This window comes from Myxocyprinus asiaticus, chromosome 37, assembly GCF_019703515.2.
Source record: "Myxocyprinus asiaticus isolate MX2 ecotype Aquarium Trade chromosome 37, UBuf_Myxa_2, whole genome shotgun sequence".
In the NCBI taxonomy this organism is placed as follows: Eukaryota; Metazoa; Chordata; class Actinopteri; order Cypriniformes; family Catostomidae; genus Myxocyprinus; species Myxocyprinus asiaticus.
Genome location: NC_059380.1, coordinates 31,267,580 through 31,339,668, shown reverse-complemented (window position 1 = coordinate 31,339,668; position 72,089 = coordinate 31,267,580). Strand labels below are relative to the sequence as shown.

At 38.7% G+C, this 72,089-nt stretch overlaps 1 protein-coding gene across 2 annotated transcripts; it reads left to right on the top strand.

The window, feature by feature from the left end:
• Positions 1-41,980: 41,980 nt before the first annotated feature.
• LOC127428324 (25-hydroxyvitamin D-1 alpha hydroxylase, mitochondrial) lies at positions 41,981-68,831 on the top strand. 2 transcript variants are annotated; one of them, XM_051676641.1, is made up of 9 exons: positions 41,981-42,190; positions 43,665-43,855; positions 45,017-45,213; positions 52,633-52,833; positions 55,745-55,908; positions 56,601-56,767; positions 58,612-58,693; positions 58,775-58,972; positions 65,286-68,831. In XM_051676641.1, exons 1-9 carry the CDS (start codon positions 41,981-41,983, stop codon positions 65,397-65,399), a joined length of 1,524 nt encoding a protein of 507 aa, XP_051532601.1. In that variant the 3' UTR covers positions 65,400-68,831. The 2 variants fall into 2 exon arrangements, with proteins under 2 accessions (XP_051532601.1, XP_051532602.1); XM_051676642.1 differs by having other exon boundaries at positions 41,992-42,190; positions 67,195-68,831.
• The last annotated feature ends 3,258 nt before the right edge of the window (positions 68,832-72,089 follow it).

Genomic DNA, 72,089 nt, shown 5'->3' with positions numbered 1-72,089 from the left:
ATTTATTAGGAAACCTGGTTGAAACCAACTTTAGACTTTGTGGTGCATGGATATACAGTGATAAGGAAAGATATAAATCTAGGAAGAGGAGGAGGTTGTGCTACATTCTTCAAACAATGAATACCGTATAGGGTACTGGAAAAGGGAGATGATCAGGAATATGTAATGGTGGAAGTGTGGGAAAGAGGGGAGGATGTGGTTATAATTAACTACTACAATCCTTGCAAAAGGTTGGCTCTGGATAGCTTACTAAGTATACAAGGACAAAACAGACATAAAGTAGTATGGTGTGCATATTTTAATGCTCATAGTACAATATGTGTGTGTGTGTGGGGGGGGGGGGGGCATACAGATTCAAATGGAAAGGTAATTGAAGATATGATGGATAATAGAGATTTGGTCTGTATGAATGTGTAACGTTGTTGGCTGCTGACAATGATGAGGATGACGTGAAGATGAAGAACCCAAGTGCAGTTTATTTACAAAGTGAGAACCAATAACCCTGACTACACGTGAACTAAACTAAACATGAACATGACTTGACATAAACATGGCTTGACATAAACATCTACGATCACATTCAATACTTGACAACTAGACAATGAAAACATGAGGGCTTAAATACAAGACATGGGAGAACATAAACCAATGAACAAACAGAACTGATAACAAGATAATTAAACAATAGACCAATGAAAACATGACACATGAACATGGAGGGAAAACAAGACATCACATGACTAGGGAACAGGAACTAAACTTTTCAAAATAAAAGACATGAATCAACAAAATACACCTGACAGAATGATGGTAGAAGAATGAGGATATACATAACAAAAGGTACTAAGTCAGCAATAAATTACTTTAAGTGTCTAATTCCTTGGCTGAAATTTGTAACTGGGAAGTTTGGACAGCTGCCACAGTAGGCAATGATCACTACCCAGTCTCGGTAGGAGAAAGAGTGGAAGTAAGACCAGGTGGTGGAATCCCAAAGTAGATCTTTTAAAAGCAGATTGGGATAAGTTCCAGAAGTTGAATGAAGAAACAATGACAAGGACTGATATTTCTGGAGATATAGATGAAATAAAAAATCAGGTAACTTCAGCAATTATTATGGCAGCAGAGGGATCTATACCTTGGAGTAAAAAATAGAATGAAAAGGAAACTGGTATCATGGTGGACAGAGGAGTGTCGTCAGGCTGTAAGAAAGAGGAATAGAGCATTTAGACAAGTTAAAAGAACCCATAACATGCAGCATTTGATTCAGTATAAGAAGGCACAGGCAGTGGTGAGAAGAACAATCCGTCAGGCTAAGAGGGCAAGTTGGAGAAATTTTTGCAACAAAATAGGAAGAACAACACCTGTGGGAGAGTTATGTGGAATGATAAAGAGGATGGGAGGAGACAGAAGGGAATGGGAATATCCAGTTATGACATCTGAGGAGGAAACAGCAGTCTTTCAATAGGTATAAGGCAGAGATCATGGCCAAGACATTCGCAAAGATGCATAGTTCAGAAGAAGGGAGAAGGGAAAGAACAATGAGTCAGCATTCAGGTGTGTTAGACAGGAAGGAAGAAACAGATGATATAATTGATCAACCATTTTCATTGGCAGAGACGGTGAGAGCAATAAATAGATCAAGACCAACCTCCCCAGGGAAAGATCAGATATGCTATGTTATGCTAAAGCATCTAGGGGAAGAAGCGCTCTTGAAGTTGCTGCATCTTTATAATAGAGTATGGGAGGAGGGAAGATTACCAAGGGCATGGAAAGAGCAGCAGCAATTCCGATAAGAAAACCTGGCAAGGTGCCGTGTAAACCCACTAGTTACAGAACAACAGCACCAACATCAAATATATGTAAGATAATGGAAAGGATGATAACAGCAAGGTTATCATATGAGCTTGAGAAGAGAGGAATGCAGGCAAGTTATCAGAGTGGTTTTAGGAAAGGAAGGAATACCATGGAATAAGGCTAGAGACTGTAATAAAAAGGTCCAGGCAAATAAATAGTCAGTAATTCCAGTGTTTTTTGACATAGAAAAAGCCAATGACATGATGTGGAAGGAAGGATTGTTAATTAAGTTGCACAGATAGGGGTTGGTGGGAGAGTTTTTAACTGGATAAAGGATTTTCTGTTTGGAAGAAAAAAATTCAAGTATGGATTGGGTCAGACTTGTCAAATCACTACACGGTTGGAAATGGCACACCTTTATCCTTGAGTAAACCTTGAGTATTACGGTAAGGTAATGTATGGATCAGCAGCTAGGTCTCTTTTAAGGAAATTGGATGTGATTCAGGCACAGGCATTAAGAGTGTGCAGTTGGGCTTTTAAAACATCGGCAGTGCCTGCCCTACAGGTAAAGATGGGAGAATTGTCACTGGAATTAAGAAGGATGCAACTGATTGCAAACTACTGAGCTAATTTGCAGGGGCACAATGATTCATACCCAACAAAAGGAGTGTTGCAAGAGTGCTTGGAGAATGGGATGTATCAGAGGGATAACTTTAGTCAGGTAGGGAATGACATAGCAAAATAATTTGGAGAGTTTGATCTGAGGATAAGCCCTTCATTAGTTTAGCCGGTGGTGGCTCCATGGAAGATTGTGTGGCCTGATATAGACTGGTATTTGTTAGAGGTAAAAAGGAAAGAAAAATATGAAATTGATTTGGTAAGTGCATTCAAATATGTAATGAAAAAATATAGTGATTTCACACAGATTTATATGGATGGTGCTAAGAAACCAGAGACAGGAGTGATAGGATTTGGGGTAGCAATACTAGCAAAAGGAACTGGAATCAACAGAAGAACATCCAATAAGTTAAGGGTTTACACAGTGGAGATGTTGGCAATGTTGGTTGCATTACGATGGGTTGAAAAAAACTAGAAAAGATAAGGTTTTGATATGCTCAGATTCATCCTCAGCCCTAGCAAGTTTAAGGTCTTTCCATCAAACAGTCATCAAGATGTACTATATGAAGTCCTTCAGTCAGTCATGAAAATAGCAAATCAGGGAGGTCAGGTAAAACTTCTGTGGGTTCCAACGCATGTAGGGGTGAGGGGGAATGGGAGAGTGGATGAGTTGGCAAAGAGGGCTTTAAAGAAAGAAAATATAGAAATGCAAATTAGTATCAGTAAAGCAGAGGTTAAATGTGTAATCTGGGAAAAAATCAGACAAATGTGGCAAGAAAGGTGGGACAGAGAGAGGAAAGGGAGGCATCTATATCAAATTCAAAAGAGTGTCAAAGTTATTAGGGTAGGTAGTGGAAACAGGAGAGAGGAAACTGTGTTGACAAGGTTAAGGTTGGGGCACTGTGCACTAAACAAAACATTGAAAATGGTAGGGAAACACCAGACAGGCTTGTGTAAGGGTGTCAAGAAGAGTAGTCAGTAGAGCACGTAGTTCTGAGTTGTAAGATGTATGGGACACAGAGAGAGATGATGAGAAATAATCTGAGGGAATTAGGGGTGTAGGAATTCACATTAAAAGGATTACTGAGCATAGGTAAGAGAGCATTCTGAGCACAGGTCTTGGTACTGTTAGCTTTTTTAAGGGATACAGGGGATGCAGGAATAGGGTGCTAGGGTGGCTGACATGGATAGGAATTTTATAGTAGGGATAGGCTGGAAAGTATGGAGGATAGAGTGTAGTTTAATGTGTGTGTGTGTGTGTGTGTGTGTGTGTGTGTGTGTCTGTGTCTGTGTGTGTGAGTGTTTTGTTTTTAGGGGATTCAGATTGTAAGCCTATTGTTTGATCCACACTCCGGAGCAGAAGGTGGCGGTAAAGCACCAATAAGCAGATGCCAACCGCTGTATAACAAGAAGAAGAAAGTGATCATCCCTATGCCCTATTCACCTTATGCGCCAGATAAACTAGTGTGCAGCCATCTTGACAATTTTGTCTTGGAACTTCCGTTCTAGCGGTTCTATATAGTTATCTATGGTGTTGATGTCAAAGTGTAATAAGCTAGCAAAGTGGATTTACAGGTTATAGAGTTGTCAAAAGCTATCATGAGTATTTTAAAGTGTTCAGGGTATGTCATAACAACTGAAAGCAGAGAGGGGAGATTTTAAAACAAGACAAGAGTACTTCATTCATAAATACACAAGATCCTTCCTTCAAGCTGTGGACATACTGATGTGCCTCTGTGCTCATGAAATTCCAAAAGACAACACAAATTCATTAAAAATATCCTCTGACCATCTTATCATGTAATTTTTTGAGCATTAAACTGGGACGGGGGGAGGGGTACAACTATATTTTTATACATACAGACAGACAGACAGACACACACACACACACACGCACGTGAAAGTGTGTTTTCTTTTATATTCCGTTTACAACAATTTTAATCACATTTAAGCCTCTAAAAAATGTAGGGTGACAAATTAATTTTAAAAAGTACAATTGTAATTTTCTTTAATGTTGAACTTACATGTGTAAAAATACGAACTGTCACTGTTGGAAATGTCATATCAACTACACATTTTAACACAAATTATTAACGAGCTGAAACCGGAAAATTAAGCAGAAGTACATGTATAACAATTAAATGCTTGTATTATGAAAAAGTGCAGTGTATCATAGCTGTCTGAATGTGATCTGCCAAGTCCAATTTACGTCTGCGGGTGTCGGAAAAAAACAAACATTTGACAGAAAAAACACCTCACTAGCATTTTCATGTAGTAAAGGGGTGCTGTAGACTCACACCATCAACTCTTGGTGAAAAATACTTTCTGTGCTCCTACACAATCCATTTTGATTGACACTTCTCAGTTCAATACAAACAGGAAGTTAGATGACAGAATTTGGAAGAGAAAAGGGGCGGGGCTGGATAAGGTGAATACTCATTTTAAAGGTTGATGTGGGCACTTTGAAGGGAGCATGAGATTGTACCCTTAGCTAACAGGCTTGCAGTAGGGCCCTGAATTCGTGAAAAAAACATTTTCTTACCTTAGTTTGGAATGACCCTATGTGGTCCCCTTCCCGCAATGCCCTTCTAGGGTGCAAAATTGCAGTTCGGAAAATGCCCTATGTGTCTGGTTGCCTGCTGATTTGAGCTCCTCGTTTACGGCTGATTCCTCCTGTAGGCTTAATTCGAATCTAAAACAATGTTTTGTTTCTGTAATCTGTAAAACAATTTTCTGAAAAATTTACACGGCAGGTCTGATGAGAGAAGGCAACACATGGATATGGATGGATGTGTTTTGCACATGTTTGGAGGTAAAGTAACCCATCTGTAAATTGCATCCTTACAAGCATTCTTGTAAGATCACTGAATGTTGTGAAAACGTCCATTGTGGGACCAAAGATTAATGTTATGTTTGGGACAAAACGGGGACGTTCGCTGATGTCTCCTGAACGTAATTTTCAGAACGTTTTGCCTGGATGAAATTGGGACCTGTATCGAAGGTCCAAAATGTCCTGGGAACATCCTGCTGTGAACGTTACAAAAATGACCAAATTCCAATGTTGTTTGCTGGGTGTGAACACCAGTGGGCAGGGCCAGTGGTGCAATGACGAAAAATAGGCATTGATGTCTTGTTGGAGGCAGTCATATGCAGATGTATTTGATCCTTGTGACGTCACCTGTGAAGATCATGTGAGCCACGTCTTTCGGAAACAAAAGACGAGGAAGGCTTCAGGCCCAGATGGCGTCTCACCAGCGTGTCTTCGATCCTGTGCTAACCAGCTGGCCCCCATCTTCACACAGATCTTCAATAGATCACTGGAGCAGTGTGAAGTCCCATGCTGTTTCAAACGCTCAATCATTATTCCTGTCCCAAAGAAACCAAAAATCACAGGACTTAATGACTACAGACCTGTCGTCCTGAAGTCTGTGGTCATGAAATCATTTGAGAGACTGGTGTTGGCCCACCTGAAGAATATCATTGGACCCTTTCTAGATCCCCTTAAATTTGATTATCAAGCAAACAGGTATGTGGATGATGCAGTCAACATAGGATTGCATCATATCCTGCAACATCTGGACAGACCAGGGACATATGCAAGGATCCTTTTTGGGGACTTCAGTTCAGCTTTCAACACCATCATTCCAGCTATACTCCAGAATAAATTACACCAACTCTCCTGTTCCCATGTCTATCTGTCAGTGGATTACCAGCTTTCTGATGGACAGGCAGCAGCTTGTGAGACAGGGGAAACTCACTTCCAGCACCTGTACAATTAGCACTGGTGCCCCCCAGGGATGTGTGCTCTCCCCACTACTCTTCTCCCTCTACACCAATGACTGCATCACCAAGGACCCCTCTGTCAAGCTCCTGAAGTTTGCAGACGACACCACTGTCATCGGCCTCATCCGAGATGACGATGAGTCTGCATACAGAAGGGAGGTTGAACAGCTGGCTGTCTGGTGCAGTTAAAACAATCTTGAGCTGAACACGCTCAAAACGGTGGAGATCATTGTGGACTTTTGGAGAAACACCCAACACTGACCCCCATCACCATTCTAAACAGCACTGTGGCAGCAGTGGAGTCATTCAGGTTCCTGGGCACTACCATCTCACAGGACCTGAAGTGGGAGACCCACATTGACTCCATTGCGAAAAAGGCCCAGCAGAGGTTGTACTTCCTTCGCCAGCTGAGGAAATTCAACCTGCCACAGGCACTGCTGATACAGTTTTACTCAGCAGTCACTGAGTCTGTCCTCTGCACTTCAATAACTGTCTGGTTTGGTTCAGCTACGAAATCAGACATCAGAAGACTACAAAGGACAGTTCAGACTGATGAGAGGATTATTGGTTGCCCCCTGCCCCCCCCCCCCTTTCAAGAATTATACACTTCCTCTGAGCTCTGAGCACCAGAACTGTCAGGCTCAGGAACAGTTTTTTCCCTCAGGCTATCCATCTCATGAACAGTTAAATTACCCCATTGAGCAATAACTATGTGCAATACACAGTTTAGTCTTTCTTATATTTATCCAACACATCCAACCTCTTCTGCCATTTCATTCCTTTGAGAAAAAAAAAACAAAAAAACATTTGCACTGCACATAACAGATTTGTATTTGCACTGTACATAACAGATTGTATTAGATTTGCACTACCCATGTGTATGCGTGTATGTATGTATATGTGTGTCTGTACGTATGTGTATAATTAGTTTTATTTTTTATTATTATCTATGTCTTGCTGCTGTTTTTGTATTGTTGTACACTGGAAGCTCCTGTCACCAAGACAAATTCCTTGTATGTGTAAGCATACTTGGCAATAAAGCTGATTCTTTCGATAAGTTCCACAAATTCCAAACTGACCGTTTCTAGGGCCTGGTTTAAATAAATGCTATTTTTCTATTAAGAAGGAAGTTTTCAGTTCTGAAACTTACAGTATGTTTTTACAGTACAATGACCTCTTATATGTCAAAAGATCAAGGAAAATTTGATTCCTCATATCATGACCCCTTTAAGAACATTGGGCAGATTCACTGCTCAGGACAAAGAAGGAATTAATACACACTTATCACAAAACAGTCAATGATCAAGAAATCGACACACCACATTAAGAACAAAGGGGATGTAATCTTTTGAAAAGGTAATTTGTGTTAATTCTGTTTTTTTGTTTTGTTTTGTTTTTTCTTGTGGAATATTTGTAGATATCCATTTGCCTATGCCAAATAGCTTCATCTGGGCAGTTCTAAATACTAAATGCATTTTGTTTCTTCAAGGAGGGGGTGCAAATTTATGCACTCAACTGTATGTGTAATGGTAGCAAGCTGGTACGTGATAGCTGTGCAGTGTGTAAACCTCACTCTCCTGGCCTCAAGAGACGTACTAGTGACTGAGGCTAGAGGCCATGGCTTTTGTAGTCTCCTTGCTAGCACATCCGACTCCCAATTTTCCAGTTTGAATCCTGCTTGGGGTGGGTTGAGTAGGACTGGTGACATATGCAAATATTACTCAGGAACATGAACACCTGAATACTGCAAGAGTAAGGAAAAAATTCAAGTTAATTGCAGTGAAATGAAAATAATTGATCCACAATTTTACATTTAAAGTATAACATTTCTATCAAAGTACTTAATATGTTGTGTTACTTTGAAATTAATTTGTCTGTAGAACAAATTAAATGAATTCAATGAAGCTGTCAGCTGAGGATATGCGAGACGTCTATTTCTCAAAATAGAGACTCTGATGTACTTATCCTCTTGTTTCGTTGTACATCTGGCCTTCCACATCTCTTTCTGTCCTTATTAGAGCCAGTTATCCTTTGTCTGTGAAGACTGTAGTGTACACCTTTATATGAAATCTTCAGTTTTTTGGGGGGACTTTCAAGCATTGCCTAGCCTTCATTCTTCAAAACAATGATTGACTGACGAGTTTCTAGAGAAAGCAGATTCTTTTTTGCCATTTTTGACCTAATATTGACCTTAAGACATGCCAGTCTATTGCATACTGTGGCACCTCAAAAACAAACACAGACAATGTTAAGCTTAATTTAATGAACCAAATAGCTTTCAACTGTGTTTGATATAATGTCAAGTGATTTTCTAGTACCAAATTAGCAATTTAGCATGTTTACTCAAGGATAAAGTGTTGGAGTGATCAAAAATTACTTTTTTCAAATAGTGATGGTGCTGTTTTTTACATCAGTAATGTCCTACCTATACTTTGTGATCAGTTGAATGCCACTTTGGTGAATTAAAGTACCAATTTCCTTCCGAAACCACAAAATCTGTACATTATTCCAACTTATTGGCCGCCAGTGTATGTATGACTTTCTTTTTCTGCTGAACACAAATTAAGATTTTTTGAAGAATATCTCAGCTCTGTTGGTCCATACAATGCAAGTGAATGGTGGCCAGGCCTTTGAAGCTCCAAAAAGGATATAAAGTCAGTATCAAAAAGTAATCCATATGACTCTAGTAGTTTAATCAATGTTTTCTGAAGTGATCCAGTTGGTTTTAGGTTAGAACAGACCAAAATATAATTGCTTTTTCACTATACATCTTGCCATTGCAGTCTCTAGGCACAATCATGATTTAAAGCTTGATTACACTTACACTAAACCACTGGAGTCTGATGGGTTATGCTTGAAAAGCTTCAAAGCCCTGGCCACCATTCACTTGCATTGTATGGACCTACAGACTTGAGATATTCTTCTAAAAACCTTCAATTGTTGTGGAGGTGAGGGCATGGTTGAGCGCCTGTCTGGGGAGAGAAAAAGCAGTAAGGACATCCACCTGAGATGAATTGTGACTAATTACCATCTCTATGATTGGAGACTGGCCATCTTTTTATCTCCCCCCACCGTCACTGTGAACACAGAGATGATAATTAGTCACACTTCATCTCAGGTGGATGTCCTTACTGCTTTCTCTCTCCCCAGATGGCGCTCGACCACGCCCTCACCTCCACAATTGTGTTCTGCACTAGAAAGAAAGTCATACACATCTGGGATGGCATGAGGGTGAGTAAATGATGAGAGAATTTTCAGTTTAAACTCAGTATATACTGTATGTTTTTCAGTAGAACAATTGAGGCACAAAACAATTCATAACGCAACCAAAATCAAAAAGGTAATGTACAAAAAATATCAAAACATTGATCAATCGTATGCAGTTTTTCCATTTAAAACACATGTAACAATCTGGTCTGATAAATTTGTGACAACATGCCCCAAACTGACTTCATGAAAAAATACTCTGAGAGCACATTTAACCCTTTCTTTAGAAAACAGATTATATTTTTATTCGCTCTGTCACAGGTACTCTTTATGTTGTAAGCAAACTCTGCTTTTTAATTTAATCTTATTTTGTGTATACTGTATATTGTATATTATTTTTATTGTATACAGTCTTCTTATTTTGTGTATATTGTATATTATTAGGTGTATATTGTATAGTGTAACAAGATGTGTAAACTGTTATGTGTAAATCAGATGTTTATTGTAATTGTCATACTGTTTTGTTGCTTGGAACAGCACCCAAGACTTTCACCCACAGTTGACGTGTATATGGTTGAGTGACAATAAAGGGATTTGATTTGATAACGTAGAAAAAAAAATTGACAAAAGCACATGAAGTACCAAGTTGGACGTATAAATACATTCCTAAAACATTGCAAGGAGATGTGCTGACGTGATAAAAATGTCATAGTGACGCTTTTGCAACATTATGAAAATACGTATTTATAACATGAAAAACCCAGACATTTGTCATTTTAAATACATTGTATAAAACATTATCACAATGTGAAAAAGTTTTTACAATGTAGTTTGCTTGGATGTTGTTGGTACAAGCCAGGATGAAGGAGGGGATATGTAATGTACATATACAGTGCATCCGGAAAGTATTCACAGCGCTTCACTTTTTCCACATTTTGTTATGTTACAGCCTTATTCCAAAATGGATTAAATTAATTATTTTCCTCAATTCTACAAACAATACCCCATAATGACAACGTGAAAGAAGTTTGTTTGAAATCTTTGCAAATTAATTAAAAATAAAAAATGAAAAATCACATGTACATAAGTATTCACAGCCTTTGCTCAATACTTTGTTGAAGCACCTTTGGCACTAATTACAGCCTCAAGTCTTTTTGCGTATGATGCTACAAGCTTGGCACACCTATTTTTGGGCAGTTTCTCCCATTCTTCTTTGCAGGACCTCTCAAGCTCCATCAGGTTGGATGGGGAGCGTTGGTGCACAGCCATTTTCAGAAATGTAAATTAAATTTTTGTTTCATGTTTGAAGATCAAAAAGAGCAGTTTGCTTATGAGAATTTACTGATTTTCTGAGAATTTTGGTATTTACATGACATATTTTAAACGTCTTAATCAAACATACGAATTACATTATTTTAACACCTAAATAAAAAGTTCCACAATCGTTGTTTGGCCTTGTTTTATTTTCCTATTAAAAACACGTTATATTTCTGTTTGGTGGCTATAGAAAACATACTAGGTTAGTACTTTCACAACGTTTTTAAAAGTTTTATTTTGTTAATGTTATTCTGCAACATTACCTTGTGAAACATTATAAAAACATTTTGTGTTTGCTGGGTACATATAAATAAATTAGAAACTAAAGGTAAACAAATTATTAATCTGATGAGATCTATAACTCGTAATAGTTGGGGAGTAGACCAAAAATTATTGATGGACATCTACAGGGGAGTGTTAATACCTATTTTAGAATATGGATGTATAGTTTATGGAGCTTCAGCTAAAACTAATCTCTGTAGATTAGACAGACTACAGGTTAGGGCTCTCAGGGTATGAACTGGAGCTTGCCATTCCACTCTAATTAATACATTAATAGTGGCATCAGGAGAACTATCACTGAAATTAAGAAGGAAGTTGGCATTGGCATATTGGAGTAGATTAAAAAGCAGTACTGAAGAACATTTGGCAATTAATGAAAGGATTGTTGGGAATATCAGAGCAAACAGGGTAGAGGTTTTGGATGGGAAATTAATAGTGAAGAAAGAAGATACAATCTGTCACGGATGGTTTTAAGACCATCGGTAGTAATAGGAATGGTACCTCCATGGGTATTCCTAATGGTTGAGGTTGATTTAAATCTAGTTAAGGATTAAGACATATATGAAGGTAATTGCAATAATTATAGAGAATTATTTAGGTAGACAATATTTTCCTTTTTTACAGATATATATATAGATGAATCTAAAGCGCTGACACCGCAGTAACTGGAATTGAAATCTACATCCCAGAATTCAAAATGTATGTTAAGAAGTGTTTTCAAATAATGTATCACGTTTTGTTTTGTTTTGTTTTGTTTTTCAGTTGAGATGGTTGCATTACTTACAAGCCTCCAATGGGTTGAAGATGTTAAACCAGATTGGGTTATCATTTGTTCAGACTCACAATAGTGCTTCGAGCAGCTCATCAAAACCCACATCTGCTCTTCCCTCCCAAACACCTTGGACCCATTTCAGCTACGACTATAGTTCTGCATTTAACACCATCATCCCCACAAAACTGGTAGCCAAGCTAAAAGATCTGGGGCTTAGCAGCCAAGCGTGTAACTGGATTCTGGACTTTCTGATGTACAGACCCCAGGTGGTGAGGATCGGCAGCTGCACATCCTGTATGCTCACATTCAGCACTGGTGCCCCACAGGGATGCATGCTCAGTCCTCTTCTGTACTCCCTGTTCACACACTGGCTGTATCATGGTCTGGTACAGCAGCTGCTCTGCACTTGACCGCAAAGCACTGCAGAGAGTGGTGAGAACAGCAGAGCTTATCATAGGCAGCAAACTCCCAGCCTTACAGGACACTCACCATTCATGCTGGTAGGCATATCTACCTACAAGCTATCAGCCACAGCCACTAGCTACATCCACTCGGCACTCCACCACTTGTCAGTGTATTTATTCTGCATACTGTATATTCATTCATAGTGTATTTAATATTGTGTATTTATTACTGCATACTCTTCTTCAGTCTGCTAACTTACTGTACGGCTCTTGCTGCTATTCTCTCCTGAGTCTATCTGTATCTTTAGCAGTTTACTGTATCACTCTGTACTTGCTTTTGGACTACATTAATGTTTGCACTGCAATGACAATTAATCCGCACTCTTACTTATCTATGGTCATTGTTTAGTATTGGGATCCCACCCCTACTCCTGACCCAGCACTGTCTTTTTACAAATACCTCTCTGCATCTGCATTCCCTATATTTACTTCTATGTCTCTGCTGTTTGCCTGTATGTTAAACTGTCCTGCACTGTCTTTGTTTCTGTGACTTGAGCCTTGTCCCAAGCATTTCAATGTCCAGTGTACCCTGTGTAAGCTTTGCAAATGATAAAAAAAATAACTTGACTTGACTATCAGCTCTCAGTAGCCTTTGATCTCTCCAGTCAGGTAGAGAGGACATATTGATAAATATTTAGGCTACATAGTATTACAATCCCTTGAAAATATGAGAATTGATGTAATTTTTGTTTGGGTACCTGCACATATTTGAATAGAGGGTAAGGGGGTTGCGGACAAGCAAAAAAGGCACCAAAGTGTAATATAATAGTCAGATGTGTCATTAGGAAGGGGAGAAATGAAATCAATAATTAAAAATGCATTATTAAATAAGTGGCAAAGAGAATGGAATTTAGGTAAATTAGGAAGATATTACTATAATATTCAACCAACAATAAGAGAGAGCAAACACAATATTGGACAGAATAGAGGAGGTGATACTGTCTAGCATCGTTGTCAATAAAAGGACAACATGATACATGTGCTTATTGCACCAACCTGACATTTAACCCAAAGAACAAGAAGTCATTTCCTGGGGGAGAGGGGAGAACATCTGGTAGAGTTTTCTCGCACCTGCTGTCGCGTCTATCTCAGTCTGAGTTTGGCCATGAGAGAGATGGTAGGTTGAAGGTCTTCATGAATGGTGCCATTTTCAAACAGATTTTCGCTGATTTGGAGAGAAATATGCGTCGCCGCTTACATGGACCAAGTTGGAGAAAGGCGGATGGCATGAGCTGGTTGGTGACTGGGTCGGGATGGAAGTATCTTGGTATGAGGAAGATGATATGGATAGTGAGGAATGGATGGCTGTTGGAGGTGAAAGGGAGCAGGGTAGAGGGAGAAGGCAGGAAGAAGGACATATGAATAGGATGAATAGAAGTCGAAATATAGCCGCAAGCGGCAATCATCGGGGTCCAAGCACGTATGGCCAGGACAAGGCCAAAATAATTACATAGGACACAATAGATCCCGTGGATGCTGTACACACAGCTGTTTTGTGTAAACTGTATTCCAAAAGATTTTTTTAGCACAGTTGCAAAATTAGACTTTTATTAGAATGACAACAGAATTACAATAGAAGAAGAAGAAAAAGAATAGATTTTGGATCGCTGGACAACAGCTCCTTACAAGAGCAAAAAGCTAAGTCAAAGAGGATTTTCAAGGATTTTTAGTCTTGGCACTCCATCTAGTGGACAAAATCGGTAATACATACTTGATTTGCCATGCATTTATGAGATTTTGGATTTATGGACAATTAAATCAGGAAAACTGACTTACGGTCTTTGCTGTCCATTCGCTTTTAAGGCAGAAAAAGAATAATAATAAATATAGTTGCAAGCAGCAATTATCGGGGTTCAAGCACCGTAGGGCCTTTAAGCCCATGTTCTGGACTATATTAGGCATTTCTCAAACATTATGCAACAAAGACAATGCACAAATTGCATACAAAATGTCAACTCAATCGGAAAAGCAGTAACGTTGTTACACCCACTTTAAATTTTGTCATTGTTATAGTGCTACCAAGTGGCCGAGCCCCATTTCTTTGTATATTTGTTCTCAGAATGAGTCTTTACATAAGTGTGTCAAATTTCATGACAAAGTGTGCCAAATTTCCGTTTAAGAGTTATAGCTATTTAAGTAGCAGTGGCTAAGTCAACTACTTGTATTTTGCATGCCGTTGACACGTAAAATCAAAAGCTCAAAATAATTTTATTCCCAATTTGGAATGCCCAATTCCCAATGCACTCTAAGTCCTCGTGGTGGCATAGTGACTTGCCTTAATCCGGGTGATGGAGGACGAATCTCAGTTGCTTCCGCGTCTGAGACCGTCAACCCATGCATCTTATCACGTGGCTTGTTGAGTGTGTTACCATGAAGACATAGTGTGTGTGGAGGCTTCACGCCATCCACCACGGCATCCATGCACAACTCACCATGCACCCCACTGAGAGCAAATCACATTAAAGCGACCATGAGGAGGTTACCCCATGTGACTCTACCCTCCCTAGCAACCGGGCCAATTTGGTTGCTTAGGAGACCTGGCTGGAGTCACTCAGCATGCCCTGGGATTCGAACTCGGGAACTCCAGGTTCAGTCAGCATCTTTCCTCGCTGAGCTACCCAGGCCCCTTAAGTTCAAAATTTTTTGGATAATTATTCATAAATAGACCCCAGAGAATCTTGTGGCACTTGTTTTGTTGGGATTGAGCGAAAAACCTAGGACTAGTTCGCAAAAGTAGGTTTTTAACGTAATCTCAAATATTTAACGAACGGTTTGACAGACACCATTGTTCTTGAGGCAAAGTTGTTCAGAATGAAAAGAGCTATCATATGATATGAATTACTTGTGTTTTTTTAAAACACTGCATTATATACAACTGATTTTAAAAACGTTTTGCACAGACCTCTTAGGCCAAGAGTCAAATAGGTCCACCAAGTTTCATTCTGATCGAACTTTGTTAACCTTGTCTAATAGCTGCTGAAAATGAAAATGTTTTTAAACATACGCAAATGTCCTCATAGACATTGATGGGACCTGATACAAAGACACTGCATGCAAAGATTGAAGTCAGTCGGACCAATGGTTCCATAGTTACAGCCATTTTCATATTTTTCCCTGTTATAGGGCCAACAAATGGCAAAACTGCCTTTTGTGCATCCTCAGATAGAGCCCATACATAGGTATGTCAAGTTTAGTGAAGATATCTCATTTCGTTCAAGAGTTATAGCATTTACGTAAAAGTGGCCATGCCTACTTCCTGTGTTTTCGCATATCGTAGCTAACGTGAATTGAAAGTTCAAACTTTTTTTAATAATTATTGATATTGACACTCCATAGAATTGTTTGGCATTAGTTTGGTCCCGATCGGACGAACGGCCTAGGACTAGTTCGCAAAAGTATGTTTTGCAAAAAATCCAAGATGGCGGACAATTTTTCATGGTGGAAATGAAATTGGAGACATACATTTTGTTCATCTTGAGCCACAGATTCCATTGATATAAAACACGAGTGAAAAATGGTTAAAAAGTTATGGCCATTTTTCTAAAAGTTTTTGTTTTGCTCACAATAGCGCCACCATCTACCCGATCGGGGCGAGACTTTATGCTTGAGTAGCGACAGTGAGTACTACCTTCTGACCAAGTTTCATGTCTCTATGCCTTATGGTTTGGGCTCCACGATCAGTTTTAAGGCAGAAAAATAATAATAAAAAAACTAGAGAAGAAAAGAAATGTGGAAAAGAAGGGAAAGAGAGTATTTTATTTTTATTTATTTATTTTATAAATAAGAGTTATAGTAACTGCCTTTGATTATGGTTGTGGGTTGTCAAGTGCATTCGAAAGAGGCAGGTCTTGAGCCGTTTCTTCAGGTAGAGGACATAGGCATGGTTCTTTTTATCCCTAATCTATTTTATATTACTATTGTTATATTTACAATGTTATTTTCATTGAATATTAAATAAAATTAAATTTTTTACAATTCTATTTTACAATTTTTTTTATTGAAATTGAAATTTGACATTTAGAGAAATATCTATTACGTTTACTAATAATATCATTTCTCTAAAGCTATAAGGCAACTTAAAAACTGCCTCATTTTCTTTGACACCCTACATTCAAAACAGCTTCTACTTGTATTCATACATTCAATAAAATACCTAAATCATGTAATTACACATACATACAGAAATCTAATGAATGAATTTGCTTAATCATTTTTTATGTTTGTGAAATGACTGCATTAAAACTTGTTAATTGTGTAAATTTTTGTTGTTTTTGTGAAATTACTGTCACATCTTCTGTACCCTCACCCGAATTCTGAACTCTCCACACACCTGCTAGCCATCACTCATTAAGATCATTATAAATAGTCCTGGACTCACAGTCTACCTTTGTGAAGCCTTGTCTCAACGTACTGAACCATCTCCCCCTCAGTGTTTCGATAATCGCACCTATGTGCCATCTGCCCTTTGGTCCCATGTCATTCAGTGGGTTCACACTTCTCTAAGCTCAGGACACCTGGGAGAGAATCACACTACTCAACTGGTTCAGAATCGTTTCTGGTGGCCCAAGTTAACTGCAGAGGTATGTAATTTTGTCCGCAACTGTGCCACATGTGCTCAGATGAAGTCCTCAAAACAACTACCTGTGGGTCTACTTCAACTGCTACTCATTCCTCACCGTCCATGGTCACATCTTGCAGTCGACTTCCTAACTGACCTCCCGCCATCACAAGGTAATACTACCATCTTGGTTCTCATATGCTGTTTTTCTAAAGCCTGTCGTCTCATTCCTCTCAGCAAGCTCTCGTCTGCCCTGGAAACCGCTGAAGCCTTGTTCAGTCATGTGTTTCTTCTCTTTGGCTTGCCTGAGGGCATCGTATCCGACAGGGGCCCTCAATTCATCTCACGCATCTGGAAGGCATTCTGCGAGAGACTGAACATCAGTGTGAGTCTCACATCAAGTTATCATGTTTTAAATCCTTTTAAACATGACCTTATTCAAATCGGCCTTTGTTGACCTCAACAAAGGTCAATGGCAGCCATGTTTTTCAAGATATGCAGATTTCTTCAAATACCATGTTGGGACCTTGGACAAAGACACTGCATGCAGTATTTCAAGTCATTTGGACTAACGGTTCCATATTTAGAGCCATTTGAAAATTTGTAATTATTATTATAGTGCCCCCAAGTGGCAATTCCCAGTCAAATCCATTACAGATCCTCACTCTGATGCCCTACAAATTTGTCTTAAGTTTGGTCAAGATTGCTCATTGCGTTCTGGAGTTATCACCTTTTAAGTGTTTTTGGATCCGCCCACAAGATTTCACTGGTCTATTATAGCTATGCAAAACTCAGCATGTTTTTGATCATTATTGATGTAGGGACTCCAAAGAATCTTTCTAAACTGGTTTAATTTTGATTGAACTTAAAACCTATGACTAGTTCGCAAAAGTAGGTTTTTCAAATAAACTATTTAACGAACGATTTGATTGACACTTATGGTTCTTGAGGCAAAGTTGTTCAGAACGATGAGAGCTATCATATGATATGAATTATTTGTGTTTTTTTTTAAACACTGCGTTATATCCAACCGTTAAAAGGCACAAAAATCTTGAAAACGCCACCCAGTGGCTGATTTTTTTAAAACTTTGCACAGACTTCTTAGGCCAAGAGTCAAATAGGTCCACTGAGTTTCATTCCGATCGACCTTTGTTAACTTTGTCTAATAGCTGCTGAAAGCTGATTGGCCGATGGCGGCCATGTTTTTAAACATACCTTCAGTGCTTGGACCCCTAATAAGAAAATCAGAACAAATACAATAGGGTTCCTGTACCTTTGGTGCTTGGACCCCTAATAAGAAAATCCTACAAAAACAATAAGGTTCCAGCACTTTGTGCTTGGACCCCTAAAAATCTTACCAAAACAATAGGGTTCCAGCACTTCATGCTTGGACTCCTAAAAATCCGGACAAAAACAATAGGGTTTCTAACGTTTCAGGCTTGAACCCCTAATAAAAGCAAATCTGTGCAAAAACAATAGGGTTTCAGCCCTTCGGGCTTGAACCCCTCATAAAAGCAAATCTGAGCAAAAGCAATATAGTTTCAGCCCTTTGGGCTTGAACCCCTAAATAATAATAAAAATCCTAACAAAAACAATAGTGTTTCTAGCCCTTCAGGCTTGAATCCCTAATGACAACTTTGATTCATTTCTTTAAGTAAAATGCTTGGCAGATGTGGTAAATTTCCCTTTGACAGAGATTTGCCATATGTTATCCAAATGGCATGTGCCTCAACAAAACAGTGATGTATGTATAAGCAAAAATTATTTAGCAGAGATGGGCCACTTCTATTAAAATCAATGGGAGAAATTGGAATGTTCAACCAAGGAGCTCTGAGAGCCCAACGGTCAACGGATGTAGAAAGGAAGTCCCACCTTACAGTTAAAACAGCCAATCACCTTTTAGAAACATGACATCAACTCTAGAAGCACACGCGCATTAGCTATACAAGCCGGGAAATTTGTGTTTTTTAGCGTAATATCAGGTAAAGAATAACAATTTGTGATACCAGTATTGTCAGATTTTATTGCTGATTTTAAAAATGTTCTTTGATCGTAATCTTGACCAACCATTTTTGAGATTTTGGTCTTTCTCTATTCAAGTAGAATAGCCTCCCGAGAGTGTTCCAAAGATGGCCTACAGTGGACTGACTTGCTAGAAAAACTTTTGTATAAGTTATCTGGAGACCAAAGTATCACGTCTCTACAACTTTCTCCTTGGGATTAATTAGCAACTTTTTTGAGGATGTGGCCATGACGTTCCTTGAACGTTAACCAACATTCTAAAAAAATTTCACTTTACCAAGACGTTGTCGAAAGGATGTTGTCAGCGCTGACGAAAGTACGACTAACTGGTGACACCGTCAGAATGTACTGTGTTTGCTGGGATTATGGGGATTCAGGGGTTTTAGCCTACCCTAGAAATTTTTGAATGAAAATGAAAAAACAGAATAAAAATTTGAATCATAGAATGGACCAATTTTCTTTCCTAGCTCAATTTGCTGCCGTTTCTTTGGATGGATGAACTTGTTGGATAAAAATTACAGAAATTGGTTGTCTCCACTGGTTTACTGTGAATAAAATGACTTTTTTTTCTCTGTTTGTGTCTCTGTGTCCCAACCCTTCTCTTATTAAAGTGGGGGAGATATGATGCTGCTCTGTTAGTAAGGTAAGAAATAAAAAGCATGAAGTAATCAGGTTCTGAGGTAGAGATTTTTTTTCTGAGCTATCTATGCATGTGACCGATTCCTTATGACAAAATTTTATTTTTTTTTTTATTTAAAAAAATTATCATAGCAATAAATTCATGCATATGATATTTGGAAATGACAAAATTGTACTTTAGTCGTAGCCTACAGGAAAAGAGGCTGGAGTTTAAAAGTCAGGAGTTTTGGGAGCATATTTTATCATCAAAAATAATTTCAGAGCATATTTTATCATCAAAAGTAATTTATTTCAGAGTAGTTTATGCCATCACGAGCTGCTTTTGGTGCAACATTATAACTAATAAAATTCATTATCACACATATGATATTTGTAATTAGCATTATTTTATCTTAAAAAAGTGGATGGAGTTTAAAGAGCATTTTAACATTCAAAGTTATTTAAAGAGGCCCTGTTATGCTTTTTGGGAATTTACCTTTCCTTTAGTGTGTAATATAGCTGTTTGTGCATGTAAAAGGTCTACAAAGTTACAAGGCACATAGTCCATGCAAAAGGGAGTTATTCTCTCCCACAGACAACACTGCTCAAGAACTAAAAGAAACAGCTGGATTGTAGTCCAGCCATTTCTTCCATAAAGTATCTACGTCACTATGTAACACATTTACATAATGCCTGCCTAAGGGCTACTTTGGCAGTTATAACCGAGGCTAGGATGAGTTGGGTTAGTGTTGTCGCCATATTGAGAAGATTCTGTTTTCTTAACTGTGAAAGCAAAATCTCTTTGTTTGAACTTCCAAAGGAAGACGAATTGAAGATACAGTGGTTAAAATTTATTTTAATTATTTAGCAGTACAACCATAACCAATGCCGGATTTTAAAGATTGTTACTCCCGAAAGATGGTGCGGTTCCCACTTTGTTGGGACAATCTGGCTGTCACGTATTTGTGTAGTAGAGATGATGAGGCGGTGGATCTATTTTCAGGCTTTAATGAGGAAGACGATATACAACAAAGTGGCGTGCCATAAACCAAAGCTACAAACTAGCTCAAGCATTACACAGATGAGAACTGACAATGAATGAACAAAACAGGAGGGCATAAATACACAAAGGAACTAATGAGGGAATGAAAGACAGGTGAAGATAATCAGGAACAGCTGGTAGTGATGAGAGAAGTGCTCTATGGGAAATGGAGTCCAGGGGGAAACTTCAAAATAAGAGTCCATGGAAACAAGTGGGAGACAGAACGTGACACTGGTGCTTCAGGATCATAACCTGTAAGTATGTTTGTTTATTTGTGGATTTATCTGCTACGAGAGTTCAAATGCAGAGTTTTGTGTTGTAGCTACGGTGTACACCCAGTGCACAGCTGTAGGCCTCTGCTAGCTAATGTTATTGTGTTAAAATAGTTTTGCTAATCAGCTGCAGGCCCACTTTTACCTACAATTGTGTAGAATTATGCAGATTGTTTGTCGTTCTTACTATCATGAATAGTGATCAAGTGTGGAGACGGATTTATTTTTACAGTCATTTTACATCTGCAATCCACGGTAGCAATGTTATTGTTTTGGTAAGGGTTTACTATTCAGCTGTGGGCTGGCTTTTACCTAAAACTGTGTAACAAAATGGTCGATCTCAAGAGCGACTTTTGGGAGCAACAACCAATAGGAGTGAAGACAGTGTTCACTGGAGCTCACATCACCCATCTCCTTTGAGATAATGGAGTAGAGTGCAAGCAAGACAGAGGACAAATGAAAGTTTCTGGGAGCGATTTCACTGTTCTATATGATTTGTCTGTAACCACATACATGGATATAATTAAAAATGATATGTGGAAAGGAAAATGTCAGCAGTCTGAGTGAGTTTGATTCGTACATTGAAAGTTTGTTAATCTTTTTAATGATCTAATGCAATGTGGGCTGAACAAGAGCCTGTCAAATTATACTCCATTTGACAGTGCGCACATACACAGGCAGTTGGAGCATGCGCGCTACGACTGCTATGAGATGCCTGGCTAATTCTGTTCAGGTGTTTAGACCCATAAATATGTTTTTATATTCCTTCAGACTCGAGTTATACAAATACAGGTATCCCCTAATCTCCTCAGACATGCGCTTTTGACGTGCATATCTACTGTTGTTGTTTTTACCTTCATCTCCTGTTTTCGTCTAGTGTTTCTTCGTGACAGCAACGGCTCAAATGTGAGTATTTCCACCTTGTGGTTCCACTTATTTGTGCAAATAATTCCATGCATATGCACATTCAAAGATGCTCGGTTAGAAAAATCGGGCTGCAAACACTCTGCTGATGATGCTGGTGCACACAGACAGCTGCAAAGATTAAGTGAGACAAGGTGGGCTTGCCAACATATGGCATGTAATGCTGTCCTCAAATGATTATCTGCTGTTATGTGTCCTAGTTGAAATGGCTGAAGAAAACAGTGGAAATAGAACTTTTGAAGCACACTGCCTTCTTGCTCAAATCGACCTGTAATTCATTTGTCTTTTAGTGACTTTCACTAAGATTTTTGGTGATACAAAATATATCTCTGAAATGCTTCAGTCTCCATCTCTTGATCTGGCTTCAGCTGTGGATCTAGTTGAAGCCCTTATCCATTGTTTTTAGGATTACAGATATTAATCCTACATTGAATAACTCTGGAAAGATGTCTTAAATACTGCTGAACACTGCAATGTTGAGACAGAGCCAATCAGACCCACCAGAATTTCATGGCACTTTTTACTGATTTTTGCAGCCCAAAATGACTGATTATATTAAATTATTAAATTATATATGAAAATATTTTAGTGCACAATAACTGAATATGCAGTTAGCAAGCAAAAGATAATAAATACACACAAAAATACAATACATTTAGGTGAAACCTGTGATATGGCTATTTGAAGACCCTAAATTATTTTTGTATTAATTTTCTGCAGACAATGAAGAAAACTTTACTAAGGTTAATATAGTCCTACAATAAATCTGTAAACTATAAAAACACAAATGAGGATTCAATAAGTAGGCCTGTTGCAATTATTATATTGTCTGATAAAGAAATCTGATAGGGCCCATATGGCCGTATACCAGTGGCGATTTCTCAGGGCCAGCAAAGCCTTCTCTGCTGGCGTAACGTGCCTAAAAAATATTTATTTATTTCATCCTTTCATTCTCATTGACCTTTTTGCCTATGTATTTTTGCAATCGCTTTTTCACTCCTAATTAATCTACAAATGAATAGCAAAAAACAAAAAAATTTATCCAATCAGAATTTATTCCTCCGCTTACAAGCAAAGTGTGACAACTGTTTCACAAATCGCATGCCCGATGCCATGCTCCACAGCCGAAGTAGCGCGTGAGTCTGAGCTCCACCCCGTCAGGCCTTCAGAATTTCCACAGAAAACCTAAACAGTGTAAGTGAATAGGCATCTAAAGTCAGATTGTCATATTCATCAGCCATTTATTTGTTCTTGTGGGTGTGGTCTTTAGGATAAGTCCCAGTCCAGGCCTTCTAGCTGGCCTTGAGTGACGCAATCACACTTTAAGTGATGTACGTAATTTGAAAGCGAAGAGCGCGAGATCTTGCTGACGAGTCGGCTGTCATCACTGCTGTTATTGCCACTGAGAAAGAGATCCTTATGGATTTAAAAACCTAAGATGTTCTGCATGATAGTGCGATTGATTAATTAAACAGGAAAGGAGGAATTATTTTCACTTCAAGCAAATTGGTAAGTGTTTTTTGTATTGTTATAGCAACATCAGGAGTTTTCTAAGTGTAAGTTAGGCTGCTTGAGCATTCAGAGTCAGATTAAGTTTTGAAAAGTAACCATGTACCCTGACGAAGCAAAATTTATTGCAAGCAAAATTTAAATCGCAAATAAATAGAGTTTTTCTTGGTATTAGATCTCCTTGGTTCTGGCTTTCGTGCAAGGACATGTTTTTAAAATGTCAATTGGTATTATAAGTTGACTGCCACGTAATGTATGATGGGCATATGGTGTCTTATTCATTGTGAAACTGTGTTTTCTTATTTATGTACATATTCAAATTCCACAAGTATTTGGAAAAATATGTTACCTGTATGAAAATGGCATTTTTTGTAATATTCTGAAATACATGTTGCATATATGTACTGTACATATATGTGACCTTTTTATATCAGCAAAACCACATGGGCTGCACAAGATCAAATATGAATTTTAATATGAATTGTGTAATTTCTTTACCACTGGTGCCACCAAACTGTGTTAAAAAAAACAAACAAAAAAAAAACATTAATTCTAAACAGTGTTTCTGAACTCTTTTGCCACTCTTAGTCTATTGTTTGAACAAACTTGCCTATAAACAACTTATTAAAGGTAGTCCTGACCCAAAGTCGGTTGAGCCAGAAGTTCACGTCACTCAAACAAAGTGAACGTTTTGAAAGCGCTACAGGGCCAGTGTTTACATTCTTCGGGGGAAATCAACCTACAAATGTCTTACTGGGAAAATCACACACTTTTAACACGGGGATGTTGGTTCTTATTATAAAAATATGTATTTCTTTGCATTACCGATCTGAAGTGGCTCCATACTCCTAGCGCTTATAACTCGCACTACTTATCTCAAAATCACCGGAGACGGTTTGTTTTTGGAGATCAGTTTAATCAAAAGAGGACGTCAGTGAATTAAAACAGACTGAACTGTGCGATGATGATGTAAACGGAGCATGACGAGCCCCTGCACCTGCTGGGTTTCAATGATTTGTTTGAGGGCTCGTTTTCAAGAAGCCCATTGGTTTGATGATATTGGTGGGTGACAATTAATTCTATGTAGATCTCTGCTTAACTTTCTTTGAAGTTTTATTGCATGGTAAATTTATCCTCATTGACGTGTTTTTGTATGCATGCTGCAGCCTAAACAACATGATTTCTGTATCTTACATTCGTCCTAATGGCCATTTAAGGGTTGATGTATTTACTATGTGTTCTTGAATGGACAAGTTTTGACACATATGTCATTGACGAGTCTGTTGTGATAATATACGTTTATAGTTTGTGACTCTCTGCGTCATAAGTGAATTTATAGGGGCATGACTCATGAATATTAATTAGTTTATGATGACATTGGTTAACCTGTGTAGCGCTCTAGATCGCCTAACCAAATTAGGGGGAGACTTATTGCAAGTAAGTGTTTACCATATATTGCAATTTATCAGATTCGTACTGTACTAAGCACTTCAAATTCTAATCACATTTTACTATCCAACTAAGGGAATTTTAAGTGAATGTAGAAATGCCATTAACGCTGGGTTCTTGTGTCTCATTCGACACACTCAGAGTAAAGATTAAACACTAGCTGTGATGTATGTGTACTTTCTGCTGTCCCACGAAAGTTTACACAAGGATTTTGATAGTGAACGCAGAACATTCCAGTTTCACTTTCATTTAACATTCATAAGAGTGGAAGATGTTTTTGGCCGTTGTGGGTTCATACATGCAGGGTTAATGACACGCAGTGACACAGGAGTCGAGGAGGAGACGCTTACTCTGTTACTGTGGAGATGATAGAATGCCATCTGTGCAGTTGGAGATGCCACGACTGCTTCAAGCTTTTTAAGCATTTGTTTTGCCATTGTGAATCATGGAGGAAAGTGATGGGAATACCACAGATTCACGTTTTATGTGGAAAATTTATATATAATTGCAAGCTACCACAAATAATGCGGAAATTGGTTGAATTTGCAATAATTCTTGTGATTGCAAGAACACAGAATCCTAGAGGGACTGGCCAATTACAAAAAGAAATCAAAATGGAGCATATGGCTCCAAGGGTACAGCACAATGGATCCATTAGGTGGGCGTTCTGAGAGGACCAAGGACACTTTTTGCACCAGTATAGTCTACCTTGTTCTCGATAATATGCTGAGAGCTAAACAGATGATTCTCAATAAAAAAATTAAAAAAAAAAAACATTGTGAAATTATGGTGTTAATTCAAGCTTTAAAACCCAAAAGTGCCTCTAAATCTCATGCTTTGATGACTGAAAGCAATTTCATGATCAAAATGTTATAGCTGATGTATTTCCAAATCAAAATATTTGCATCTCACATCGCATATTATGAAATAGTTCTGCAAACACATCTCCAACCATGTAAAATCCAGTATACTTGTCATTTGATGGCTTCATTAAACAACCAATATTAATTTTTTTTTAGTCCAAATGTGTACACATTTGGAGAAATTATGGATTTTTAAAAGCTTACTTCATATTTGTTTAGCCAGAAATTGCAAAAACTCTGTGTAAATCATAATAAAAATGTTTAGACTCCAAGCGATTGCTGGCATTTTTATAGTTTTCATGTCTGTATACTCTTGAATTCTGCATCTGTCACTGAACCTGCTGTTTGCAATAGGCTGCATATTTTATAAATATTTAGATTTCTGCTTCATTCTATAAATGGAATCCACATGAGCTCAGTAAAAGAAGCTGTTATAACCACTCAATGATAATTGAAACTAAGATATGTTATGTTGTTATGTCATGTTTAATTTGTATTGTTTACATGCTGCTGTCATGGAGCTAATGCTAGCATGCTAACCTTCGCCATAGTAGGCACAAAAAATGTTTAATAAAACTCCTGAGTTTTAAAGTTATCATAATCAGATTTGGAATATAACATTATCAGACTTGTGGCTTATACTCCATTATGTCTCTAGTTGCTTATAAGGCTGGTGTCATTTATATTTTCATAAAAATATTTATGAAAATATTTTTCAGAACAATTCTTATAAATTTGAGCTTATAACTTTTTCTTTATGATTTTAAAATTCTGACATCTGGGCAACAAACTTACATGTGTCTTCTGTCAAAACAGACCACAATTATGACTGTAATGCAAAAAGGTTATGAACTACAGCCATTACTATTGAGCATGTCCAATTCAAGCCTGAGCTCAGAAAATGGGGCAATGCAAACAGGTTAAATAAATTCTCATTTGAATTCAGTACACAGGCTTTTTTTGGTCCTTTTCAAAAATGCTTTTGCAGCTTTGGGAGATATTAAGTTTATTCTGAAACGTTTTGAACATAATGACTTTCTTCCATGAAACGGAATCAGAATCAGAATGAGCTTTATTGCCATGTATGCTTACACATACAAGAAATTTGTCTTGGTGACAGGAGCTTCCAGTGTACAATAATACAAAAACAATACAAAAACAGCAGCAAGACATAGATAATAATACAAAATAATTATATACATACATGGATAGTGCAAATCTAATACAATCTGTTTTGTACAGTGTAAATACAAATCTGTTATGTACAGTGCAAATGTTTGTTTTGTTTTTTCTCAGAGGAATGAAATGGCAGAAGAGGTTGGATGTGTTGGATAAATATAAGAAAGACTAAACTGTGTATTGCGCATAGTTATTGCTCAATGGGGCAATTTAACTGTTCATGAGATGGATAGCCTAAGGGAAGAAACTGTTCCTGTGCCTGACGGTTCTGGTGCTCAGAGCTCTGAAGTGTCGGCCAGAAGGCAACAATTCAAAAAGGTAGTGGGCAGGGTGAGTGGGGTCCAGAGTGATTTTTCCAGCCTTTTTCCTCACTCTGGAAGTGTATAGTTCTTGAAGGGGGGGGGCAACCAATAATCCTCTCAGCAGTCCGAACTGTCCTTTTGTAGTCTTCTGATGTCTGATTTCGTAGCTGAATCAAACCAGACAGTTATTGAAGTGCAGAGGACAGACTCAATGACAGCTGAGTAAAACTGTATCAGCAGCGCCTGTGGCAGGTTGAATTTCCTCAGCTGGCAAAGGAAGTACAACCTCTGCTGGGCCTTTTTCACAGTGGAGTCAATGTGTGTCTCCCACTTCAGGTCCTGAGAGATGGTAGTGCACAGGAACCTGAATGACTCCACTGCTGCCACAGTGCTGTTTAGAATGGTGAGGGGGGTCAGTTTTGGGGTGTTCCTCCTAAAGTCCACAATCATCTCCACCGTTTTGAGCGTGTTCAGCTCAAGGTTGTTGTGACTGCACCAGACAGCCAGCTGTTTAACCTCCCTTCTGTATGCAGACTCATCGTCATCTCGGATGAGGCCGATGACAGTGGTGTCGTCTGCAAACTTCAGGAACTTGACAGAGGGGTCCTTGGCAATGCAGTCATTGGTGTAGAGGGAGAAGAGTAGTGGGGAGAGCACACATCCCTGGGGGGCACCAGTGCTGATTGTACAGGTGCTGGAAGTGAGTTTCCCCTATCTCACAAGCTGCTGCCTGTCCATCAGAAAGCTGGTAATCCACTGACAGATAGACAGGGGAACAGAGAGTTGGTGTAATTTATTCTGGAGTATAGCTGGGATGATGGTGTTGAAAGCCGAACTGAAATCCACAAAAAGGATCCTTGCATATGTCCCTGGTCTGTCCAGATGTTGCAGGATATGATGCAATCCCATGTTGACTGCATCATCCACAGACCTGTTTGCTCGATATGCAAATTGAAGGGGATCTAGAAAGGGTCCAGTGATGTTCTTCAGGTGGGCCAACACCAGTCTCTCAAATGATTTCATGACCACAGACGTCAGGGTGACAGGTCTGTAGTCATTATGTTAAAAGGATATGTTGTGCAAAATACTAGTCGTTCATTAGTCATTTAGTGACTGAGACTAACATTCTGCATAACACATACATTTCTCACGGATGTAAGTCATACTTACATCCACCCCGTTATAGGAAGAAATAAGGAAAATGTATGTCTTTTTTTAAAATTTCAATATATTTATATTTACAGAAATAAAATCATCAATGTAAGTTTACAAATATGTTTGCTAGATATCATTCACAGACCATGTAGTGGCTAACTTATCCTCTAAATGTCCACCCCATTGTTGTCCACACTGTTATTTTCCATCCTGACCCTGCTCATTTTATCTAATGGACATCTGAATTTTTGAAAAAATCTGAAAGTAATTTCTGAAATTCATTTAGCTTGACTTATAAAAAATTTAACATGTCCCTTTAATGATGAAACATAAAGATACTTATAAAAGTATGTTTAATGTTTAAAGTTTCAAAGCTGAAATGTCACCGAATTGAAGGAATGACCACTATATTACACTTTATAAGGGTTATGGACATTTAGAATTTGTACTTTTAAAAATGCACTTGTCACACCACAAGACCATTTAAACCTACAGTAAGATAATGTACACTTTATATCTTACTTTAGGTGCTGTAACAAGTGAGATCAGTCTGTAACTGGTCACAATTTAGGTTTTTCATCATTCATCATCTTTTTGCCTTAAACATTTCATTTAAATGGTCTTGTGGTGTGTATTCTAATGTCCTTAATTAATGTGAGGTCATAAAAGCTGCATGTATAATAATTAGGGCCCGAGCACCGAGGTGCGAGGACCCTGTTGTATCTGCTCTGTTTATTATTATTTTTATTAGGGCCCGAGCACCAGTGGTGCAAGGACCGTATTGTTCTTCTAGGCATTTATTATTTTTTTCCCAAATGAATTGCATTTTTGAGGGCCTAAACATACTCAAACTCATGAAACTTTGCACACGCATCAGAGGTGGGAAAATGTACATCTGATATGGGTTTCAGAATTAGGTGTGGCAGAATGGCTCGATTGCGCAACCTACAAACTTTCAACGATGTGTGCTTTACACTACGTTTCACGTACACGTACGAAAATCGGTACACATGTGTAACATGCCAATACCTACAAAAATGTCTCTTAAACCCATGCCCTAAACTCAACAGGAAGTTAGCCGTTTTGATTTTTCTTTTCAATTTTTGCTCAGTTTTTGCCATTTCCAGTCCTCGTACTTCAATGTAAGTTCATCTGTTTATCGCTGCTTGCAGCTTTAATTATTATTAGGGCCAGAGCACCGATGGTGTGAGGACCCTTCTAGGCGTTCTTCTAGGCATTTTTGAGGGCTTAAACATACTCAAACTCATGAAACTTTGCACACACATATCAGAAGTGGCGAAAATGTACATCTGATGTGGGTTTCAGAATTAGGTGTGGCAAAATGGCTCGATAGTGCCACCTACAAACTTTTAACGATGTGCGCTTTATACTACGTTTCACCTACACCTATGAAAATCGGTACACATGTCAGCCATTTTGATTTTCTCATTTGATTGAAGTTTTTGCCATTTCCAGGCCTCATACTTCCAACTCCTCCTAGAGATTTCATCAGATCTACTTCATATTTGGTTATTCTAATCTAAAGGCCTTGACGATGCTAAATTGTAATTTTTGATTTTCCCGCAATATTTTTTTTTAAATCTACGCAGTGTTGATATGGCAACAAGTAAACAAATGAAGTTTCGTCTTACCAGCGTGTGTGGAAACGTTTAAACCACGTGTGTGACAACTAACCCCGTGTTTGAGTTTGAGCTCTTTTCCAGTCAAGTCCCATAGAAAAATGCAAACAAATGTGTCCCCACTCATTATATACATCAACTAAGGTGCGGATGCAATCTTTAATTAAAACATATAGTTTTATATGGATGGATTAGAACCTTTAACCTCTTGTGCAACGTGCCGTTCACATGCTTGAATGCGTTTGTTTTTGCACTAAAATTACATGCAGCGCCACAAAAGAACAAAATGTATGTGTCTTGACTCGAGACCTGGAAAAAAAGAACATTTATGTGAGAATGCTGTTTGTAGACTACAGCTCAGCATTCAACACCATAGTGCCCTCCAAGCTAGATGAGAAACTCTGGGCTCTGGGCTTAAACAGCTCGCTGTGTAGCTGGATCATGGACTTCCTGTCAAGCAGACACCAGGTGGTTAGAATAGGCAGCAACATCTCCTCATCACTGACCCTCAACACTGGAGCCCCGCAGGGCTGTGTTCTCAGCCCAATACTGTATTCCTTGCACACACATGACTGTGTGGCAACACATAGCTCCAATGCCATCATTAAGTTTGCTGATGACACGACGGTGGTAGGTCTGATCACTGACAATGATGAAACAGCCTACAGAGAGTAGGTGCACACTCTGACACACTGGTGTCAGGAGCACAACCTCTCCCTCAACGTCAGTAAGACAAAGGAGCTTGTGGTGGACTTCAGGAGAAAAGACAGAGAACACAATCCCATCACCATCAATGGAGCACCAGTGGAGAGAGTCAGCAGCTTCAAGTTCCTGGGTGTCCACATCACTGAGGAACTCACATGGTCCATCCACACTTAAGTCATTGTGAAGAAGGCTCATCAGCACCTCTTCTTCCTGAGATGGCTGAGGAAGTTTGGAATGAACCGCCACATCCTCACATGGTTCTACACCTGCACTGTAGAGAGCATCCTGACTGGCTGCATCTCCGCCTGGTACGGCAATAGCACCGCCCACAACCACAAAGCACTGCAAAGGGTGGTGCGTACTGCCAAACACATCATCGGAGGTGAGCTTCCCTCCCTCCAGGAAATATATACAAGGCGGTGTGTCAAAAAAGCTTGGAGGATCATCAGAGACTCCAGCCACCCGAGCCATGGGCTGTTCTCACTGCTACCATCAGGTAGGCGGTATCGCGGCATCAGGACCCGCACCAGCCGACTTCATGATAGCTTCTTCCCCCAAGCAATCAGACTCCTGAGCTCTTGATCTCCCACGATCAAATACATCAGCACTGCACTTTATTACCCTTACTCTTATATCTCACACCGGACTGTCATAAATTATATTATTATTATATTATATTCTCTCTTAATAACTGACTATCAACCGACAGCTGAATGTCAATACAGTACAATACTGTACATTCTATATATGCTATATATACTTTTTTATATATTTTTATTTTTTATTTTTATTGTATAATGTGTATTCTATATAGTGCGTATTGAATACTGTACAGTGTATGTTATTATTTGTATATTGTTGAGTGTAATTATGTGTATATCAGATGTTTAAATTGTGTTGTGTTAATTTGATGTTATTGTAAATTGGTACTGTCTCATCACTGTCACGACTGCTATGTTGATCGGAACTGCACCCAAGAATTTCACACACCATTGCACTTGTGTATATGGCTGTGTGACAAAGTGATTTGATTTTTGATTTGATTGATTTGAGACGTTTCATAGTTTAAGTTCTTTTTAACTTGACATGGCGTCTAAAAACACAAACAAGCCGTCAAAGACATCTATCTAGCGCATGTTTACATTGAAACCATATATAAAACAGCGCAGATGGACACAAACGCGCTCAATGTGAACGGCCCCTCAGTGTAAGACTAGAACTCTGTAGAAAAGTTTGATCACACTTGCCTATTCTTTATTATTTGTTACTGCACATTTTCACTTCAAGTAAATTGATAAGTGCTTTTTGGATTGTTGTAGCATCATCAGGAGTTTTCTAAGTGTAAATTAGGTTGCTGGAGCATTCAGTGTCGGATCAAGTTTTGAAAAGTAACCGTGTACCCTGACGAAACAAAATTTATTGCAAACAAAATTGAAATCGCAAATATTATTAGAGAGCTTTCGTGTGTGGACGTGTTTTTAAAATGTCAATTGGTATTATTAGTTGACTGCCACATAATATATGATGGGCATACAGCGTCTTATTCATTGTGAAACTGTGTTTTCTTAATGGCATGAATCACACTGAAGGCCTAGACAAGTTTTAAAATTTGCAATACAAAAATAATTAAGGGTATTTCAATACCCACAGCTTTCACTTAAATGTATGTTATTTTTGTGTGCATTTTTATTTTATTTTTTGGTTGCTAACTGCATATTCAGTTATTATGCACTAAAATATTTACATGTAATTGCACTTAAAACATAATTAACACAATTACATAGGTATATAATGATGATATGTGAGTTTTCACTGTAAAACAACCCCAAAAAATGTAGAAAATTGCGTTGCAAAATTTGAGAAAAGCAGGAGCAAATTCAGCCATTTTGTAATTCCAGCTAGCCAAATTACATGGTAATTTCCTAACTATAGCGTGAGAGAAAAACAAACAGTATGAGCCGGCACAAATGCCAGAACCGTGACAAATAGTTGTTTGTTGGTAACCAGTTGGTAATTTATGCTTTGAATAATTATTCTATGGGCGAACATGTAGCATTCTAAACAGGTCTGTGGATGATGCAGTCAACATGGGATTGCATCATATTCTGCAACATCTGGACAGACCAGGGACATGATGACGATAAGTCTACATACAGAAGGGAGGTTGAACAGCTGGCTGTCTGGTGCAGTCAAAACAACCTTGAGCTGAACACGCTCAAAACAGTGGAGATGATTGTGGACTTAAGGAGGAATACCCCAACACTGACCCCACTCACCTTTCTAAACAGCACTGTGGCAGCAGTGGAGTCATTCAGGTTCCTGGGTACTACCATCTCACAGGACCTGAAGTGGGAGACACACATTGACTCCATTGTGAAAAAGGCCCAGCAGAGGTTGTACTTCCTTCACCAGTTGAGGAAGTTCAACCTGCCACAGGTGCTGCTGATACAGTTCTACTCAGCAGTCATTGAGTCTGTCCTCTGCACTTCAAAAACTGTCTGGTTTGGTTCAGCTACGGAATAAGACATCAGAAGACTACAAAGGACAGTTCGGACTGCTGAGAGGATTATTGGTTGCCCTCTGCCCCCCCTTCAAGAACTATACACTTCCAGAGTGAGGAAAAAGGCTGGAAAAATCACTCTGGACCCCAAACACCTCAGATCTTTGAGAAAAGGCCAATGAGAATTGGCGAGTGGAATTTGCATGCCACTCCCCCGGACATGTGGGTATAAAAGGAGCTGGTTCGCAACCACACATTCAGATTTTTTCTTCAGAGCCGAGCGGTTGTGTGTCAGCAAGGTGTCTTCCACTACTGGTCCATTCACCTCCTGAAAAGCGTTTGCTGTTGGATATACGCATTCCAGTGTCTTTTCTCTCCTTCTGCACAGATCTGTGCAGATTACGCCCCTGGGCGCTTCGACATCGCTAAGAGAGTTTGTTCCTGCAAAGAGTATATTTTCTCTATTAGAGCAAACACATTGACGTGAACCGTCTTTTTCAAGATGCCTTTCCGTCTTTGTGTGATTCCTGGATGCGGTCGCTATCTCTCCACTTCTGACGGCCACGGGCGCTGCCTCACGTGTCTGGGTTGTAATCACACCGAGGCAGCGTTCATGGATGGTTCATGTTCTCATTGCGAGAATATGACCATGGCAACGTTGCGGTCACGGCTTTCCTTCTTCCGGCGGAAAGCCACTCTAGCCGCCCCCCCGCGCCGTGCCTTCTACCTCTGGGTACGAGGCCGGCCCGGCTGGCGCTGGAGGCGATTTGGGGGCTTCAATGGCCGCGGCTCTGCCGGGTAAATCCCTGCGGTCCTCCCATTCCCCAGCATGCTCGTTTGCCCTCAGCAATTTCCGAGAGGAGACCAGCTCGCCCCAGGGCCAGGTTAGTGTCCCTTTCGGAGCTCCGGAGCGGGATGAGTGCTCGATCGCTGCATCGGAGATTTGTACTGGCGATGTCAGACGCCGAGGACTCGACTGGGCTGCCACCTTTGGGTCGGGTTGGAGTGGAACCTTCCACACTCCCCTGAGCCCTCGCTGCTAGATGATTGGTTCCTGGGTTCGGGGCGCCGCTCACAGGCAGGAGTTCCCCTACAGCAAGTGTCCAGGCATGTCATCATTACGACAGATGCCTCCAAGCGAGACTGGGGCGCCGCATGCAACGGGCACATAGCCGTTGGCTCCTGGACAGGACCGCGACTGTGTTGGAACATCAACTGCCTCGAATTTCTGGCAGTATTTCTCACCCTGCGGAGGCTTTTGCTGTTGATCTGGGGCAAGCATGTGTTGGTCCGGATGAACAACACAGAGACAGTAGTGTATATAAATCACCAAGGCAGCTTACGCTCATGTCGCATGTTGCAACTTGTCCGCCGTCTCCTCCTCTGGAGTCAGCGACAACTGAGGTTGCTGCAGGGCACTCACATCCCGGGCAACCTCAATGCCACAGCGGACGCGCTGTCGCGGCAGGAGACGCTCAGGGGAGAGTGGAGACTCCACCCCCAGGTGGTCCAGCTAATTTGGAGTCGGTTTGGCAAAGCACAAGTAGACCTATTTGCTTCCCGAGAAACCTCCCACTGCCCGCTCTGGTATTCTCCGACAGGGGTCCCCCTTGGCCCAGACGCACTGGCACACAGCTGGTGCCGGGGGCTGCGCAAGTATGCGTTCCCCCCAGTGAGCCTACTTGCACAGACCCTATGCAAGGTCAGGGAGGACGAGGAGCAGGCCCACCCAGACTCCCTCTACGAGGCAGATTTACACCCTGAAGTGGCGTCGGTTCACGAATTGGTGTTCTTCCTGAGCTGAAGACCCTCAGAGATGCACAGTTGGGTCAGTACTTTCTTTCCTGTAGGAGAGGCTGGAGGAACGGCTGTCCCCCTCCACCTTGAAGGTGTATGTGGCCGCCATAGCGGCACACCACGATACAGTGGACGGTAAGTCCTTAGGGAAGCACGACCTGATCATCAGGTTCCTAAGAGGTGCCCGGAGGCTGAATCCTCCTAGGACATGCCTGTTCCCCTCATGGGATCTCTCCATGGTCCTCCTGGGCCTTCGCGGAGCCCCCTTTGAGACACTAGAGTCAGTCGAGTTGAAAGCCCTCTCCTTGAAGACGGCCCTCCTGATTGCGCTCCCTTTCATCAAGAGGGTCGGGGACCTGCAAGCGTTCTCTGTCAGAGATACCTGCCTGGAGTTCGGTCCGGGTGACTCACGTAATCCTGAGACCCTGACTGGGCTATGTGCCCAAGGTTCCCACAACCCCCTTCAAGGATCAGGTGGTGAACCAGCAAGTGCTGCCCCAGGAGGAGGCAGACCCCGCCCTGTCATTGCTGTGTCCGGTGCGTACTTTGCGCTTCTACTTGAATTGCACGCAGAGCTTTAGACGCTCTGAGCAGCTCTTTGTCTGCTTTGGCGGACAACAGAAATGGAACGCTGTCTCCAAACAGAGGCTTGCCCACTGGATCATGGATGCCATCGCTATGGCATACCAGGCCCAGGCCGTGCCTGCCCCTTCAGGAATACGAGCACACTCCACAAGGAGTCTGGCATTCTCGTGGGCACTGGCCCATGGCACCTCTCTAGCAGACATCTGCAGGGCAGCGGGCTGGGCGACACCCAATACCTTTTCCCATGCGAGTTCACGAACCCGTGAACCCTGGATGTCCTTCCTCCCTAGCCCTGTGGCTCGTGAATTCAGCTGAGGAATTCACAGCCGGAACCAGTACGTGTGCTAATATGCCCTTACTGAGGTAGGTGCTCCACAGGTGCCGGTTACTCCGGTAACCACCTGTGATGTATTTTAAGCAGTACGGTCTCCCTGTCAGCAGACCTGCGTCTCCCTTCGACAGAGCCCTCTCTGTCCCGGTCGCTGTGTTTGTAGAGCTTCTCCCCTTTCAGGCAGGACCTACCACCATGCCTCTTCCATGTGTGGCTCTGAGCCCACATGACGTGCTTGCCACATGTTACCTCCCCTCCGGGCAGGATGTGGTCCCCACGGGGATTTTCCCCCCGAAAGAATAGGATAGGAAAAGAACACCTTCCCCGGTGCATATATTGAGTATTAAAACGTCCTCAGCCGAATAACTGAATAGAACACACAGAGAGAAAAGGCAGCGACTGGCGCTGCCTGCTTCCATACTAGATACATCTCTTTCCCCCCCTAGGGATGTGGGGAACTATACAACGTTTTTTGGGGCGTTGGGGGAGGCTATGTGCAGACCGGTACACCTGTTACTACGCACGCAGCAGCTTGCTTGCACCTGCACCGGCAGTCCACGTAACACGGTTCAGCTAGTTGTGGCGTTTAGTATAGGGACCCCTAGTGTCACTACATCGACACAACGTCGAGTGAGTGACAGAAGGGGAACGTCTCGGTTACTGTCGTAACCTCCGTTCCCTGATGGAGGGAATGAGAAGTTGTGTCCCCCCTGCCACAACTCTGTACTACCCGCAAATGGCCAGGACCCTGTCTCGGCTCCTCAGCACAAAACCTGAATGAGTGGTTGCGAGCCAGCTCCTTTTATACCCGTATGTCCGGGGGAGTGGCATGCAAATTCCACTCGCCAATTCTCATTGGCCTTTTCTCAAAGATCTTAGGTGTTTGGGGCTCCCAAGGGTGACCCCTAGTGTCACTACATCGACACAACATCTCGTTCCCTCCATCAGGGCCGAGACGATTCTGATTCTAATTTATGTCCTCATTTGCCCTACATTAATTTAGAGGCTATTTAAACAGTTGTGCGTATGAATAATTAATGCAGACTCAAAGTTAATGTACTTCATTTATTTTGACAGTGCACAGAGAAAAAAAAATGCAATAACAGAATTGCAACGAAATTACAAACCTAAATGACTTCTGTGCTCCTATTAAAATCTACTTAACACCTATTGCCATGAATTACATTTGTTAATTTAATTTAAAGCCGGATTATGGATAAACAAAAATTGGTAAATAACTTCATTACAATATAATCTTTAGATCTACATATTTTTTCAATAAATAATTATATTAAATTATAGCAAAAATGTCAAATTAATCAGTTAGCAAAAATTTTAACATTTAAATTAAAAATAGATAGATTCTCTGAATGGTGATTCATGAGACTGTCACCACATTTAGACAACATTATGCCAAGACATCGAAGATGAAAAATTGCTTACAGATTTTTAAATATCGAACGGTGTTGTCATGGCAATTCACTAAATTAATGGCAAAAATAGTCTAATTTCTTCTGCGTGTACTGTGTGATTTAGATTAAAATTGAGTTGTATGTTTATTCTTGGGGGCTAATCACATGGATGTGGCTACTGTTGGTCACGGACATAGCGCCACCAACTGGCAGCAGGAAGTGTGGCACTTACAACAGACTTTGAAGAAAATTTTGTGACGTTCTAGTCAAACTGGTATGGTGGCATATATCTATTACTCATTGTATGATTAGGGTCCAAGTTTACATTAATGTTGAGTAGTTGCTGTGTCCATCATGCTTTGTTTTCCGAAAGTCACCAAGTGGAAATGGACCCATGGTGCTTGGGCCCGTCATCGCTGCTTGCAGCTATATTTATTATTTATTTATTATTTTTTCCCCCCAAATGAATTGCATTTTTGAGGGCCTAAACATAATCAAACTCATGAAACTTTGCACATGCATCAGAAGTGGCAAAAATTTACATCTGATATGGGTTTCAGAATTTTGTGTGGGAAAAATGGCTCAATAGCGGCACCTGCAAACTTTCAACGATGTGCGCTTTATGCTACGTTTCACCTACACGTATGAAAATTGGTACACATATCAGCCATTTTGATTTTCTCTTAAATTTTTGCTCAGTTTTTGCCATTTCCAGGCCTCGTACTTTAATGAACTCCTCCTAGAGATTTCATCAGATCTACTTCATATTTGGTTATTCTAATCTAAAGGCCTTGACGATGCTAAATTGTGAAGCTTTTGAGTTTTCATTGCACAGCGTGGCCGTGACGGTCTGACAAATTTCGATGTTTTGCCATGAAAGAGGAAGTTGTTATAACTCATACATACAATGTCCAATCTGCCCCAAACTTCACGTTTGATAATAGTCCCGACCTGAAAACATCTACGTGCCAATATTAAGTTATAGTCATAGTGCCACCTACTGGCAACAGGAAGTGACATGTTTTGATGTATAGTTTTAAAAGTCATATTTGTTGTGAAGTAATAAGTGTCTTACCTCAGGAAAAATGAACTTTCCAGTCAGATGCAGCTGAAGTAGGCCTACTAAACTGCCTGAGAAAAATGCGTTGTCTTGTTTAAATATCTGCTGTGATATAAGATTCTGTCAGGCTATATGTCAGTATCATTAAACTGGTGTTATTTCCGTATCTTTGATAAAATTTGTTGCGAAATAAAAAAGCCTTTACCTCCTTAACTCTCCTGTCCTCTCAAAATTACATACAAATACATGACCTGAAGAATGAAATACATTATAACATAAAAAGTGCTAAAAAATGCTACAAAAATTGAATGCCGTTCCCCTGGCACAGCAGCCCCAATGTGCACCAGGGTGCGAGGGCCTGTTCATCGCTGCTTGCAGCTTTAATTATATATATATATATATATATATATTTTTTTTAAATCAGCGAAATGCTGTTAAAAATAAATACACTTTTTTTTTTTTTTTTTTAAATGAAGTACTTCATATTAACTACACACAAAAGTCCATTTAGAAGGTCCACAACAATATTCACAAGTTGTTTTCACTATACTTATTTTCTCTTCAACCCCTTTTTCATGAGGCTCATCCTCTGAAAGAGAATCAGTATTTTCAAAGATTCCATTTTTTTAAAATATAAAAGTTTAAGTCTCTGAATTTGCAGATAGTTGCTAGTTAATTAATTTTTTATTTTATTTTAAATAACATCTGGTGGGTTCACTTGAGGCAAGTCATAAGGCATTCAGTGTGCATTCTGGACTTCTTGGGTCGACCTTTGACCATCTTTCCACAACTTCACCTGTCACCTAATTCCTATAAATAGAAAGTAAAAGGCTTGTGTATGTTTAAGGTGTTTTATGAATCTAGCAGCATTGAAGTCAAAGCATTCAAGTGATACTTCATCAAAATTGAAATATGTCATCATTTATGCACCCATACCCTCATGGAACGTTTTTGCATGTTTTGCGTTTAAACATGCACTATATGGACGTCTTTCATTGTTTTGATGCGTTTCTGGTGATCTGCGCTGCATTTTAAGAGCGGTACAAGTGCAACTGTCTGGGAGAAGCACATGCCGTTCTGTGTGTATACAAACACGGAAGATGTGAGATGTCACTGCGGTGAAGACCAGTGTGCCCCCGCTTTGGCCTGTTAAAGCCGGTTGAAGCACCCAACATCACCATGGACTGTATTACATTTGCGTATTCAGTACATTTCAACATGAATTGTTGTTTTGTCTCATATCAGCGTGGATTGCTTGTGAACCAGTCACAATATGATTCAAGCTTTGCAAAGGAACTGAAAGATGCGGCAGATGAACTCTACAAGACCCGTGAGTACACAGTTTAATTCACAAATTTTTCAAATGTCATGACTGTTTGAGTTCCTGTGCTTTAGTTAACATTTTGAAACATTCAGATTAAATATGTTGGCTGTACATTTTGTGTTTAACCCTGAAATGTAGTTTTATAAATTATAATGTAAAGCTTGTTAATTTTCTTCCGACAGAGTTTCAAATATGGCTGTATTTGAGGGACTGCACGAAGTTAGCCAACCAGAACAGTGGGCGTTTGGATTGAAGTCTTACAAGGCCAGAGAGCTTTAAACCGAGCTTTTCAGACAGAGAACAAGAGACAGGGTGGAAAAAAGATGATAATATATATTGTTTTGGAGCAAAAAAAACTTTACTGACATTATAAGTGGACCTCAAGGAAGATAATAAAATGATAAAAAAAAAAAAAAAGATTATTTCATGACCCCTTTAAAAAGGAGAAAATGCTATTCATATCTTTTTTAGCATTCAATCAAACCTTTCACTAGATAATATACAAAAGTATTAGTATTTGTTCTATGTGTATGCATTTAGAAAAATATTTTCCTATTCAGCTTGTGCCTTGTAAATAAGTATGTAGATTGTTGGGCCTGTGCAGTTCATGACAGTTTACATACATTTTAATGTTTGATTTTTGTATTTATTTATTATTTACACTAAGCAATTCTGGTTCTTTGTTGGGTCACCACTTGATGTAAAATCTGCTTCCTGAAGCAAAACCAGATGAGAAAGTACCTCACACATAAGGATCCTACTTCTCCACCCTGTTATGGAAAGAAAGAAATTATGAATAATTTGTTTATACCTTTTTTGAGGTTTATTATTTCGCAGTGTTTTCATTCTTCATTTGGCATTTGTCTTGTGATATAGTAATTGAAACTATGGTTTTGTTAATTTGGGGAGTAAAATGCTTTAAAACTTAAATTCTTAAATTAAGAACTCCAACTAGCTTAAACTGAACATATTTATTTAAAAAAAAAAAAAATTCTCTTTAAGTTCAACCCCCCCCCCAACCAAAATGGTTTTATATTCAGCATTTCTATGAAAAAGGATATTGGCACTTCTCTCTTTCACATTCAACAGAGCAGAATCACTCTGGATTCTCAGTACTGTTGATATTACTTCATTGCGCACACATGGCATGCTGCACATCGGCCATGTTTACTGGAATTAGATCAGGTGCCCATTATGACCTCAAAATAAATGTATGACTATTAGAGAAATCTAAGCCTCAATAAGTATGTAGATTCTCATTTGAATAAGTTATATGGGATCCTCAGGCAATGTCAGAAATTACATGAGATTTGAAAAGTCTAAGGAATACACTAAAGGGGCTTTTTTTTTTTTTTTTTCACTTTTCAAATATTTGGGCCATTTATTTATTTATTTTTTGTCACTTAATTTCTGACCCTACCCTGCAGGTACAGTGGCCTCAAAGAATATTTGACAAACTTCACAAAAATGTGGCATTTACTTTAAAGAAAGATAGCACAAACACACTTTTCAAGCAGTTATTTCACAAATAGAAGTTTGTTAGGTTTGAAACATAGATAAGACACACACACACACACACACACACACACACACACACACACACACACACACACACATTATATATATATATATATATATATATATATATATATATATATATATATATATATATATATATATATGTGTATGTATATATGTGTGTGTGTGTGTGTATATGTATATATATATATTTGGACATTTTTGTGTTTGTCAAACGTTAGTGGAACATGTTAATAGTTAACATGCTAAACTACACCTGTGGATACTCCTAGGACACCTGTGTGAACTTGAGGGGAACTGACTTTATAAATCCACAAAACATCACCTTGACATGCTTAGAAGTCTTTGGAAAAATAGTTAAGAAAGATGAAGTAATTCTGAGAGAAGCTCTATGATATTCTGTATCTAATGCATGAATTTCATGCATTTAATGTGTTCACGTTGTCCAAAGGTGTCCAGAATCCTTTTGTGGCCACTGTATTTACCAAATGGATGGGGAGTAGTATGAATATGGTGCTTTTGTGGGATAAGCAGTTTCTGCATTATCTCAGATGAGAAACAGGCATGTCAGTGCAAGTTTAATGATAAACAACTCAGGTTTTAGCATGGTAACCAGTTACAACACGACACATCAATGTATTGATTTATTCAAGGTTTCAAAAGAGTGCTAAAAGATTATGGTCTGCAGAACCACAGTTTTTTTTTTTTTTTTTTTTAAGAATTGTAGGTTCTCTATTTATTTTTTTTTATCTCAGAGAAAGATTTGTATATCGCATTATTGAAAAGTTTATCATCTTTTGGACTCTGATTTGCATCATTCTGACTACCTACATCATAATATCAGTGGGCGGCGCATTCAGGCACTCTTCCCGCCATTGGCTGAGCTGGAGAAAGGTGTGTGCGCGGATGCGCAGCGCTAGTGACAAATAAATAAAAGTACCGGCGTGTGAATGTGAGATGAACTTCAGGATGCTCCCTCAGGCACTGAAGATGACCGTGAGGAGCGCGTCTCCTCTGCTCAGGTTTGTAGAAAGATGGACTGACAACATCTCCGTGTCTACATCCCAGCAGGTGAAGACGCTGGATCAGATGCCTGGACCTTCAGCCGCGGGGTTCATTTGGGATCTCTTCTTCAAACAGGGCCTGTCGCGTCTTCATCAACTGCAGGTGCGCACAATGAACTTTACGCTGCCATGAAGAGAGAAATGCTGGGCTGCTGATTTTGACATTAAAGGAAAATACAGAATATTATATAAAGCAAATATTTATTTTGTCGAATTATTTTATTGCTGTTGTTGGCCCACAAGTTTACAGCACAGATAGTGGATGTCCAACAGGAGTAACCAGATCTTTGTATTGTTAACCCCTTCTAATGGAATTTATAATATAACTAATCCTAATATTCCAAACAAACCCTTCTGGATAAACTGAAATTCGTATTTTTAATTGTATTTTTCAAAAGTTCAGTTTATTCAGTAGCATCTTATTTTATTCTTACAGGATTCCTATTGGTTCCGATTATGATTGTCATTTGTCATATTAGCCTACATGTGACCTATATTTAGTATATTTCCTAATTATTATACTGAAAGTGCAAGCAACTCTACAAAATACATGTACAAAAGTACATGGATTGTTTTCTGTCTGTTCACCCCAATACAGTAGAACGTAAAATCAGAAAAATTGAGAGCACTTTTTTGTATAAACCTTTTTTTTTTTTTTTTTACACACACAAAATCTTGGCCAAAGAGAATCTTATTTTACTTTCTCTTGAAGTTTCCTCAAAAAGCATAATCCTGATTTATCATGCACTTTTAAATTCATGTGTGATGTGAATTGAAGTGACAGTTCACATAAAAATTAAAATTCTGTCATCAATTACTCACCCTTAAGTTGTTCCAAACCTGTCTGACTATCTCTTGCATGGAACACAATGGTGATTTTTTTTTTTTTTTTTTTTTGGCTGCTCTTTTCCATACAATGAAGTGAGTGGGGACTGGGTCTGTCAAACTCAAGACAATAAAAAGAATAATAAACGTGGTCCATCTTCATCATGTTTTGTTTTCTATTTTCCAAGTCTTCTGAAGCCATACAAGAGCTTTGTATGAGCAACAGTACCATATTTGGGTCGTTATTCTTTGAGAACCTTAGCTCTCCTTTGTGCATTTATGAGAGAAGACGCGAACAAATTGTTCTGATGAGTTAAATGGTTTCAATTAATTGTCACATCTAATAAATCACACTGTTCACAAAACAGGTCTAAACGACTTGTTCATGAATCAGATTGATCTGGTTCTCGAGTGATAATATAGTCACAGGGGTTAACAGCTCTTTGGAGGTGAATATTATTAGTGAATAGCGACTTTTATACCAGTAAAGACTTAACACAAATAATACGCTGTATGGAATAGTTTTATGATGATTTTATGGTGCATTTTGGAGCCTGACACCTCCAGTCCTCCTCATTATCTTTCATTAAGTGGAAAAGAGTGTCTGGGAAATTCTTCACTAATTCACCCTTTGTGCTACACAGAAGAAAGTCATCAGGGTGAGTAAATAATGGCAGGATTTATTTTTTGGTGAACTATCACTTTAATAGTGTATGTGTGGGCAGAAGTAAGCAAGGAAATTATGTTTGAAGCTGGAGGGAAGGAGGCAGTACGGGCCCATGTGGAAAGCGAGCTTTGGACCCATCCTGACTGTTCATGTGGCAGAACCGGAACTGATAGAGCAGGTGCTAAGACAGGAGGGCCAGCACCCCATGCGATCAGACTTGTCATCCTGGAAAGACTACCGGCAACTTCGTGGGCATGGATACGGACTCCTTACTGCGTGGGTACAACAGCTGAATCATAGAAACTTTTCTTAATTTCATTCATTTAATTTACCTAAAAGTAAAATTCATTATTTACTCACCTGTCACTTAATTCCTATAAATAGAGAGTAAAAGTTTTGACCTGTGTATGTTTAAGGTGTTTTACGAATCTAGTAGCATTGAAGTCAAAGCATTCAAGTGATACTTCATCAAAATTGAAATATGTCATCATTTATGCACCCATACCCTCATGTTGTTCCAAACCTGTATTACTTTCTTCTGTGGAAAGTAAAAGGGGGCAAAATGTTAGCCTCAGTCACCATTCACAAGTGTTTATGAACACTTTTTTATGGAGAATGGAAGCAGCATTATAAAACCTTAATGTCATAATCTTGCAATCTAAACATACACAAATATTTTATTTCATGTTGTTATCTGTAAGGCCCAAAATGGCATCAGGCAAGCATATAAAGAACATTTTGCCTATATGAAAGGCTGTATGATAGCTTTGTGTAATAAACTGACTATTATTAGACCTTAGACATTGATATTTACCAAAAATATCCCCCTCTACTGCAGCTCTCAAATCTCATTCTCCATTCCAATAGCTTTCAGTTATGCCAAACCTGGCACGATACGCTTAAAAGGTGCATTATTATATTTGAGGATACGAATAAAATTTGAGCTTTAGCTGAGAGGAGAATAATAATCAGTGCATGACGACTTACATTTTGGTCTGTTCCTCACACAAAGCTATTTAATCGACTACTTGTATGCTGTTCTTTTTAAGATGAACAGTCGTGATCAATATGAACTGTCGTATTTATAATTTTTCTTGTAATGTTGAGCAAAGACTTTTATTTGGTAAGATAACCAAATAAAATGCCAGTGGTTTGTCATCATAATTTAAAAAAATGGCCATGATGGCAGCCCTTGGAATTCAACAAGTTTGTGCTTAGTCATGCATGAATACCCCATTATCAGAGAAATCTATGCATTGACAAAAATGTTGGTAGATTTTAAATGAACACTTGTCAAAATTATTGGCAAATGTATAATCTCAAAATGGCCAAATATACACCAGTTAATCTATTTGGCCAATATATTATTGTATTACTAGTAGCTAGCTGCCTCCTTTGATGCATCTTCTAAACCCAACTTGTCTCATTGCTTCTCAGTGAGGGTGAGGAATGGCAGAACGTTCGGAGTCTGCTGGCGAAACACATGTTACGACCGAAAGCTGTGGAAGCATATGACGGCACACTAAATGCTGTAGTGACTGACCTCATTAACAAACTGAAGCTACGCAAGCGAGAAAACAGCAGCGGCCTCATCACTGACATCGCCGCTGAGTTTTACTGCTTCGGTCTGGAAGGTAAATCTCTCCCTTGAATAAACTGTGTAAGAGCAGATGGATTCTGTAAGGGAAATAATATAATGCCAATATTAGTTATCTATGTATAGTAAATTTTTGTTTTATGTGAGTGGGTGGGCAATGTTTAAAACTAAAGGATTTTATATGAACTGCAAGATTAATGATTAAGTGTCTTTAACCCTCTGGGGTCTGAGGATGTTTTGGGCCCTGAAGAAGTAATTAATAATAATTATAATTAATTAATAATTAATAATTAATAATTTTCTTTATTTATCACACATTATACATTTGCACATATATGGTGAAATTCTTCTTTTTCAGAAGTTTTGACATGCCTTGATGTTTGTGCTTTTTTCAGTTGCTTAAAAACATATTAATGGCTAAAGTCTGATAACACTGTATTCAGCACAAACTGGGCTACAATAATATGTGAACAACATGTATGTACATGTTTGTATTTTTGAGAAAATAAAGTTTATGTGTGGTTTTTGAAAAAAAAAATTGAAGTCACTGAAATAAGGCAATATAACACAAACTAAACATTTGTTCACAAGACTTTTGAGAACTGGATCTTGTAGCCTAGAGTTTTTGCTACAAAATGATGTGAAAACCATTCTGATCACTCATTCATACAAAACAATATAGTCATTTAACTTTTGTAAGACACCTTTAGTGTTAGAAAGGCCATATGCGAGGAGGCGTGGATGATCGTGAATATTGATGTGATTCATACCTGAGGAAGACCCCTCCCCTGAGAGAGAATGAATGTGAGGAGATTTAATGATTTAATGTATTGTTTGTAGCTTATTCACAAAATCAAGTTTAAGTTAAAAGTAATCTGACTATACATTTTCTTTACATAAAGACTTGACTTAACTTTAGACCAACACTACCATTTAAAAGTTTTAGATCTGTAAGATTTTTTTAATGTTTTTAAAAGAAGTCTCTTCTGCTCAACAAGGCTGCATTTTATTTGATCCAAAATACAGCAAAAACAGTGATATTGTGAAATATTTTTACAATTTAAAATAACTGTTTTCTATTTGAATATATTGTAAAATGCAATTTATTCCTGTGATGTAAAGCTGAATTGTCAGCATCATTACTGCAGTGTTCAGTGTCACGTGATCCTTCAGAAATCATTCTAATATGCAGATTTTCAAATATGGGCATATTTACAGCACATTTTACACATTTACATCCGAACAGATATTTGCAAGCACAAGCTTCGTTGATGATAATGAAATAAACACTAGTTAAAATATAATCTGAAAATTTATATTATTTTTATATCATATTACATATCATATTTATATCATACCGCATACAATTGAAATACCTGCTTTATCCGAAACAACATTTAAATGAAACTAAAACTTGCCTATTAGGACATATTTCAAATTTCAATACTCTGAATACTGGCTGGCAAGTCTGGAAATAGTCCAACTAGTAAAATATGTACGTTTATATAAAATAGCATGTCAACTAATGTACGTAAAACTAAAAGACTTACTAATCCGAAATTGTATCCTCGTCTGGATCAAGTCGCTCTTCAAACGTTCATCGTTAGAGTCCCGCTCTTCTTCTGAGGAAAATGTGAACTCTTCGTCACTATCCAGGAGCTTCCTCACCTATGTAGCATGCCATCTTCCAAACGTGCAGGAAAGTGAATGAATCTGATGATGAACTTGATGTTTTTTAAGGCACTGTAGGGGGCGTTTACTATTTGCATTGATCGCCTCAGCACATTACCGTATGAATAGTGCCCTCTGCCCGTGGGTGGGATCACATTAGCGATAATTAGCTGAGCCAGGAGAAACTGTACATCGCTTTGTTTCATACAGATTACATTGCAGGAGAATATTTGTTTTAAATTTGAATTGTTTTATTTAAAAGTAGACATTTTAAGCTTTCTTTAGACATATGTTTCATGTTTGTCTGATAAGTATTCTTGGAGTTTCAGTTCATTTTTTTGACGTATTTCAGAAAGATGCTCGCGGAGATAGAGACGGCTGAAAGCGCACCCTGTTTATTTTCTTTTTTACAAAAGCACAAAGTTTTGTTATTGTGAGTGTACACAAGTAGACCCTTTATAGTTTCTAATGATGTCTTACACTTATCTGTATACCCAAAAATGACAGAGTATTTTAAGTCGTTTCCGCTGTTATGAGGAAAAAATCCAGCAGGGCGCGTCCGCCGACCCCAGAGGGTTAAAGTCCATCCCTAATTGACTGCGGAAGTGCACGCAAATGCAGTGTCCTTTATATTTGGCTGATGAAGGCTTTAGTTGGTATTAATGTACAGTATTTTCTATGTATTTCATTTTAAGAAAGTGTAGTCTATTCAATGACCAAGATTATGAAGGCAGAGATCAGTAAGGTGTGCCTCGCAGTCTGGCTGGAAGCTTGTGGCAGTTCATTTCAGGTGAAGTCCAACCTATGTCCGAGGTGCAGGTGGTGGACAGTGAAGTATCCCTTGTTGTACAGTCGGAGTTTGCAGCAGCTCATACTCTGTGGAATCTATCGTAATAGTTTGAAGAGATGCAGACAGTGATCATCGTAGGCCCCCCTTGCTGTCTGATTGGCACAGCCTGCAGTTAGTGGTCATCCTTCAGCGAAACCTAAATGTGAGGGTGGGACATCGGGCTGGACCAGAGCTGGATCTGGCAGGCTCTTGTGACCTCGGGGTATGTATCCTGAGGATGAGACAAGGGAACAAATAGAATAATATTAGCGTAAATGCCATTCACTTTAAAGCAGAGTTATAGAGTATGAGAAGTGTTTCTGGTTCCGGCAGACCTGACTAAAGCAGCATAGTTATGGGTTGAGGGATAAATTAGGTGTATGCCTGGCTAAAGAGATGAGTCTTTTGTTTAGATTTAAACTGAGAGAGTGTGTCTGAGGCCTGAACAATTCTAAGAAGGCCATTCTATAGTTTAAGAGCTAAATAGGAAAATAATCTACTTCTTTTTATGGATTTTTTTTTTAGACAAATTATATCTAGCATCTTATTTATTTATTTTTTTGACGTTTTTGGTCCAATAATTACTACCTCTGATTTGTAAGAATTGAGCATAAGGAATTTTCTAGCCATCCAGTCACTGATATCATTGATGCACTCTGCTAACTTTGAAAATTGAGAAATTGAATCAGGTCTCAAGGAAATATAAAGCTGAAAATTTTCGGCATAACAATTAATACTAATTCCAAGGTTCCTGACAGGGACTAAAAACGGTTCAAGGAAGGAACATTTTTTTCTTTTGCAGAATGTAACCGAAAAGCAGAACAAAGTTATTTTCAATAGTTATTTTTAAATGCTGGTAACTGGTTATAACTGGTTAATTTTGTTCCGATAATTTTTTCAGGAAGCCAAAGGGACTATCACAGTAAATTTTTGGAACTACACTTCATGTTGCCCGAAAAAATGAAACATGCTTTGATCCTGAAGGAAACTGCTGCATCACACATTTATTTGCCTAATTGTCCTTTGTAGATGTCGCATTCTCAGAATGAAAACCGTTTTAACAACTGTCTATAAATACTTCATACAGTATACATGCACGGCTAATCCAGATACAAGGAAAACATTATTAGAGATAAAAAGTATATTTCTCAGTTGTTTCCAAGTCTTCACTGAATTATTGTTAGATAAGATGCATAAATACAGATTTGATGCTGCTGGATTTTGACTCCGAAACAGATCTGTAATTAAAAGTATACTTAACTTTTATCTAAATGCTTGTTATGATTTCTGTGCAGATAAATCCACCACACAAGAAAAAAAATTAACTGCTTATTTTCGCTTTGTAACAGTATAAAGGACAGGCAAGGAGGAGGCGGGAACGGCAGAACAGTCAACATAATGTTTTAATGTCAAACTTAACTTAAACAAACAAACAAACAGACACACATGCAACGCGGCCGCGTGCATCCCTCTCTCTCCTGAACCGGCGCCTCTGGCTGCCCTTTATCTTGCTCTCCCGCTGATCAGCTGATTCAGCGCCGGCCGTGCTCCATCATGCCCCGGCCACGCCCTCCTCCTCATCACACGCTTATTTTGGTAAGGCAAGTGGCTTATTTTGGGCTTGTTTTTCGAGACCATGTTGCCTATTTCTCTAGCGAGATCTGGCAACACTGCAGTTGGTATTTCACCCACTATATTTCTACTTGATCTGAAAACTCCTCGTTAACACCAACAAAGTGGTAGCAGTTGAATAAATACAACTTCTCCCATGCTAAAACTTGTCCACAAATGCCAACATAATTCTCATGCCTATCCATGAGAATGTCGTAATCTATGGTGTTGAAGGCAGCATAGAAGAGAGATGAAGTCACGGTCTGATGATAAGAGCAAGACATTTGTAACTCTAATAAGTGCAGTCTCTGCATTATCCCTTACAAAAAATAACTGCAGTTGTTTAACTTTTTCTATACTGCAGTACAATTGTAGTAAATTGGACACAGTATTACTGCAGTACTGGAAACTGCAGGAATACTGTGTCCAAATTACCACACTTGTACTGCAGTATAAAAAACTGCAGGAATACCATGTCCAAATTAACACACTTGCACAAATAGCAGTTGCCCAGTCTTTTGCATGACAAAATAGTGAAAACAAAAAGAGGAAAAAATGACTTAGAAGTAATCCAAGCAGCAATGCAAGCAGTAATTCAAGCAGCAATGCAAGCAGTAGTCCAAGGTGTTACTCGTGAATCCAAGATTTGCTCAAAGACCCATTAAGAGTAGTCCTAATGAAGAGTGGTACACCAAAAAAAAAAAAAACTCTGTGCATAAACACAAAACAAACAATGACCATATGCTAACAGCTAAATCCATGACAATACAAATTGTACAGAAGATAAAGCAAACAGAAATAAATAAAAATACAAAGTACTTACGTTAAGCTTCAGAACATATATTCCTCAAAATAGGGCAAAGGAGATGAAGAGGAAAGCTTCACACCAAAAGCTTCTCAAACTTCCATCCCCTAACTGCTTCTCTACTTCCTTTTTTTAGGTCAACACCTAACTCAAAAATCTCCCGGTGGTCAGGACAAGAATAACAAGAATGAACATTGAATAAACCATAATTGCCCACTGCACACAGAAAATGTTAAAGTGTTTACAGGTTAATTTTGACATCTCTAGACACTTAAGAACAGTGTTTTGTTCAATATGAAAACTACATTTGCAATTGCAACTCAGTTTGTACTGGAGTACAGCTCGATGAACTGCTCTGAACTGCATGTGAGCTAAACAAACGGCAGCTCCTACTGCACTGATTTGAAATTTACACTGAACTGCAGTTATTTTTCAGTGTACTGCAGTTATACTTTTGTGGAATGCAGATATACTTCACTGAACTATAGTAATATTACACTGACCTGCAACTGTATTGCAGTGCACTATATCAATAGTGCAGTCAAAAGGCATTGTAAGTGCAGTACAGTCTGTCATTGTACAGTACAGCATCATTTTACTACACAAAACTGCACTTTTTATAGCATAGATTGCAGACAGACTAGTTTTACTGCACATATTGCACAGATTGCAGTCAGAGTGCAGTTTTACTGCACAGATTGCAGTGATACTGCAGTTTTACTGCATAGATTGCAGTGATACTGCAGTCAGACTGCAGTTTTACTGCACAGATTGCAGTGATACTGCAGTCAGACTGCAGTTTTACTGCACAGATTGCAGTGATACTGCAGTTTTACTGCATAGATTGCAGTGATACTGCAGTCAGACTGCAGTATTACTGCACAGATTGCAGTGATACTGCAGTCAGACTGCAGTTTTACTGCATAGATCGTAGTGATACTGCAATCAGACTGCAGTGATACTGCAATCAGACTGCAGTTGTACTGCATAGATTGCAGTCAGACTGCAGTTTTACTGCAGTTAATTTTTGTAGGGGATGATGGGGCCTAAATTCTGACTGAAAATCTTCACAGATACCATTTCTCTGTAAAAATAAACAGTTTGGAGGATACTGCAATCAGACTGCCGTTTTACTGCACAGATTGCAGTGACACTAAAATCAGACTGCAGTTTACTGCATAGATTGCAGTGATACTGCAATCACACTGCAGTTGTACTGCACAGATTGCAGTGATACTGCAATCACACTGCAGTTGTACTGCACAGATTGCAGTGATACTGCAACCACACTGCAGTTGTACTGCACAGATTGCAGTGATACTGCAATCACACTGCAGTTGTACTGCAATCACACTGCAGTTGTACTGCATAGATTGCAGTGCTACTGCAGTTTTATTACATAGATTGCAGTGATACTGCAATCAGACTGCAGTTTTACTGCATAGATCGCAGTGATACTGCAATCAGACTGCAGTTTTACTGCAATCAGACTGCAGTTGTACTGCATAGATTGCAGTGATACTGCAGTTTTACTTCAATTCATTTTTGTAGGGGATGGGGCCTATATTCTGACTGAAATTCTTCACAGATACCATTCTCTGTAAAAATAAACAGTTTGGAGGATACTACTATTTCTAGTATTTTAGGCTAAATGGGAGATCGGTAGATTTAAGGTCGGTATATAATTAGCCATTCGCCATAGTCTGGGTAACACCAAAAACATCCTTGTAAATTGTAGCAACACCTCCATGTTTATGACAATAACCTGGGTGAGCAGGCTCATTTAAACTAATGTATTCATCCGATTTAAGCCAGGTTTCTGTCAAACAGAGCACATGCAAACTATGATCTGCAGTGCAAGGAGTAAGGATTTATATTTGTTACTTTCACATATACAGCATTTTCCAGAAAATTAACTGCAGTTTTCTTTTTTGAGGTCATGTGTGAACACGACAGTGTTCTCTGTTTTCCAAATGCGTTTGGCCCATTTCTTTTGCGACTCAGAACAAAGTAGCTTCAACAACAACAACACTCCTGTACATCTATGTTTGTTTTCATCTGTCAAATGTCTCCTAGAACGGGGGTGCGTTACTACATGAGTTTGTGATCGGATCGACTTGACAGCTGGAGTGATCCTCAGTCATTTTGTGTTTTGCCCAGTTTTTGTCTATTGCTATTTACATAGTAAGTGTATGATACCAAGTATTTTTGGATTCGGTTCAGATTTTTGAAGTTGTGAAGTGTAATCCAGCCTTAAAGCACTTCTCTTTATCCAATCAGATGAAGAAATTTGTCAGCTGATAAAAAAATTACAGTACATCTCAGTTTAATGGCATTTTAGTGCTGATGTGTGAAATTATATAAAAAAATTAAAAAGACTGAAAGCTGTTGCATGTGTGAGAGGGGGTGAAAAATGGTCTGTTTTTGTCATAAAAAACCTTCTCTAAAATTACAATTGGACCTCAGGGAACAAAACATATAAAATATGCTTTTCATTATGTGAGCACCAATGTGAGATGTGTTCTTTATTTTCTTACAAGGGATTTCATCTGTGCTGTTTGAGTCCAGGATTGGCTGCCTGGAACCAGTTATTCCCATGGAAACAGAATATTTTATCCAGTCAATCAACACTATGTTTGTCATGACTCTGCTCACTATGGCTATGCCTGCTTGGCTGCACAGACTCGTCCCCAAACCCTGGGACAAATTCTGCCACTGCTGGGACTACATGTTCCAGTTTGGTGAGTATGTGCAGTGTGTTGCAAGGGTGAAATGGTTTCCATTAAAAAAATTAATGATATGGTTTGCCGCCCACAGATCGGTGCAAGTCATGTAATCAAATTTTTAGCAACAATTCTAAAAAAGATAAATATTAAATGTCATTTTTAAGAGTATTCAAATTCTCTTTATTGCTGAATCACTGTACAGGTACAGAGAGTAAAATGAAACTACAAATGGATGCAGTGGCGTAGCTAGGATTTTATGGGCCCCAGTTCAAAAACAATTGATGGGGGCCCCCCATTCCCCCACCCTTTAAACTTACAAAGTGCACAACCTTCCTAATTGGCCAACAGCCAACACGAACAAAGATTGAACTTACCATATATATATATATATATATATATATATATATATATAACATGTTTATTTACTCAACATTATTAATATTTGCTCAAAGAAGTTACAGCTAAAAGTAAGCTACTCATTTAAGTAAAGTTCATGTGACTTGTCTTGCGTTCAGCAAAATCATCAACGATGGCCCCTAATCCAAAGTCCTAGCTCTTGCATTCTCAGTTTACACCATTATGACTCTCCTGCCCCATACTGCTCCTAAGGTAGGACTTGAGTTTTAGTTTGGAAAATGAATGTTCTTTTCTCACAACTGTAACAGGCAGAGTCAAGAAAAGCAGCATTGCAGTGCACACTTCACTGAATGATGCTGTCACAGAGCTGTTATCAACTACCAACATTTTGGCGAGATCCTTTACAGTTGAATGCTTTACTAATCTCTGTCTTGAAACATGTTTTGAATCTAAGAAGCTGGCCTGGAAAACTGGAAGATATGTCCCTGCCAAAGTGATCTGCCAAGCAGTTTGCTTAGTGGTGAAGCTCATCATCATCTGCATTTTCCAGTACCCTTGGATATAAACACTGAAACAGTTGTGAGGTTTCTGGCATGCTCCTAAATCTTTGATTAAGTTGATTGATGACAATGTCAAGGCTGGCATTAAATACACTGACATGGAAATAGCTCTCACCACCAGAAAACCTCTCATCCTCACAAAGATCATCAAAGTGGTGCTTTTTTTTTTTTTTTTTTTGTCACCTCAAAAGTGCTTTTGACTTCCCATCTCTAAAATGACACAGGCTGTGTCTTTAACTCTTAAAATCTCCTCTGTATTCAGTCAAGACATTGGCTGCATTCTTAAGCATACCAACTGATTTTTGCATGTCTCCATCTTTTGCTTGGAACAACTTTTGAAAATGCATTTACACTTTCCAACACTTTTGTTTGTCGTACAACCTGAAGAATAAAGCTAAACTTTCCCATCTGTTTCTTCAGTCCTGTCACTTCATTATGTTCATCTGCCTTCTCACAAGTATTATTTTGGTCAAGGCTTTCATGATGTCTGTTTAACGATATTGGAAAGCAATGAGGGAATCATGTCTTGATGACCACCGCGTAGGGCACAAACACTTCAGAGTCAATTTGTCCTGCTCTGCTAATTTTGACGAGAATACACCGTCTAACATCACCCATTTCTTTATACTATGACCAAAGAATGTAGTGTCTCTATATTGTTATAAAATTCATTGATTTCTGTTATGTTCTTGACAGTTATTGATAATTAACTCAATTTCACTCATATTGGCTGTGCCGTCATAACATTGTCCACAACACTTTCTTAAATCAAGGCCGCTGCTCTCAATACTAGCCAAGACTTTCTTCTCTAATTCAAGATCTGATGTATCTGCTACTTCCTCAAATCCTAAAAACACCATTAATGTCAACATTTGTTGCATTGTTGTTGCTGTCATTGTTGGCGGTCACATATCTGAAGACATGGCTGAGTTGGTCTTGTTTGGAAATGTCTTGTGTGGTGTCCATGAGTACAGGAAAAATGGAGCATCACTCAGTTCAGTTTGAATGTCAGTTTTCACCCTCTGAACTAAAATGTATATTAACTCATTCTGGGCGGCAGGGCTCAATTATTTAAAAGACCTCTGAGGCTTCATGATACGCAGTTTCAGGACTGGATCATAGCCTGCCAACAGCTCAATGATGATGAGAAAGTTCCCACTATTTGTCTGTTGTAAGACCTCTCTGTGCCCTTGAAAGGCCAAGTTACAGTAGGCCAAAGTTAGGGTAACATTCAAAATGTTATAATAATTCACAGCATTCTTTATGTCCCTTTCTACACACTCATCTATTCTCCCATGCTGTCTCCATTGTTCATAAATTACACATGCTTTTATGCTTATATTTAGAAAACATTTTCACAATGAGGAGACGATGTAACCAACAAACATCTACCTACTGACTAGATTTTTACGGAATTACATCACATCTAGCTTTACGACACGACTCTGGCTGAACAAGATTTCTCAAGACCCCCAGAGTTCATTAAAGTACCAAAATACATATGATTATTGAATGCATTGTTGTTAGTAATTTTTAAATTTGAGAGTTTTTTGAGTAAAATGTCATGCTTAATAGACTAATGTAGGCAAACATGTAATTTAGTAGTTCTTAAATAGGGATCATTTGCACAAAAATTTAAATTCTTGTAATTAGCCAGTAGACTTTAGTTTATGTCACAGCCGCAAACTACGATGTGTTAGTTGATTGCAGGGGGAGGGACAATCTCATTCTAGACATCATTTATTAGACAAAAATCTGTGTAGTACAAGATGACACATCAATAGCTTTGGTCAGTTCTTGGAAGAGAAAGACTGTACATTTTAAATGCGAAGCATACATCTGCTAACAGTGAATTGATTTCAGTGTTTAGGAATACACTAGCATATAGAATGACAAATCTGAACCACCAAACCCCTAATGTGTTGTGAGAACATGCTACTCTAAGGCATAATATGTCATGTTCAGGCTTATTGATGTTGGAGATTTTAAAAGTATTTGTGTTCTCACAGCTAAAGGGCACATTGACAAGCGTCTAGAGGAGGAAGCACAGCGAGTTACGCGAGGAGAGAAGTTAGAGGGACGCTACCTCACCTTCTTCCTGTCACAGGCAGGAATGCCTTTGAAATCTGTGTACAGCAACGTGACTGAGCTGCTTCTCGCTGGTGTTGATACGGTACAGATTCATCTCCATGCACCTCACATGTGTTATAATTTTAAGTGTTTTAACATTGTGATAAAAATCTCAAATCATTTTGATAATTGCTGCATCCTAGGGAGTTTAAATAGTGATATGGTTTAGATTTTACCATGTATGCCTTTAATTAAAAGAAAATACTAATATTTTTATACAGTACCAGTCAAATGTTTGGACACACTTGACTGAATTTGTTTCTTATGATCTTAAAAACCTTTTGATATGAAGGATTCTGCTTAAATGATTGCAAATGGTTATGTAGATGACAAATACATTTAAATGTATTTACAAAACTACAGTTTTGGATTTTTTTTAAAGGGTGAGTTTGACTAGACAGTGAAGAAAAAGCAGTGAAGTGTCCAGCATACATGTGAACTCCTTCAATACTGTTTAAAAGGCATCTCAGGATGAAACACCTCATGAAGTTGCTTTAAAGAATGAAAAGAATGTTATCAGTATACCTTTTTTGATCACTACAAATTTCTCACTTTTTGTGTTATTTCATAGTTCTGTTGACTATGACTTATTGTTCTAAAATGTGGAAAATGGTAACAATAAAAAAAAAATAATTTGTTGGTGTGTCCAAACTTTTGATTGGTTGTGTGTGTGTGTGTATATATATAGATATACTAATATTAATGTATATGGATGTTTTTCATTCCCTGCTTCAGATCTCCAGCACATTGTCGTGGTCACTCTATGAGCTGTCTCGGCATCCGCAGATCCAGAATGCATTACGTGATGAGGTTTTGAGTGTACTGCGGGGCCGTAACATCCCAAATGCGTCTGATGTTGGAGCTATGCCTCTAATGAAAGCTGTTGTGAAAGAAATCCTCAGGTACAATAAGTGCACTTTTCAAAAATGGTAATATTAAAGCTCATTTATGTGTGTTTTTTTTTTTGTTTTTTGTTTTTTGTGGACTTTAGTTTATCTAACACAGTTAAAGAGGAAGGTTGCAGTAAAGAGACTTTGTGGTGAATTGACTCTGCATGACACCTACATATTTCCGGTAGAATCTCGGGGAGATAACAGGCTTCCGATATCGTATTCAGCCATAGCGAAAATGTTAAGAGAGTTGCAGCAAACTACTCTTCTTTCTAAAATAATAAGATTGATCACAACAAATGTGATATTATTTAGTAAAAGTATAAAAATGAGTAATGAGCTCTAATAAGTTAAAATTAAGGCAGATGCTATTTGCACCCCAGTGCAAATAATGGTATATTATATTTACACAACAGTGCAAATAGTGGCAGATATTATTTGCACCCCATCCCTTGTGCAAATAATGGTAGATACTAATTGCACCCATATTTAAATAAATATACAGTATGGGCATCACTGCAGTGTGTTTGTGTTTATTTAGAGTCCCACAGACATACTACATTAACCCATACTCCTAAACCTAACCTTAAAAAAAATAACCTTTGTTTACTACAGTAACAATGGTTTCACCATGGAATGTTTTGTAAATTTACAGTAACCACAAAATTAACCATGCTTACTATATTACCACCATATTACTGTACTAACACCATGGTTAAATGCATTAAAACTATGGATTCTGCCAAAAAAAAAAACATGGTTACTACAATATTAATAATACAGTGATGCAATCTACACACAAGCGATGCTGAGTCACGGGAATGAGTGCGATCGACAGACCCCACCTCCTGATCAAACCCTTCTCTGCACTCCCCGACATTCACCGTGACCAAATCACTGTGATGAAATCAACATTTACATTAATTTTTATCTATTATTTTAAGAAGTATTAAAGAAAATATTAAGAGTGGAAACAGGAAATCGGAGTGGGATAAAACACTGATTCGACCACGGTCACTAGGACAACACCACACATTCACACACCATCTTTACACCCCATGCCACTGCAGTGACACCTAATGTTTAGTTTGTCATATATTTCTGTGGTTCCACCAGACTATTGGAGTACAAATTGCTTCCCTTTGTGCCAGATGCTATTTACACTGGGATGCAAATAGACACTTCATAAAATGTATAAGATATGAAGCTTGCAGAACAGCAGAGTATTGCTGTCCCATTGTGTGGCTTCCTCGGCATGAAAAGTGTTTCAATTACATGTACATCTATCGATTGTACAGTGATTTACAAGTGAGGAATACAACAACAGAAGCAATTCGTATTAAGGAGTACAAACACCAAGAGATGAAGTTAGGGAGACAGCCCATTGTTCAGCTGAGGTTTTAGCCTCTGTATGGTGACTAAACATCACAGAGAACACTGCAAAGCTCAAACAGTACTGTTTTTTTCTCTATGATAAATCATTATTATTTCCCCTCAGTCAAAGCATGAGCATAAACGAGTAAAGCACCATATTCTTCTGAAGAAATAAACTTACAGTTAAGGATTGATTTACTGTATTAGCTTTTATTTGTATTAACTGTAATATCACACCATAATATTTATAATTAAATAACATTAATGTCATAATAACACTATTTAATCATTATTTATTGTGTCATTGTTAACTTTTACTTTTTGCGTTTTTACTTTGCACAAATATTTTGGGTGTGTTTGCACCATTATCTAATTTGCATAATTATTTTACTGAATCGAGTGCAAAAACAAAACAGATAGCAAATGGCTGCAATTTCCCCCATATTTTTTTTTGGGTGAGTTAATAACATCATATTTTCCAGGCTGTATCCTGTAATTCCAGCAAATGCTCGAGTCATCACCGACAAAGATATTAAAGTTGGTGGATACCTGATTCCTAGAAATGTATGTAATATTTATTAGCATTTGTAGTTTATAAGTCCACATTTCAGTGTGTTTAACAGTTATGTTGTTAATTCTTCACAGACTCTAATCACCCTATGTCACTACGCCACCTCCCGTGACTCAAAACAATTCCCTGACCCGGATGCGTTTATCCCTCAGCGCTGGTTGAGCCGCTGTGAGCGGAGCCACCCTTATTCCTCTGTACCCTTTGGAGTGGGCAAACGCAGCTGTATTGGCAGACGCATCGCTGAATTGGAGGTCTACCTAGCACTTTCTAGGGTACATGAAATTCTGAATGGCAATTTCATGCCTGTCACTGTGATCTATACTGCCTGTGAGCTTTAGTCAGTCCCACTAGGAATTTTTGTCACTTTTTCCTGGTTATTGCAGCCCATAATGTCTTAATTTGCTGCTGCTTTTCTCAAAAAATTTGCAACGGCATTTGCTACATTTTATGTGTTGTTTTGCCGTGAAAACCAGTAGCAGTTCTAGCTTGTATGGCGCCCTGGGTGAAACCCCCTTCAGCACCCCCACCCCCATCCCCATCCCCATGAAGGGGGTTTCGCCCAGGGTGCCATACGGAGGGGTTGTCAATGTCACCCATGCCTAAATCCACCCCCAGTGAAAACAAACAAATAATCATAGTATACTTGTGTAATTTGTGTCAGTGACAGTATAAGAGCATTTGTCTGTAATTATTTTTGTGCTGAATATAACTGAATTTGCAGCTAGCATAATAAATTCAAAACTACCATATGCTGAAGAGGTGTAATCCGTGATATGGCAAATACGAATACAATGAAGACCCTTAATTATAATTTTTTATATTAAAATGTTATGCCTCAGACAATACAAATAGACTAAATAAATAAAATAAAATCCTGGAGGGACTGTTTAATGGAGACACTAAAATGCTGGAAAATTGTGTACAAACCAGGTGTAATGCAACAAGTTTCCAGCGATAAGCAGTTTTTCTGTCCACATACAAAACTGCTGCGTGACACAAACACAGCCAATAAGAAGATCAGAGAGATGTTTAAACTACAGTTATGAGAAGTGGGATTTGAATTATTCTTATTGTATACTGATTTCACTGTGGACGGTGCTATTCAGCACGATACCACACAAAAAAAGCCAAGTGATCAAAAATATGGCTTGTCATGGCTGGTGAGGACTAAAACTCATGTTTTTCAGCTTTTTTTGCTGGTCACTTTGGCTGGGCGATATAGCTAAACAAATTATATCTTGATATTTTTCATCCATTTGTTGGTATTCAATATAAAACTACACTATATTGCCAAAAGTATTCGCTCACCCATCCAAATAATTGAATTCAGGTGTTCCAATCACTTCCATGGCCACAGGTGTATAAAATGAAGCACCTAGGCATGCAGACTGCTTCTACAAACATTTGTGAAAGAATGGGCCGCTCTCAGGAGCTCAGTGAATTCCAGCGTGGTACTGTGTCCAGTCGTGAAATTTCCTCGCTACTAAATATTCCACAGTCAACTGTCAGTGGTATTATAACAAAGTGGAAGCGATTGGGAATGACAGCAACTCAGCCACGAAGTGGTAGGCCACGTAAAATGACAGAGCGGGGTCAGCGGATGCTGAGGCGCATAGTGCACAGAGGTCGCCAACTTTCTGCAGAGTCAATTGCTACAGACCTCCAAAGTTCATGTGGCCTTCAGATTAGCTCAAGAACAGTGCGTAGAGAGCTTCATGGAATGGGTTTCCATGGTCGAGCAGCTGCATCCAAGCCATACATCACCAAGTGCAATGCAAAGTGTCGGATGCAGTGGTGTAAAGCACGCCGCCACTGGACTCTAGATCAGTGGAGACGCGTTCTCTGGAGTGACGAATCACGCTTCTCCATCTGGCAATCTGATGGACGAGTCTGGGTTTGGCGGTTGCCAGGAGAACGGTACTTGTCTGACTGCATTGTGCCAACTGTGAAGTTTGGTGGAGGGGGATTATGGTGTGGGGTTGTTTTTCAGGAGCTGGGCTTGGCCCCTTAGTTCCAGTGAAAGGAACTCTGAATGCTTCAGCATACCAAGAGATTTTGGACAATTCCATGCTCCCAACTTTGTGGGAACATTTTGGGGATGGCCCCTTCCTGTTCCAACATGACTGCGCACCAGTGCACAAAGCAAGGTCCATAAAGACATGGATGAGCGAGTTTGGTGTGGAAGAACTTGACTAGCCTGCACAGAGTCCTGACCTCAACCCGATAGAGCACCTTTGGGATGAATTAGAGCGAAGACTGCGAGCCAGGCCTTCTCGTCCAACATCAGTGTCTGACCTCACAAATGCGCTTCTGGAAGAATGGTCAAAAATTCCCATAAACGCACTCCTAAACCTTGTGGAAAGCCTTCCCAGAAGAGTTGAAGCTGTTATAGCTGCAAAGGGTGGGCTGACGTCATATTAAACCCTATGGATTAAGAATGGGATGTCACTTAAGTTCATATGCGTCTAAAGGCAGATGAGCGAATACTTTTGGCAATATAGTGTATATATAAAATAGAATTTATGTATTTGTTTTGAAAATAAATTTTTAAATCACCCTTTTTTTTTTTCTCTCTCCCCTTTTTCTCCCCAATTTGGAATTCCCAATGCGCTCTAAGTCCTCGTGGTGGCGTAGTGGCTTGCCTCAATCCAGGTGGCGGAGGATGAATCTCAGTTGCCTCCACGCTTCTTATCACGTGGCTTGTTGAGCGCGTTGCCGCAGAGAAATAGCGCGTGTGGAGGCTTCACACTATTCTCCGCGGCATCCACGCACAACTCGCCATACGCCCCACCGAGAGCGAACCACATTATAGCGACCGCAAGTAGGTTACCCCATGTGACTCTACCCTCCCTAGCAATCGGGCCAATTTGGTTGCTAAAAATCTTTGATTTTAACAAAACGTAAACTACAATAAAAATGTATTTCAGAGAACAATCAAGACAAATAATCAAGACAAGACACAAACAAATTGTTGAATAAGAGTTTTGAATCAATTAATTGAAAAGGACAGTTTGAACTGATTCAGGAAATGAATCAAACTTAACTCTAACACTGTTTTTGCTACAGAAATTTAAATCAGAGATTCTATTAAAACATCTCTGTCTTAACACTCTCATACTCATGAGTTGTAAGGCACTGACCCTGTTTACATGCACTTAATAAAAACAACTTATAGCGTCATGTAAATGCTAACACTGCTTTCCTTACACCTCTTTCTCTTAATCCCTTAAGCAGCATAACACAATCAGGTTTAAAACTAGTCCAATGACACAGCCTTTAGGAAACTTAAAAACTTAAAAAATCTTGATTTTTCCAATTACATAATTTTTTAATTTTTTATCGCCAGCAACATTATCACCAATTTATTATCCACCTTTCTCCTGACTTCTCCATGGGCGGCGCAATTACGGCGAGAGACATCCTCTCGGATGCTCCACACTTCCGCAGTTGTTGTTATCAGCTAGACTAACATTACTGGTGATTGCGAGCAGCGGAGTGTAGGGCTTTACTGGTTGTTTAGATCAGTGTTACTATCAGAAATAATTAATAATTATTTCTTTAGTTATTAATTAATATTTAAATTAATTAATTGAATCTAACTCATTAAAACCTCATATGGGGCTCCAGTAAATGTAGTGTGCTACGTTTAGGAGCGGGTTTGGTTATTAGCAATAATTAATAATTATCAAAGATAATTATTAATTATTAAAATCAATAGAACATTGATGAGAATCAATGTTAGCTTTTTTTAATCCTTTAAATCAACAATTATCAAAGATAATCGTTAATTGTTAACATCGATGAAACATTAATTAAAATTAACACTAGCTTATTGATCATTCAAATTCAACAATCATCAAAGATAATTATCAATTATCAAAAATCAATAGAATATTAATAAGGATTAACATTGACGGGGCACCACCCTGGAATCAGGGACTAATAACCAGATAGTAAAACAGTCTCAATATTAGATTGTTTTCTTTAGGAAAATCGACATCCGAAGAATATCGATTTTTGGGAAAAAAAAAAACAATGAATGAAGGTTTGAATCCGAGCACTGACATCCCATCAGCATGACACAGGCGTATGCAAAACAAACCAAAACACTTCTCTTTGTAATATAAACAAAGTTTATTTATGAAGTAATATCAATTAATAATTAATACAATGCAGTCAATAAACTTCCGACTTACAACTACAAACTAAACAGTGATATGATTAGATGTGGAAATAAAAATAATCCTATAACGCATAAGGTGTGTGTGTCACAGTGTGTGTGTGTGTGTGTGCGTAAGGAGGGACGCACACAAAATGGCGGACGTGACTCTCGTGGAGAGTATGTCATGCGAGACTTCCGGCCAGGGAATATAACCGCGAATGTGGGCGGCAAGAAACCAGTCAATGGTGTCTACCAGTTACCACATGTATCCGCTTGTATGATAGCTTAGGGACAAAGCTGGGCTTTAGCATTAAGCTATCTAGGAGCCAAAAATGTGTGCCAGAATGTTTGTGAGGGGTCGCGTGCGTGCGCGTGTGTGTGTGTGTGTGTGTGTGTGTGTGTATATGTGTGTGTGTGTGGTTAGTATGAGAGAGAGAGAGTGATGGCCCTAAAGCCAATTTCGTGATCGTGGGAGAGAAAGTAGCTGTTAGTTCATCGCTCAGAGACGCGGTGAACGGCTCATAAACATTCCCACGTTATTCGACTCTTTAATGGATGAACTCAGTTTACCTGTCTCACCCGCGATGGTGAAATTGCACAACAGTCCAGTTTGGTTGGACCACAATACAGCAAAACAAATTCATGATAATTAATACCCTGAGTATTAATAATGAGCGGACATGGCGGTCCGTAAACTGTACAAGAAAAAAACCTTGAAACACAAGAATAACACACTATAATATTCTATCTCTGCCCAGACATAAACCTCTTACTTGAATCGCATGAGGACACAGGTAGAATGTTTTTTCCTTCGTCCTTTAACTCCGATCCGGTTCCTTGAGGCTCGGGTGATGACGGGAGGCCGTTTCCTCGCTCTGTCGGCGGGCGGTACGGCTGCTGATTCTCGGCGGGCTGGCGGAGAAATCAGAAATGTCGACTTGATTGAAGATGGAAGAGAAATCTTTAATCTCTTCACTTCTGCAGGCAAACGGATGAAGACGTGGTTTGCTCGACGGTCTCCTTCGGATCCGTTAGAGTGTTCGGATGAACACAGAGTAATCTCAACTCGTCCAGCGAGATGGAGATTGTATGGCCACAGTTTCAAGTCGGACGTTACTTCCTTGTGGCACGAGGTTGCACCTGAGAGCAGCAATGAGCTGTGTCTATACTCGGTGAACAAAGTTGCTGGAAGCAAATCCCGGAAGCATTTCAGAGGTATTTCAACTCCTGATGATGTCATGTTTGAGGGACGTTCTGTTGTGTGCCTCATCCAATAGGAGTTGAGAGTTCGATCCTTTAGTGAGCAAGGCTTCATGGGATTTGTAGTCTGTTTTGGACTCCCTTTGTTTGATTTTGGCGCAATTTTTATCAGTAAGATTTACGACTTCGTGTGTGGGGGCTTGAGTTAGGTTTTTACGACTGTGTTAGGCATGCCTTTGTCTTCTATCTGAATACATGAGGCACAACAGGAGGCTTTGGATGAATATGCACTGTTATAGGGTGTTATAACAACTACAGGTGGCTTAAAAAGTACTGTAAAATGAATGTTACAACAATAAGCCACCACAAAAGCTGCCAATGCTGAAATATTTTGAGTCAAACCAGATGTAATAATCAGAGGTTGCATTAAACTAATTCTCTGTCACTTGCCTATTTTTTTAAAACATTGACAGATAATTCCAAATGATGTCCGTCATTTTGGAAGATAACAAAGATAAAAAACATTTAAACCAAGCTCCTTGTTGTTGGTTTTTTTTATTAATTATCTTTACGAGAGTCATATCTCATGTCATGCTGTGAGTGTATGTGAATGAGGTAGAGACAGAGTTGTTGTTGGCAGGGTGTGTGATAAGGCGGCACTTGTTAATGCAGAACTAATGCCATAAACCAGAAGATTATTAAATGGAATCTATGATGACCACACACCCTCTTTTCACAGACATGTCCTCTTTTTCGACCTTAATAAAGCGTCCGGGATCTGGTTTTCATATTGAAGTGCACAACAAAAAACGCAATGAAATCTAGCGCCTCATATTCGTGGATGCGTGCTGTATGTCTGTGTCTCTCTTTCACACACACATACAGGGTGCATGCAGAGAGCGCAAAGTAAACCAAGTAAACACAGACTGTTCTTCTGTTTTTGACCATTGTTAATGATATTATAGTGCTTGATAATGAGAATAAGTTGCGAAGTGGATGCCTGTTGCATCCGCATTGGAAGAACATGCTAAGCATAATGGGTAATTTCGCTGCCTGTGAAAAAAGGTGGATACTGTAAATATTTTGAGATAATATAATATGCCCAGAGCTACTTATCATTTTATTGTGCTGCCCTTTGTTATGACATGGTGTTCACCTCAAATCTGCACATTTACCTATTTCATAGATGAAATTTAGAAACATTCATTGTCTTTTTCTCGCAGATATTAATTCACTTCAACATGGAGCCTGCAGAAGAGAGCAATACAGTCCATCCAATGACCAGAACTCTATTGGTTCCAGAGAGAGAAATCAACGTGTGTTTCATTGAGCGCTGAGCGCTTCAGGTCAGAGGTCATGGGACAAAGTGTTTAAGACCTGACCCTCTCTAATGTGGAGATGCAGAGGGCCAGGTGAACGTCAGGCCCTCCAGCAGCATGAGGGGGACCTGAGATGCTGCATCAGCCCCTGAATTACCAAATTGCAATGACAGTCTATAGTTACACAAGCCTCTATGTGACTGCAAAAAAAGAGAAAAGCAATGAAGTGCTTGTTACACAAAAAAAGCTTTGTGTCCAATACCTGAATACCAACAACACCAACCAAAACGATAACTAAAAAGTTGGTTAAATTGATGTAATGCATAAAGATCGTCCCTACGATATCCAGAAGATGCACTACAAATAATAATTTTCCGCTACTCTGATGTACTGGGTTGTAAATTTTAATTTTTATCCATTGTTGTTGTTTTCATTTTCCTGAAAATGTTATATGATTTAGGTCTATAATAACATGGACTTGACAAACATAGTCTACAGTGTAAGTTAATAAATCATTAACGACAACCAAGTGAGAGTGCTCCCGAAACTAATAATATATTTGTATTAATTCGGTCACGAATTTGAATTTGTTTTGAAAAGTCAAAAGTTTAAATCATTGCAACAAACATCCAGTTACCTTGTCAGTGAAATATTGCGACACTTGGTACTTTTAATGTGATATTTAAATCACAAGAACTTCCGTGACAAGAACTATTTTGGTCTTACCAAGCTGTGTTGTGGGTTCTTAGCCATTTCTTTTTGTTCTGCTCTTGCAGTGTATTAAAAAAGGTAATAGATGATGCAATCTTGCTATCTTTTCAATTTAATGAACAATATCCCATGAAGTATACCACTGGACTACACTTCACAATCTTTCATCCTTCTCCGGGTCTATTTTCAAGAGGGCACATTAAAACTTTTTCTCCCCTTTACTTCTAATCCCTGTTAGCATCATTGACTTTGGGAAGGTTTCTAATCAGGTGCAGAGATTGCTGTCAAAACGTGCTGGGCATTTTTGCCAGTGCCTTCATTCCAGCCGGATCAGTCATCAGCCAGAAGCCAATCATAGATGTTTCGCCAATTAATTTCAAGAACATCTCCTAGTGGTGGGGCAGTGGTCAGGAACATTTCCCTGCCAGCCCCTGCAGGTGGACACCATATCCTTTCCATTTCATCTCTTTTTTTGCCTTCCCATCAAGATATTCCTCCTTTACAGGTCATAACATGCAGATAAGGTTCAATGACCCTACATGAGAAATCCTACCCTACGTCCCAAGGCCTCTGCTATAGCACATCTGCTGCACATACTATAGGCCTACCAAATACACTGTGCAGCATATAAACTTCCATGCGACCATATGCGCAAACCCAATGGCTAAGGCTGTGCTAGCCCCCCAAAGTAGAGAACGCAGTTGGCAAGATGCCTATTTTTTTAATTGTTAAAATTATGGATTGTGTGAATGATGTTTTTAAAATTCAGTTAAATTACAAAAACCTGTCAGTTAATGTAACCTCTGAATATCCAATAAAAGAATGTGTAATGAAAAAGAAAAATATGTTTTTGTTGTATAAAGAGGCACAAACTGGTTCAACACCAGCTGCCAATTTGTCCAGATACTCGGGTGACATTTCAACCCACACATCCTGTAGCACTTGCCATAGATGTGACTGTCTTGTTGGGCACTTCTCACGCACCATACAGTCTAGCTGTTCCCACAAAAGATCCATAACACTTTTTTCCAATTATCTGTTGTCCAGTGTCTGTGTTTCTTTGCCCACTCTAACCTTTTCTTTTTGTTTTTCTGTTTCAAAGGTGGCTTTTTCTTTGCAATTCTTCCCATAAGGCCTGCACCCCTGAGTCTTCTCTTTACAGTTGTAAATGAAACTGGTGTTGAGCAGGTAGAATTCAATGAAGCTGTCAGCTGAGGACATGTGAGGCGTCTATTTCTCAAACTAGAGACTGATGTACTTATCCTCTTGTTTAGTTGTACAACTGGGTCTTCCACAGCTCTTTCTGTCCTTGTTAGAGCCAGTTGTCCTTTGTCTTTGAAGACTGTAGTGTACACCTTTATATGAAATCTTCAGTTTTTTGGCAGTTTCAAGCATTGTATAGCCTTATTCCTCTAAACAGTGATTGACTGGCAAGTTTCTAGAGAAAGCTGTTTCTTTTTTTGCCATTTTTGCCATAATATTGACCTTAAGACATGCCAGTCTACTGCATACTGTGGTAACTCAAAAATTAACACAATGTTAAGCTTCATTTAACGAACCAAATAGCTTTAAGTAGTGTTTGATATAATGGCAAGTGATTTTCTAGTACCAAATTAGCAATTTAGCATAATTACTCAAGGATAAGGTGTTGAAGTGACGGCTGCTGGAAATGGGGCCTGTCTAAATTTGATAAAAAAAAAAAAAAAATTTCAAATAGTGATGGTGCTGTTTTTTTACATCAGTAATGTCCTGACTATACTTTGTGATCAGTTGAATGCCACTTTGGTGAATTAAAGTACCAATTTCCTTCCGAAACAGCAAAATCTGTACATTCAAAACCTTTGGCTGTGTGTGTGTGTGTGTGTGTGTGTATACACATACACACAGGGTTGGGGAGTAACGGAATACAACGGGATTACGTATTTAAAATACAAAATATAAGTAACTGTATTCCACTACAGTTACAATTTAAATCATTGGTAATTAGAACACTGTTACATTCAAAAAGTATTTTGATTACTGAAGAGATTACTTTGCATTTTATTGTCATTTGTTTCATTTAATATTTAGTCCTTTCAGATGAAAACATTTATACATGTAAATGTTGCGATCCAAAGTGTATTTGAAGTGCGGTGAAACACTTTCTTATGAGGTGTTACATTCATACAAGCAGACAGAAGTAAGTTTGGAGCAGAAGAAATGGGGAACTTGTGTAAATTGTCAGCTTTATGCTAGCTAAAATGCTATTTCTAGCTGTTTTACATGCACGTTACCAGGCATGATCATTTTTTTTTTTATCAAGAAAATTCACGTTAGATCATAATTTCTTTTTTCTATTAAGATGTTTGATATTAGGGCAAAAATCATATTCTTGATAATTTTTGTATTGTTTTCCTGTAAAAATATCTAAAAATCTTTAATACAAGATCAGTTTGATTTATCTTGTTTTAGAAACAACACTGCATAAGATATATAGGTTTTTCAGAGAATGTATTTTTAACGTGTATTTTGTCTTAATGTACTGGCAGAGTTTTTACAGTCAAAACAATTGAAAAAAATCTACCAGTGCAGAAGAAGTAATCCAAAGTATTTAGAATACATTACTGACCTTGAGTAATCTAACGGAATATGTTACAAATTACATTTTACAGCATGTATTCTGTAATCCGTAGTGCATTATATATATTATATAATACATTAACCCTCCCAACCCTGTATGTGTGTGTGTGTGTATGTATGTATGTATGTATGTATGTATGTATGTATGTATGTGTGTGTATATATATATATATATATATATATATACACAGTGCATCCGGAAAGTATTCACAGCGCTTCACTTTTTCCACATTTTGTTATGTTACAGCCTTATTCCAAAACGGATTAAATTCATTATTTTCCTCAAAATTCTACAAACAGAACCCATATTGACAACCTGAAAGAAGTTTGTTTGAAATCTTTGCAAATGTATTTATTGATTGGAGTCCACCTGTGGTAAATTCAGTTGATTGGACATGATTTGGAAAGGCACACACCTGTCCATATAAGATGTCAGAGCACAAACCAAGCCACGAAGTCCAAGGAATTGTCTGCAGACCTCAGAGACAGGACTGTATCGAGTTGTAGATCTGGGGAAGGGTACAGAAACATTTCTGCAGCATTGAAGGTCCCAATGAGCACAGTGGCCTCCATCATCCGTAAATGGAAGAAGTTTGGAACCACCAGGACTCTTCCTAGAGCTGGCCGCCCGGCCAAACTGAGCGATCGGGGGAGAAGGGCCTTAGTCAGGGAGGTGACCAAGAACCCGATGGTCACTCTGACAGAGCTCCAGCGTTTCTCTGTGGAGAGAGGAGAACCTTCCAGAAGAACAACCATCGCTACAGCACTCCACCAATCAGGCCTGTATGGTAGAGTGGCCAGACGGAAGCCACTCCTCAGAAAAAGGCACATGACAGCCCACCTGGAGTTTGCCAAAAGGCACCTGAAGGACTCTCAGACCATGAGAAACAAAATTCTCTGGTCTGATGAAACTAAGATTGAATTTTCATGTCTGGAGGAAACCAGGCACCGCTCATCACCTGGCCAATACCATCCCTACAGTGAAGCATGGTGGTGGCAGCATCATGCTATGGGGATGTTTTTCAACGGCAGGAACTGGGAGACTAGTCAGGATCGAGGGAAAGATGAATGCAGCAATGTACAGAGACATCCTTGATGAACCTTTTTTCTTTTTAATAAATTAGCAAATATTTCAAACAAACTTCTTTCACATTGTCATTATGGGGTATTGTTTGTAGAATTTTGAGGAAAATGAATTTAATCCATTTTGGAATAAGGCTGTAACATAACAAAATGTGGAAAAAGTGAAGCGCTGTGAATAATTTCCGGATGCACTGTATATATATATATATATATATATATATATATATATATATATATATATATATATATATATATACATATTCCTTACAGATCCTTTTTTTTTCCACATGTATTTTTGCTTTGTGAAATTTTGAATGTTTTGGATTATGGCAACTGGGAGAAAACCAACTGAATATTTAGTTCCCACATGACTTGAAATAATTATGTATGAAACTATAATCATTTCATAAACCACAATATTATATTTGTTCATTAAATAATTGTTAATTTTCTAAATATATAGCTCATTACCTTTAAAGCTTAATGTATTTCCTGTATTCTTAAAAACATTCATACTGAAAGTCATAAAGTCTCAATTTTTAAATAATAAAATGCACAAAAATGAGCAAACTTGACTTTCAGGCTAGCTCTTATATTTAGTCCTTATTAATTCCACAAAAGCTTGTTTAACCTACTCACTAACTTGTTCTTAAACATGTGGCCTAATCTTTAAACATGATGCAAATAAATCATATTCTCAGAATATGATTGCCGAGTTGTGCTGTTCTAGTAAAGCAGGCATGAGGCCACACTGTGTTTGTTTAGACATTTTCAGGTGAAGTATTAGCAACATAACCTGCCCTGAGCCTTGGCAAATATACTGTAATCAAACAGAAGATAAAGTTCAAAGTGACAATGTGCACCAAATACTCATGTGTGTTTCAAATCCATATTACTGGGAAATATTCATGAAGAGCACTTTTGAGAATTTGAGATTTCCATAGTTATAGCACCTTCTAGTGTTAAACTGGCCTTAGGCTGTGCTCCACTTCAAATTATTTTTCCCTCATAAACTTCTCCATCTTATGGACTCATCATTGCATCTGACTAATGTGTTAACTGAGAAATGAAAGAAAAATAAATAAAAACAAATTAGTGAGAGACAGTTTAACCTTTTCATGTTATTTTAATAAAATGTCAGGTTATTGAATTATGCCTTTTTATATTGGGTTTATTAAAATGTATAAAATAGTTTCCATATTTTGGTAATAATCCTTAAACCAACTGCAGAAGTTATTTTAAAATGTCTCTGGCTCTCCGTACGCAATTTTGATGATTTCTGTACACAGTTCACTGTGTAAAAGATCATCACTGCACCAGTGATCAGCGCTGTTAAACACTCCAAAATACTGACCAAACTACTGCTCAGATTATAAGCATTATAGTTAGCAGTCGTTATAATTATAGAACGGGATATTCAGTGTGTCAAACATGAACGGAGAGACTGAGCACATTATTTCCAGCAGAAGGTTGTTTATTTGAAGACACGTTCAGAACAGAGTTTATGGACAACAGTTCACTACCAATCAATTTTACAATGCAAATCTGTGAGTAGCTGCTTCAGTGTGGGACTCTGTGAGCCCCAGGGGGATTCTACGATTTCAATCTTAGGTGGGCTCAGCCCCCAATGACACTATTAGATGCGCACATTTAATGTAATCCACTCTTTAGCATAGATAGTGTTTTATCTTTTTTTTTTTTTTTTTTACTGTGTTTACATCATTCAAGATAGCCGGCTAATATTTATTCAAAATACTGTCATTTTCAATAATAAACACACTTATAAAGTTATATACAGTTGAAGTCAGAAGTTTACATACACCTTAGCCAAATACATTTAAACTCAATTTTTCACAATTCCTTACATTTAATTGTAGAAAACATCACTTATCTTAGGTCAGTTAGGATCACTACTTTATTTTAAGAATGTGAAATGTCAGAATAATAGTAGAGAGAACAAATTATTTCAGCTTGTATTTCTTTCATCACATTCCCAGTGGGTCAGAAGTTTACATACACTTTGTCAGTATTTGGTAGCATTGCCTATAAATTGTTTAACTTGGGTCAAACATTTTGGGTAGCCTTCCACAAGCTTCTCATAAGTTTATGGAATTTTTGCCCATTCCTCCAGACAGAACTGGTGTAACTGTGTCAGGTTTGTAGGCCTCTTTGCTCACACACGCTTTTTCAGTTCTGCCCACAAATTTTCTATTGGATTGAGGTCAGGGCTTTGTGATAGCCACTCCAATACCTTGACTTTGTTGTCCTTAAGCCATTTTGCCACAACTTGAGGTA

Bases quoted from the DNA above. Each gene is read 5' to 3' on its own strand.
- LOC127428324 (XM_051676641.1), top strand. From the start codon at position 41,981: ATGAACTTCAGGATGCTCCCTCAGGCACTGAAGATGACCGTGAGGAGC. The intron at 45,214-52,632 runs GTAAATCTCTCC...TTTTCTTACAAG, and splicing joins TTACTGCTTCGGTCTGGAAG to GGATTTCATCTGTGCTGTTT. The intron at 58,694-58,774 runs GTATGTAATATT...AATTCTTCACAG, and splicing joins GATACCTGATTCCTAGAAAT to ACTCTAATCACCCTATGTCA.